General features: G+C 45.8%; 2 protein-coding genes across 4 annotated transcripts in view; one reads left to right on the forward strand and one right to left on the reverse strand.

Annotated features, from left to right (window-relative positions):
- Positions 1-155, reverse strand: part of LOC110500819 (uncharacterized) — a 41,847-nt gene extending 41,692 nt beyond the window's left edge. Inside the window, exon 1 of one of the 3 annotated variants that reach the window (XM_036958386.2) lies at positions 1-155. This exon is cut by the window's left edge and continues 300 nt beyond it. The gene's annotated coding sequence lies outside the window, so the exon portion shown is untranslated. The other 2 variants (XM_090213347.1, XM_090213346.1) reach the window with 2 other exon arrangements.
- A 23,172-nt stretch (positions 156-23,327) lies between these two features.
- On the forward strand, positions 23,328-57,366 carry LOC118942819 (FHF complex subunit HOOK-interacting protein 1A-like). The gene is given in 19 exon segments (XM_090213386.1): positions 23,328-23,597; positions 31,245-31,344; positions 33,793-34,040; positions 39,151-39,286; positions 39,524-39,648; positions 41,644-41,672; positions 41,674-41,843; positions 41,923-42,113; positions 44,879-44,980; positions 46,592-46,648; positions 47,169-47,255; positions 47,840-48,007; positions 49,206-49,285; positions 49,463-49,635; positions 51,141-51,892; positions 52,175-52,817; positions 54,054-54,232; positions 54,306-54,426; positions 55,906-57,366. Coding segments are annotated over 17 exon segments (3,360 nt in total). The 5' UTR covers positions 23,328-23,597; positions 31,245-31,344; positions 33,793-33,935; the 3' UTR covers positions 56,148-57,366.
- Positions 57,367-71,902: the final 14,536 nt, after the last annotated feature.

The raw sequence follows: 71,902 nt of genomic DNA on the forward strand, positions 1-71,902 counted from the left end.
ACCGTTGGTATTGTTTAAAACTATCATCAAAAAATGAAAAACAATAGTTATTTGTTGATAATAATAGCCGGAGAGACATTCGAATAATAGTTAGTCTGGCATCTCTCGCTCCAAGGCGTGTGTGTCGTGAGCAGCAATAGTGGAATCGACGGTTTGCCTTCAAATTAAAAGTTTCCCATTGATACTGATACAAACGGATGAAAATAGTGGGAATCGTGCCACAATTGAACTAGATAATGCTAGACAAAGTTGCAATGTTGTTATATAAAAACAACCAAATACAATAATTAGTTAATTTTATTTTTTTTAAAGATACAAATCTGTTGAATTCGCTGTGGATGTATCGTCCTCAGGATTGCGTTGTGGCATAGGATCTGGGATATCAGCCTACTCAGTGACACCCACAGAACACAACTATAAATAAGTGTCACTTATATCCAGGATATTTGTGTTTTTACTATGTGCTACCACAACAAATGTGGCTTCATGAAAAAATAATTGTTCTACTTCTTAAAACACCAAATCGAATCAAATTGTATTTGTCACAACAGGTGTTGACTTTATCATGAACTGATAATGACAAGGCCTTAAGTAAGGCTGTAGATTTAGTTTCTGAGTAACGGTTCATGTACCAATGTTTAATGTAACCAATGTTGTTCCTGGAATGTACTTTTTATTTGATTTTAAATGACATTTATCTGAAAATGTGATTTACACGTGACAATTCATATGTGTCCTTGTTTTGTTTAGAGGAAAATGTGGAGGCAAATTGCTTTGTGTTGTCGTGTCCGTCTTTACTAGTAATGTCTTGTGTTCATGGATTACAAAGCTGTGAGAAATATTGCAAGACTTATTGCACATGCTCCCACTCCGATGGGTTATTTGTAGTGCAAGACAGCCTCCGATCCCATCATCTGAAACGTCTCTTAGTTCAAGGAGGAGATATTTTCTATTCCTGCCGTTAACATCTGTTTTCACACCGACTGCAAATGAGAAAATCTAGACTGAGAATATAGAGCAGATCGTTTGCTAATGAGAACATCTAGACTGAGAGTATAGAGCAGATCGTTTCCTAATGAGAACATCTAGACTGAGAGTATAGAGCAGATCGTTTCCTAATGAGAACATCTAGACTGAGAGTATAGAGCAGATCGTTTGCTAATGAGAACATCTAGACTGAGAGTATAGAGCAGATCGTTTCCTAATGAGAACATCTAGACTGAGAGTATAGAGCAGATCGTTTCCTAATGAGAACATCTAGACTGAGAGTATAGAGCAGATCGTTTGCTAATGAGAAAATCTAGACTGAGAGTATAGAGCAGATCGTTTGCAAATGAGAAAATCTAGACTGAGAGTATAGAGCAGATCGTTTCCTAATGAGAACATCTAGACTGAGAGTATAGAGCAGATCGTTTGCAAATGAGAAAATCTAGACTGAGAGTATAGAGCAGATCGTTTCCTAATGAGAACATCTAGACTGAGAGTATAGAGCAGATCGTTTCCTAATGAGAACATCTAGACTGAGCGTATAGAGCAGATCGTTTGCTAAGAAACTTACTGGAAACATTTATTTATTCAAAGTTCTCAATAATTTCTCTCACATCACCGTATTTGACTTGTTGATGAATCGACCACTGATTGCATTGATTTGACTTGTTGATGAATCGACCACTGATTGCATTGATTTGACTTGTTGATGAATCGACCAATGATTGCATTGATTTGACTTGTTGATGAATCGACCACTGATTGCATTGATTTGACTTGTTGATGAATCGACCAATGATTGCATTGATTTGACTTGTTGATGAATCGACCAATGATTGCATTGATTTGACTTGTTGATGAATCGACCACTGATTGCATTGATTTGACTTGTTGATGAATCGACCAATGATTGCATTGATTTGACTTGTTGATGAATCGACCACTGATTGCATTGATTTGACTTGTTGATGAATCGACCAATGATTGCATTGATTTGACTTGTTGATGAATCGACCACTGATTGCATTGATTTGACTTGTTCACCGGCTTCAGTACAACGTCGATAACGGTGCTCCCGAATAGCACTTTGTAATCTAGAATGACGATCTTTTAAAGCTTCAACAAATACATTCTAAAACGGTTGAAGAACAATCCTTAGCATGTTTTGGAGTTCTCTGGGGTCTGCATGAAAGCAATATCTGGATATCAAGGTCAGGTCCCCAATTAAAGGCCATGGTCAGGTCCCCCATTAAAGGCCATGGTCAGGTCCCCCATTACAGGCCATGGTAAGGTCCCCCATTACAGGAATTGGTCAGGTCCCCCGTAAAAGGCCTTGGTCAGGTCCCCCATTAAAGACCATGGTCAGGTCCCCCATAAAAGAACTTGGTCAGGTCTCCCATTAAAGGCCCTAGTCAGGTCCCCCATTACAGGCCTTGGTCAGGTCCCCCATTACAGGCCTTGGTCAGGTCCCCCAATACAGGCCTTGGTCAGGTCCACCATTAAAGGCCTTAGTCAGGTCCCCCATTACAGGCATTGGTCAGGTCCCCCATTACAGGCCTTGGTCAGGTCCCCCATTAAAGGCCTTAGTCAGGTCCCCCATTACAGGCCTTGGTCAGGTCCCCCATTACAGGCCTTGGTCAGGTCCCCCATTAAAGACCATGGTCAGGTCCCCCATAAAAGGCCTTGGTCAGGTCCCCCATTACAGGCCTTGGTCAGGTCTCCCATTAAAGGCCCTAGTCAGGTCCCCCATTACAGGCCTTGGTCAGGTCCCCCATTACAGGCCTTGGTCAGGTCCCCCATTAAAGGCCTTAGTCAGGTCCCCCATTACAGGCATTGGTCAGGTCCCCCATTAAAGGCCTTGGTCAGGTCCCCCATTACAAACGTCATAGGAACATATCTCTCCGGCTGTGTTCTCATTGTTCTTGGAAATCTTGGACTAGAGCAGTGTTGGAAGGTGGAGCTGGACTAGAGCAGTGTTGGAAGGTGGAGCTGGACTAGAGCAGTGTTGGAAGGTGGAGCTGGACTAGAGCAGTGTTGGAAGGTGGAGCTGGACTAGAGCAGTGTTGGAAGGTGGAGCTGGACTAGAGCAGTGTTGGAAGGTGGAGCTGGACTAGAGCAGTGTTGGAAGGTGGAGCTGGACTAGAGCAGTGTTGGAAGGTGGAGCTGGACTAGAGCAGTGTTGGAAGGTGGAGCTGGACTAGAGCAGCCTCACTAAGGAGTCTGACCACCAAATTTGATGGACCCAAGTTCCCTATGTAAGGCTGGACGTTACAATGAATGTCCAATACACACAATAGGATGACTGGGAATGTGATTTCCAACTGTTAAAGTCCTGAAATTAGAGCTACGACACTAATATGCATGAAAGTTCTTCACAGTTCACTGAGTAGGCTGATACCCCATTTCATGGACCCCAGATCCATAGGGAAGGCTGTACATTGCAATAGAAGTGTGCCCCCAATGCAATTCTGAAGTCAACATCCACAATGCGATTTCAACTTTTTTTTTCAAATTAACTCATTATTGTCTTTTGTTGAATTTATATAACAACATTCCAACTTTATTTAGCATGATCTAGTCCAATTGTGGCATGAATCCACTATTTTTATGAGTTTGCATTGCTTTCAATGGTGACTTTTATTTTGAAGGCGAACCGCCGATTCCACAATTGTTATTTAAACTGATGTTGTTCAGGATACAGTGGTCTCTCCAAGCACGTTCCCACGTCTTTACGTCAGAGCAGCAAGAGATCGAAGGGGTCGTCACTAGTGGGTCGTAACTATTTACCACAGCCACAAAGTACATAAACTTCGCCTATTTCTAAAATGCCTCTTCTTAAAATGGGATATAAAACCTAACTCAAACATTAACCACACGTTTAACCTCATGCCTAACCTTAAATTAAGACCAAAAATCACATTTGTGTTTTTATTAATTTTACGACAGACAATTTTGACGTTGTGGCTGTGGTAACTAGCGGAAACTGAGGGATATGGATAAGAGCGAGAGAGATCAAGACAACAAGGAAACTCGGGTAAAACGAGGTAAAATGATCACTTCGGTGATCTTCAGGTCAGCTATTCAGAGCTCTGTCAAGATACCAGAGTTTCCGAAAAAAAATTCAGTGTTGGATGACCGTTCAAAACGATTTTGCCAAATCTGACCTTGTTTTTTTTTTATCGGGTTCCCAGTTGTCTTGAACGCAATGAAGTCATAGGTCGGAGATTCCCGAGTTCCCAGTTGTTTTGAACGTAATGGCGCTAAAGCGTGACTGCAATGTTGAAATATGTAAACAATTAGTTAGTTGTGTTTCTAAGATATTGCTCAACAGTTTCATGAGAAGTATGCTTGACAGTTCGTTTTAGTTTGCTATTTTGCACTGAAGTAGCCTTGGTCTACACACCTCCTGTGACTGCAGACATATGGGACAGTTAAAGTAAAGAGGAGGCTGTTAAATGACTGGCTTGGTCACTGACATGTTTAGACTGGTGTGGAAGAATGTGTTATTATGCTGCTGTCTGTCAGGCATTCAGACCTATGGGTCCAGGTTCCAAAAGGGTTCTTTGGCTGTCCCCATAAGATAATCATTTTTGTTGTGTTGCTACCATGTTGTGTTGTCATGTTGTGTTGCTACCATGCTGTGTTGTCATGTTGTGTTGTTACCATGTTGTGTTGTCATGTTGTGTTGTTACCATGTTGTTGTCTTGTTGTGTTGTTACCATGTTGTGTTGTCATGTTGTGTTGTTACCATGTTGTTGTCATGTTGTGTTGTTACCATGCTGTGTTGTCATGTTGTGTTGCTACCATGCTGTGTTGTTACCATGTTGTGTTGTCATGTTGTGTTGCTACCATGCTGTGTTGTCATGTTGTGTTGTTACCATGCTGTGTTGTCATGCTGTGTTGTTACCATGCTGTGTTGTCATGTTGTGTTGCTACCATGTTGTGTTGTTACCATGTTGTGTTGTCATGTTGTGTTGTCATGTTGTGTTGTTACCATGCTGTGTTGTCATGCTGTGTTGTTACCATGCTGTGTTGTCATGTTGTGTTGTCATGTTGTGTTGTTACCATGCTGTGTTGTCATGTTGTGTTGTTACCATGGTGTGTTGTCATGTGGTGTTGTTACCATGCTGTGTTGTCATGTGGTGTTGCTACCATGTTGATGTCATGTGGTGTTGTTACCATGCTGTGTTGTCATGTTGTGTTGCTACCATGTTGATGTCATGTGGTGTTGTTACCATGTTGTGTTGTCATGTTGTGTTGTTACCATGCTGTGTTGTCATGTGGTGTTGCTACCATGTTGATGTCATGTTGTGTTGCTACCATGTTGATGTCATGTTGTGTTGCTACCATGTTGATGTCATGTGGTGTTGTTACCATGTTGATGTCATGTGGTGTTGTTACCATGTTGATGTCATGTGGTGTTGTTACCATGCTGTGTTGTCATGTGTCGCTGCCATGCTGTGTTGTTGTCGTAGGTCTCTCTTTATGTAGTGTCTCTCTTGTCGTGAAGTGTGTTTTGTCCTATATTGAAATGTTTTATCCCCAGTCCCGGCAGGTCCAGTCCCGGCAGGTCCAGTCCCGGCAGGTCCAGTCCCGGCAGGTCCTGTCCCGACAGGTCCAGTCCCGGCAGCCCCAGTCCCGGCAGGTCCAGTCCCGGCAGCCCCAGTCCCGGCAGGTCCAGTCCCGGCAGGTCCAGTCCCGGCAGCCCCAGTCCCGGCAGGTCCAGTCCCGGCAGCCCCAGTCCCGGCAGGTCCAGTCCCGGCAGGTCCAGTCCCGGCAGGTCCTGTCCCGGCAGGTCCAGTCCCGGCAGCCCCAGTCCCGGCAGGTCCAGTCCCGGCAGGTCCAGTCCCGGCAGGTCCAGTCCCGGCAGCCCCAGTCCCGGCAGGTCCAGTCCCGGCAGGTCCAGTCCCGGCAGGTCCAGTCCCGGCAGGTCCAGTCCCGGCAGGTCCTGTCCCGCAGGTCCAGTCCCCGCAGGTCCTGTCCCGGCAGGTCCAGTCCCGGCAGGTCCAGTCCCGGCAGCCCCAGTCCCGGCAGGTCCAGTCCCGGCAGGTCCAGTCCCGGCAGGATGCCTTCTGTCAGTGTAAATAAGAGTTCTACATGCAACCAAAAAGGGTGCTCCATCCCGTAGGGGATTCTTAGAGAATCCAACCAGCAGGACTAAGCCACAGCATTTTATAGCAAAGTCCATCCTCCTGGATGTTCATGACAAATCACAGATGAGAGAATTTATACAAAGGTACATTTTGCTCTCATGCAACAGACATCAAGATTTTACACGGTGTCAAATGTCAGTTTTCTAGTTCATTTACTGCTTTCTTATACAGAAATACTAATGAAAGCTTAGACACTAGGTCCTTTCCTTAAATAACCTGGAGATTGTGTCCCCCTGGTACCGACCGACAGGCACACAGACACTAATCATGGGATGGAATGTTGTCTTATCACCAAGCCACCGTAAATCTACAGTCAGCGTTAAAATCTCAGCGGCTTCTCTCTCTTCACACAGACACATAGAGTTCTAGGAAGCCTATTCTGTTGGCTCTAGATCAAACAGATAGTGTGAATGTACTCATGTAGGGATACATTCTAATGTAAAAGTAATGTGATTCATATAAGGCTGTAATTCTACAACAAGGCATTTCACTGTAAGGTCTACTACACCTGTTGTATTCAGCATTTCACTGTAAGGTCTACTACACCTGTTGTATTCAGCATTTCACTGTGAGGTCTACTACACCTGTTGTATTCAGCATTTCACTGTAAGGTCTACTATACCTGTTGTATTCAGCATTTCACTGTAAGGTCTACTACACCTGTTGTATTCAGCATTTCACTGTGAGGTCTACTACACCTGTTGTATTCAGCATTTCACTGTGAGGTCTACTACACCTGTTGTATTCAGCATTTCACTGTAAGGTCTACTACACCTGTTGTATTCGGCATTTCACTGTAAGGTCTACTACACCTGTTGTATTCGGCATTTCACTGTAAGGTCTACTACACCTGTTGTATTCAGCATTTCACTGTAAGGTCTACTACACCTGTTGTATTCAGCATTTCACTGTAAGGTCTACTACACCTGTTGTATTCGGCATTTCACTGTAAGGTCTACTACACCTGTTGTATTCGGCATTTCACTGTGAGGTCTACTACACCTGTTGTATTCAGCATTTCACTGTGAGGTCTACTACACCTGTTGTATTCAGCATTTCACTGTAAGGTCTACTACACCTGTTGTATTCAGCATTTCACTGTGAGGTCTACTACACCTGTTGTATTCAGCATTTCACTGTAAGGTCTACTACACCTGTTGTATTCAGCATTTCACTGTGAGGTCTACTACACCTGTTGTATTCAGCATTTCACTGTAAGGTCTACTACACCTGTTGTATTCAGCATTTCACTGTAAGGTCTACTACACCTGTTGTATTCAGCATTTCACTGTGAGGTCTACTACACCTGTTGTATTCAGCATTTCACTGTAAGGTCTACTACACCTGTTGTATTCAGCATTTCACTGTGAGGTCTACTACACCTGTTGTATTCAGCATTTCACTGTGAGGTCTACTACACCTGTTGTATTCAGCATTTCACTGTGAGGTCTACTACACCTGTTGTATTCAGCATTTCACTGTGAGGTCTACTACACCTGTTGTATTCAGCATTTCACTGTGAGGTCTACTACACCTGTTGTATTCAGCATTTCACTGTAAGGTCTACTATACCTGTTGTATTCAGCATTTCACTGTGAGGTCTACTACACCTGTTGTATTCAGCATTTCACTGTGAGGTCTACTATACCTGTTGTATTCAGCATTTCACTGTAAGGTCTACTATACCTGTTGTATTCAGCATTTCACTGTGAGGTCTACTACACCTGTTGTATTCAGCATTTCACTGTAAGGTCTACTATACCTGTTGTATTCAGCATTTCACTGTGAGGTCTACTACACCTGTTGTATTCAGCATTTCACTGTGAGGTCTACTACACCTGTTGTATTCAGCATTGCACTGTGAGGTCTACTACACCTGTTGTATTCAGCATTTCACTGTGAGGTCTACTACACCTGTTGTATTCAGCATTTCACTGTAAGGTCTACTACACCTGTTGTATTCAGCCTTTCACTGTAAGGTCTACTATACCTGTTGTATTCAGCATTTCACTGTAAGGTCTACTACACCTGTTGTATTCAGCATTTCACTGTGAGGTCTACTACACCTGTTGTATTCAGCATTTCACTGTGAGGTCTACTACACCTGTTGTATTCAGCATTTCACTGTAAGGTCTACTACACCTGTTGTATTCAGCATTTCACTGTAAGGTCTACTACACCTGTTGTATTCAGCATTTCACTGTAAGGTCTACTACACCTGTTGTATTCAGCATTTCACTGTGAGGTCTACTACACCTGTTGTATTCAGCATTTCACTGTAAGGTCTACTATACCTGTTGTATTCAGCCTTTCACTGTAAGGTCTACTATACCTGTTGTATTCAGCATTTCACTGTGAGGTCTACTACACCTGTTGTATTCAGCCTTTCACTGTAAGGTCTTCTATACCTGTTGTATTCAGCATTTCACTGTAAGGTCTACTACACCTGTTGTATTCAGCCTTTCACTGTAAGGTCTACTACACCTGTTGTATTCAGCCTTTCACTGTAAGGTCTACTACACCTGTTGTATTCAGCATTTCACTGTGAGGTCTACTACACCTGTTGTATTCAGCATTTCACTGTAAGGTCTACTACACCTGTTGTATTCAGCATTTCACTGTAAGGTCTACTACACCTGTTGTATTCAGCATTTCACTGTGAGGTCTACTACACCTGTTGTATTCAGCATTTCACTGTAAGGTCTACTACACCTGTTGTATTCAGCATTTCACTGTAAGGTCTACTACACCTGTTGTATTCAGCATTTCACTGTGAGGTCTACTACACCTGTTGTATTCAGCATTTCACTGTAAGGTCTACTACACCTGTTGTATTCAGCATTTCACTGTAAGGTCTACTATACCTGTTGTATTCAGCCTTTCACTGTAAGGTCTACTATACCTGTTGTATTCAGCATTTCACTGTAAGGTCTACTACACCTGTTGTATTCAGCCTTTCACTGTAAGGTCTACTACACCTGTTGTATTCAGCCTTTCACTGTAAGGTCTACTACACCTGTTGTATTCAGCATTTCACTGTGAGGTCTACTACACCTGTTGTATTCAGCATTTCACTGTAAGGTCTACTACACCTGTTGTATTCAGCCTTTCACTGTAAGGTCTACTACACCTGTTGTATTCAGCCTTTCACTGTAAGGTCTACTACACCTGTTGTATTCAGCATTTCACTGTGAGGTCTACTACACCTGTTGTATTCAGCATTTCACTGTAAGGTCTACTACACCTGTTGTATTCAGCATTTCACTGTAAGGTCTACTACACCTGTTGTATTCAGCATTTCACTGTAAGGTCTACTATACCTGTTGTATTCAGCATTTCACTGTGAGGTCTACTACACCTGTTGTATTCAACATTTCACTGTGAGGTCTACTAAACCTGTTGTATTCAGCATTTCACTGTGAGGTCTACTACACCTGTTGTATTCGGCATTTCACTGTAAGGTCTACTACACCTGTTGTATTCGGCATTTCACTGTGAGGTCTACTACACCTGTTGTATTCAGCATTTCACTGTGAGGTCTACTACACCTGTTGTATTCAGCATTTCACTGTAAGGTCTACTACACCTGTTGTATTCAGCATTTCACTGTGAGGTCTACTACACCTGTTGTATTCAGCATTTCACTGTAAGGTCTACTACACCTGTTGTATTCAGCATTTCACTGTGAGGTCTACTACACCTGTTGTATTCAGCATTTCACTGTAAGGTCTACTACACCTGTTGTATTCAGCATTTCACTGTAAGGTCTACTACACCTGTTGTATTCAGCATTTCACTGTGAGGTCTACTACACCTGTTGTATTCAGCATTTCACTGTAAGGTCTACTACACCTGTTGTATTCAGCATTTCACTGTGAGGTCTACTACACCTGTTGTATTCAGCATTTCACTGTGAGGTCTACTACACCTGTTGTATTCAGCATTTCACTGTGAGGTCTACTACACCTGTTGTATTCAGCATTTCACTGTGAGGTCTACTACACCTGTTGTATTCAGCATTTCACTGTGAGGTCTACTACACCTGTTGTATTCAGCATTTCACTGTGAGGTCTACTACACCTGTTGTATTCAGCATTTCACTGTAAGGTCTACTATACCTGTTGTATTCAGCATTTCACTGTGAGGTCTACTACACCTGTTGTATTCAGCATTTCACTGTGAGGTCTACTATACCTGTTGTATTCAGCATTTCACTGTAAGGTCTACTATACCTGTTGTATTCAGCATTTCACTGTGAGGTCTACTACACCTGTTGTATTCAGCATTTCACTGTAAGGTCTACTATACCTGTTGTATTCAGCATTTCACTGTGAGGTCTACTACACCTGTTGTATTCAGCATTTCACTGTGAGGTCTACTACACCTGTTGTATTCAGCATTGCACTGTGAGGTCTACTACACCTGTTGTATTCAGCATTTCACTGTGAGGTCTACTACACCTGTTGTATTCAGCATTTCACTGTAAGGTCTACTACACCTGTTGTATTCAGCCTTTCACTGTAAGGTCTACTATACCTGTTGTATTCAGCATTTCACTGTAAGGTCTACTACACCTGTTGTATTCAGCATTTCACTGTGAGGTCTACTACACCTGTTGTATTCAGCATTTCACTGTGAGGTCTACTACACCTGTTGTATTCAGCATTTCACTGTAAGGTCTACTACACCTGTTGTATTCAGCATTTCACTGTAAGGTCTACTACACCTGTTGTATTCAGCATTTCACTGTAAGGTCTACTACACCTGTTGTATTCAGCATTTCACTGTGAGGTCTACTACACCTGTTGTATTCAGCATTTCACTGTAAGGTCTACTATACCTGTTGTATTCAGCCTTTCACTGTAAGGTCTACTATACCTGTTGTATTCAGCATTTCACTGTGAGGTCTACTACACCTGTTGTATTCAGCATTTCACTGTAAGGTCTACTACACCTGTTGTATTCAGCATTTCACTGTGAGGTCTACTACACCTGTTGTATTCAGCATTTCACTGTAAGGTCTACTATACCTGTTGTATTCAGCCTTTCACTGTAAGGTCTACTATACCTGTTGTATTCAGCATTTCACTGTGAGGTCTACTACACCTGTTGTATTCAGCATTTCACTGTAAGGTCTACTACACCTGTTGTATTCAGCATTCCACTGTAAGGTCTACTACACCTGTTGTATTCAGCATTTCACTGTGAGGTCTACTACACCTGTTGTATTCAGCATTTCACTGTAAGGTCTACTATACCTGTTGTATTCAGCATTTCACTGTAAGGTCTACTACACCTGTTGTATTCAGCATTTCACTGTAAGGTCTACTACACCTGTTGTATTCAGCATTTCACTGTGAGGTCTACTACACCTGTTGTATTCGGCCTTTCACTGTAAGGTCTACTACACCTGTTGTATTCAGCATTTCACTGTGAGGTCTACTACACCTGTTGTATTCAGCATTTCACTGTGAGGTCTACTACACCTGTTGTATTCAGCATTTCACTGTAAGGTCTACTACACCTGTTGTATTCAGCCTTTCACTGTAAGGTCTACTACACCTGTTGTATTCAGCATTTCACTGTAAGGTCTACTACACCTGTTGTATTCAGCATTTCACTGTAAGGTCTACTACACCTGTTGTATTCAGCCTTTCACTGTAAGGTCTACTACACCTGTTGTATTCAGCATTTCACTGTAAGGTCTACTACACCTGTTGTATTCAGCATTTCACTGTAAGGTCTACTACACCTGTTGTATTCAGCATTTCACTGTGAGGTCTACTACACCTGTTGTATTCAGCATTTCACTGTAAGGTCTACTACACCTGTTGTATTCAGCATTTCACTGTAAGGTCTACTACACCTGTTGTGTTCAGCATTTCACTGTAAGGTCTACTATACCTGTTGTATTCAGCCTTTCACTGTAAGGTCTACTACACCTGTTGTATTCAGCCTTTCACTGTAAGGTCTACTACACCTGTTGTATTCAGCATTTCACTGTAAGGTCTACTACACCTGTTGTATTCAGCATTTCACTGTAAGGTCTACTACACCTGTTGTATTCAGCATTTCACTGTGAGGTCTACTACACCTGTTGTATTCAGCATTTCACTGTGAGGTCTACTACACCTGTTGTATTCAGCATTTCACTGTAAGGTCTACTACACCTGTTGTATTCAGCATTTCACTGTAAGGTCTACTACACCTGTTGTATTCGGCGCATGTGACAAATAACCTTTGAATAGATTTTTTTATAAGTTATGTTATGTCAGGAAAATAGTTTCTCCAACCTGTAGGACAACAGCATGTGTGTTACAGTTCAAAGACACTATGCAATTATCCATATTGATATTGATCCATATTGATATTGATATTGATCCATATTGATATTGATCCATATGGATATTGATCCATATTGATATTGATATTGATCCATATTGATATAGATCCATATTGATATTGATCCATATTGATATTGATATTGATCCATATTGATATTGATCCATATTGATATTGATCCATATTGATATTGATCCATATTGATATTGATCCATATGGATATTGATCCATATTGATATTGATATTGATCCATATTGATATTGATCCATATTGATATTGATATTGATCCATATTGATACAGTACAGGACAACCCCAGTTAACTCACAACTAAAATCTGACATAATTGGTCAGCCCAGCTGTTATGTTTACGTAACACGAGAGAGATGACTCTATGGATATCTTCCATCCATCACTTCTGTTGTAGTTATATCATTTGAACACTAGATGTCACTACAGTGCTGCAGCAGGCCACAGTGTGAGAGAAATAATATCTGACAGCATGTTTTTTGACGGACTGCTCATTCCAGGGGTAATGATGGAATAATAGAACCTGGTTACCTCAGCGTGCCACCCCATGTTTTGTGGGCATCTCCTGTGGGAAACAATGAGCAGGCTGTGTATGTATTCACGTGGCCACAGACATCCATGAAAAACAGCAGAACAGGCATGCCTTTATAAGTCAGTCCCAGAGGGGAACATTGGCTTGTACCTGGAGAATTAGTCTTATTTAGTTCTATAGGTCCATCGCTGAGCTATCATTGATTACGTTTCATTATTTGTTCAATATCCTGCATTGGAGGTTTAAAACAACCCCTGTTATTTGTGAGGCTCATACTGTTCACGGATTGGGTGTTTTTTCTCTCCAGAAATAGTTAGAAGGTCAATAATTAATATCTCTTATGAACCATTAGTTAGAAGGTCAATAATTAATATCTCTTATGAACCATTAGTTAGAAGGTCAATAGTTAATATCTCTTATGAACCATTAGTTAGAAGGTCAATAGTTAATATCTCTTATACTTTAAACAATGCTACCTTATATAATGTTACTTACCCTACATTATTCATCTCATATGCATACGTATATACTGTACTCTATATCAGCGACTGTATCCTTATGTAATACATGTATCACTAGCCACTTTAAACTATGCCACTTTGTTTACATACTCATCTCATTTGTACATACTGTACTCGATACCATCTACTGTATCTTGCCTATGCTGCTCTGTACCATCACTCATTCATATATCCTTATGTACATATTCTTTATCCCCTTACACTGTGTACAAGACAGTAGTTTTGGAATTGTTAGTTAGATTACTTGTTATTACTGCATTGTCGGAACTAGAAGCACAAGCATTTCGCTACACTCGCATTAACATCTGCTAACCATGTGTATGTGACAAATAAAATTTGATTTGATTTGATTTAAACCATTAGTTAGAAGGTCAATAGTTAATATCTCTTATCAACCATTAGTTAGAAGGTCAATAGCGGTACGTTGTCCCTCCCTATGATGAAATCACGGAGGGGGCTGTGGATCTGGCGCCGTCCGTAGTACTTTTGTATGTTTGTAAATTCGTCACAAGCAATATTTTGGGCGGCACTTGGCCGATTTGGACGAATGTTGCGTCTTGCCATAGAGATCCGGTATTGACGAAATGACACAGATTGGCCCAAGGAGGGCGCTATAGCAGTCCGCTGGAATTCCAAATGTGGAACAGGCATGTCTTCTGTCCCGTGTTGTCATGACCATTGGTTCCCCTCACGAGAAGCATGTTTCCTATAACGACCTATATAATATCAGGCACTTACAAATTAAATGTCTTTCCTCATCCCTTTAATTGGTGCTGGCTGCATCCCTTTAATTGGTGCTGGCTGCATCTCTTTAATTGGTGCTGGCTGCATCCCTTTAATTGGTGCTGGCTGCATCCATATGAAATCTATTTCCACATCCCTTTAATTGGTGCTGGCTGCATCCCTTTAATTGGTGCTGGCTGCATCCATATGAAATATATTTCCACATCCCTTTAATTGGTGCTGGCTGCATCCATATGAAATCTATTTCCACATCCCTTTAATTGGTGCTGGCTGCATCCCTTTAATTGGTGCTGGCTGCATCCATATGAAATCTATTTCCACATCCCTTTAATTGGTGCTGGCTGCATCCCTTTAATTGGTGCTGGCAGCATCCATATGAAATCTATTTCCACATCTTCCACAGACTTGTGAAAATGCACGACCAAAAACGTGTTAATCCACACAACATAAATTGAAATAAACTTAATTCATTGTCGCACAACAAATGTCAAATAGATAGTCAAATGCATATTTTTATTTAACTAGGGAAGTCAGTTAAGAACAAATTCTTATTTTCAATGACGGCCTATCGAGGAACAGTGGGTTAACTGGTCTAGGAACAGTGGGTTAACTGGTCTAGGAACAGTGGGTTAACTGGTCTAGGAACAGTGGGTTAACTGCCTGTTCAGGGGCAGAACGACAGATTTGTACCTTGTCAGCTCAAGGATTTGAATTTGCTACCTTTCGGATACTAGTCCAACACTCGAACCACTAGGCTACCCTGCCACCCCACTGCCTCTACTACAGGAGCAGAACAAGACTGCCTCTACTACAGGAGCAGAACAAGGCTGCCTCTACTGGTCAAACTACAGGAGCAGAACAAGGCTGCCTCTACTAGTAAAACTACAGGAGCAGAACAAGGCTGCCTCTACTAGTCAAACTACAAGAGCAGAACAAGGCTGCCTCTACTGGTCAAACTGCAGGAGCAGAACAAGGCTGCCTCTACTGGTCAAACTACAGGAGCAGAACAAGGATGCCTCTACTGGTCAAACTGCAGGAGCAGAACAAGGCTGCCTCTACTGGTCAAACTACAGGAGCAGAACAAGGCTGCCTCTACTGGTCAAACTACAGGAGCAGAACAAGACTGCCTCTACTAGTCAAACTACAGGAGCAGAACAAGACTGCCTCTACTAGTCAAACTACAGGAGCAGAACAAGACTGCCTCTACTAGTCAAATACAGGAGCAGAACAAGACTGCCTCTACTAGTCAAACTACAGGAGCAGAACAAGGCTGCCTCTACTGGTCAAACTACAGGAGCAGAACAAGACTGCCTCTACTGGTCAAACTACAGGAGCAGAACAAGACTGCCTCTACTAGTCAATCTACAGGAGCAGAACAAGACTGCCTCTACTGGTCAAACTACAGGAGCAGAACAAGGCTGCCTCTACTAGTCAAACTACAGGAGCAGAACAAGGCTGCCTCTACTGGTCAAACTACAGGAGCAGAACAAGGCTGCCTCTACTGGTCAAACTACAGGAGCAGAACAAGGCTGCCTCTACTAGTCAAACTACAGGAGCAGAACAAGACTGCCTCTACTAGTCAAACTACAGGAGCAGAACAAGACTGCCTCTACTGGTCAAACTACAGGAGCAGAACAAGGCTGCCTCTACTAGTCAAACTACAGGAGCAGAACAAGGCTGCCTCTACTGGTCAAACTACAGGAGCAGAACAAGACTGCCTCTACTGGTCAAACTACAGGAGCAGAACAAGGCTGCCTCTACTGGTCAAACTACAGGAGCAGAACAAGACTGCCTCTACTGGTCAAACTACAGGAGCAGAACAAGGCTGCCTCTACTGGTCAAACTACAGGAGCAGAACAAGACTGCCTCTACTGGTCAAACTACAGGAGCAGAACAAGGCTGCCTCTACTGGTCAAACTACAGGAGCAGAACAAGACTGCCTCTACTACAGGAGCAGAACAAGACTGCCTCTACTGGTCAAACTACAGGAGCAGAACAAGACTGCCTCTACTAGTCAAACTACAGGAGCAGAACAAGACTGCCTCTACTGGTCAAACTACAGGAGCAGAACAAGACTGCCTCTACTGGTCAAACTACAGGAGCAGAACAAGGCTGCCTCTACTGGTCAAACTACAGGAGCAGAACAAGACTGCCTCTACTGGTCAAACTACAGGAGCAGAACAAGGCTGCCTCTACTGGTCAAACTACAGGAGCAGAACAAGACTGCCTCTACTACAGGAGCAGAACAAGACTGCCTCTACTGGTCAAACTACAGGAGCAGAACAAGACTGCCTCTACTAGTCAAACTACAGGAGCAGAACAAGACTGCCTCTACTGGTCAAACTACAGGAGCAGAACAAGGCTGCCTCTACTAGTCAAACTACAGGAGCAGAACAAGGCTGCCTCTACTGGTCAAACTACAGGAGCAGAACAAGACTGCCTCTACTGGTCAAACTACAGGAGCAGAACAAGACTGCCTCTACTAGTCAAACTACAGGAGCAGAACAAGACTGCCTCTACTAGTCAAACTACAGGAGCAGAACAAGACTGCCTCTACTAGTCAAATACAGGAGCAGAACAAGACTGCCTCTACTAGTCAAACTACAGGAGCAGAACAAGGCTGCCTCTACTGGTCAAACTACAGGAGCAGAACAAGACTGCCTCTACTGGTCAAACTACAGGAGCAGAACAAGACTGCCTCTACTAGTCAATCTACAGGAGCAGAACAAGACTGCCTCTACTGGTCAAACTACAGGAGCAGAACAAGGCTGCCTCTACTAGTCAAACTACAGGAGCAGAACAAGGCTGCCTCTACTGGTCAAACTACAGGAGCAGAACAAGGCTGCCTCTACTGGTCAAACTACAGGAGCAGAACAAGGCTGCCTCTACTAGTCAAACTACAGGAGCAGAACAAGACTGCCTCTACTAGTCAAACTACAGGAGCAGAACAAGACTGCCTCTACTGGTCAAACTACAGGAGCAGAACAAGGCTGCCTCTACTAGTCAAACTACAGGAGCAGAACAAGGCTGCCTCTACTGGTCAAACTACAGGAGCAGAACAAGACTGCCTCTACTGGTCAAACTACAGGAGCAGAACAAGGCTGCCTCTACTGGTCAAACTACAGGAGCAGAACAAGACTGCCTCTACTGGTCAAACTACAGGAGCAGAACAAGGCTGCCTCTACTGGTCAAACTACAGGAGCAGAACAAGACTGCCTCTACTGGTCAAACTACAGGAGCAGAACAAGGCTGCCTCTACTGGTCAAACTACAGGAGCAGAACAAGACTGCCTCTACTACAGGAGCAGAACAAGACTGCCTCTACTGGTCAAACTACAGGAGCAGAACAAGACTGCCTCTACTAGTCAAACTACAGGAGCAGAACAAGTCTGCCTCTACTGGTCAAACTACAGGAGCAGAACAAGGCTGCCTCTACTAGTCAAACTACAGGAGCAGAACAAGGCTGCCTCTACTGGTCAAACTACAGGAGCAGAACAAGACTGCCTCTACTGGTCAAACTACAGGAGCAGAACAAGACTGCCTCTACTAGTCAAACTACAGGAGCAGAACAAGACTGCCTCTACTGGTCAAACTACAGGAGCAGAACAAGGCTGCCTCTACTAGTCAAACTACAGGAGCAGAACAAGGCTGCCTCTACTGGTCAAACTACAGGAGCAGAACAAGGCTGCCTCTACTGGTCAAACTACAGGAGCAGAACAAGGCTGCCTCTACTAGTCAAACTACAGGAGCAGAACAAGGCTGCCTCTACTAGTCAAACTACAGGAGCAGAACAAGGCTGCCTCTACTAGTCAAACTACAGGAGCAGAACAAGACTGCCTCTACTGGTCAAACTACAGGAGCAGAACAAGGCTGCCTCTACTAGTCAAACTACAGGAGCAGAACAAGGCTGCCTCTACTGGTCAAACTACAGGAGCAGAACAAGACTGCCTCTACTGGTCAAACTACAGGAGCAGAACAAGGCTGCCTCTACTAGTCAAACTACAGGAGCAGAACAAGACTGCCTCTACTAGTCAAACTACAGGAGCAGAACAAGGCTGCCTCTACTAGTCAAACTACAGGAGCAGAACAAGGCTGCCTCTACTGGTCAAACTACAGGAGCAGAACAAGACTGCCTCTACTGGTCAAACTACAGGAGCAGAACAAGACTGCCTCTACTGGTCAAACTACAGGAGCAGAACAAGACTGCCTCTACTGGTCAAACTACAGGAGCAGAACAAGACTGCCTCTACTGGTCAAACTACAGGAGCAGAACAAGACTGCCTCTACTGGTCAAACTACAGGAGCAGAACAAGACTGCCTCTACTGGTCAAACTACAGGAGCAGAACAAGACTGCCTCTACTGGTCAAACTACAGGAGCAGAACAAGGCTGCCTCTACTAGTCAAACTACAGGAGCAGAACAAGGCTGCCTCTACTAGTCAAACTACAGGAGCAGAACAAGGCTGCCTCTACTAGTCAAACTACAGGAGCAGAACAAGGCTGCTATTCAAAATAAAAACACAGACTATGTTATTCCGTGCCACAGCATCGAAGCCAACCGTGGCTCATTTTACTTCCTGCTCTTTGTAGTCATAGAACACGTTTCACCAAGAGGAAGTGACATCGTCCCCTAAACTAAAACAAACAAGGCATTCTGACTGTACTCCTTTGAGACACTGTGGATCCTAAAGTGCTAAACGATGACTTTTTCACTGTCTTTGTTTCTATAATGTTGTTGCCTTGGGGGGGGGGGGGGGGGGGGGGGGGGGGGGGTGTTCTGTGTCTCCAAATTCACAGACACCCAAATATCACCTGTGTACATGTTGACATGGCCTGTTGATTAACCAGACACTCTATTTCTCTTGTTATTCTGTGCTATAATTTACCATTTACCTTGAAACATATAACTCTAATTGTATTATATTGTTGTGTCTCAATGGGCCACTAGGCTATAAAGAGGAAGTAAGTAACTAAATGGTCAGGTCACTGAGGAAGAGGTCAGCTATATGTTGAGCTGTCAGTCACCTGTCTGCATCCTGTACAGTGGATTAAAATGAGCAATAAGAAATCAATATCTGCCTTTAATTGTTTTTGGTGAGTGGTGTAACTACTTTTCATACTCAAATTAGTCATATTGGAAGTGTGTCTTGGTGAGCCATCCTTGTGTTTCCCGTAGACTTGTTTTAACGCTAAATCAGTCGGAGGAGACACGGCAGCTGTCTCGAGGTCTATGAAACGAGCAGGTGTTTATGGCTTTAACTGACAACAAAGGCCACGGTAAAGCAGGAGCTGTCCTTCCATTCAAGGCCGCACGCCACCTAACCTATGAAGCAGGCGTAAAAAGAAACACCTGAAACTAGATCCCCTACACACTGGTCTTCATCAATGATGTGTAGAAACCCTGGATGACTGACAGGGGGCGCAGTATTGAAGCCACCACACAGCCATCTTGGTATTCCTGTATTGAAGCCACCACACAGCCATCTTGGTACTCCTGTATTGTTGTACCTGGCAGCCATCTTGGTATTCCTGTATTGAAGCCCCCACACAGCCATCTTGGTATTCCTGTATTGAAGCCACCACACAGCCATCTTGGTACTCCTGTATTGACGTACCTGGCAGCCATCTTGGTATTCCTGTATTGAAGCCACCACACAGCCATCTTGGTATTCCTGTATTGAAGCCACCACACAGCCATCTTGGTATTCCTGTATTGAAGCCACCACACAGCCATCTTGGTATTCCTGTATTGAAGCCACCACACAGCCATCTTGGTATTCCTGTATTGAAGACATCACACAGCCATCTTGGTATTCCTGTATTGAAGCCACCACACAGCCATCTTGGTACTCCTGTATTGAAGCCCCCACACAGCCATCTTGGTATTCCTGTATTGAAGCCACCACACAGCCATCTTGGTACTCCTGTATTGACGTGCCTGGCAGCCATCTTGGTATTCCTGTATTGAAGCCACCACACAGCCATTTTGGTATTCCTGTATTGAAGCCACCACACAGCCATCTTGGTATTCCTGTATTGAAGCCACCACACAGCCATCTTGGTATTCCCGTATTGAAGCCACCACACAGCCATCTTGGCACTCCTGTATTGACGTACCTGGCAGCCATCTTGGTATTCCTGTATTGAAGCCACCACACAGCCATCTGGGTATTCCTGTATTGACATACCTGGCAGCCATCTTGGTATTCCTGTATTGACGTACCTGTCAGCCATCTTGGTACTGCTGTATTGACGTACCTGGCAGCCATCTTGGTCCTCCTGTATTGACGTACCTCGCAGCCATCTTGGTCCTCCTGTATTGACGTACCTGGCAGCCATCTTGGTCCTCCTCCTCCTCAATTGTAAAACAGATTTAGGTAGCTATAGAAGAGCATTTACATAATGTCTACATTAATTTTAACACGTTTATTCTATTACAGACACTTTCATTCGGACTCCCGAGTGGCGCAGCGGTCTAAGACACCACATCTTAGGGCTAGAGGCATCACTACAGACCCCGGTTCAATTCCAGGCTGTATCACAACTGGCTGTGACTAGGAGTACCATAGGGCGGTGCACAATTGGCCCAGCATCATCTGGGTTAGGGTTTGGCCGGGGTAGGCCGTCATTGTAAATAAGAGTTTGTTTTTAACTGACTTGCCTAGTTAAATAAAGGTTAATTAAAATAATTTTAAATTATATTATAGCACAATTACAGCAGCCATGAAGGTTTTAAGTGATATCACTGAAGCCCTGGACAAAAAACAGCACTGTGTCTCACTTTTTATTGATCTCTCTAAGGCTTTTGATACAGTTGATCATGCTATACTAAGACAGAGATTGTCGAGTGTAGGTCTTTCGTAACATGCAGTTGCATGGTTTGCCAACTATCTGTCTGATAGAACTCAGTGCACTCAATTTGATGGGCTCATGTCTGTTAAATTGTCTGTCTTTAATGGTGAGCCCCAAGGCTCTGTACTTGGTCCTCTCTTATTCACTATTTATATAAATGATTTAGACAAAAATGTCCAAAATGCACAACTTCATTTTTATGCTGATGATACTGTTATTTACTGTTGTGCTGCTGTGCCTCCTTGCAAACTGCTTTTTATACTGTTCAACATACCTTGTGTCAATTGAAGCTTATCCTCAATTACTGATACTAACAAAACAAAACTAATGGTGTTTTCTAATGCAAGATATAGACCTCTGAACCTTTCACCTATTACTTCTTGTCAGGGCAAGGAGACTGAGGTTGTAACCTCATATAAATATCTTGGAATTTTAATTGATGACGAAGCTGAAATTGGGATTTTATTTTAGGAATAAGGCCTGTTTTTCTTTTGAAGCCAGAAGGAGGCTAGTATTGGCTACATTTATGCCTTTACTAGACTATGGGGATATTATATATATGAATGCTTCCGCTCAGTGTTTGAGATCAATTGACATCCTTTACCATGGCACATTGAGATTTATTTTAAACTGCAAAACCCTTACGCACCACTGCACTTTGTATATCAGGGTTGGCTGGCCTTCTCTAGTCACTCATAGGCTCAGTCACTGGTATACTTGTATTTACAAAGCCATTTTGGGTTTACTACCTTTTTATTTGGGCATTTTTATTGTTCAGGAATGTGGTGGGTACTCTCTTCGTTCGCTGGACTTTATCCTGCTAACTGTTCCAAATGTCCCAACTGAATTTGGTAAAAGGGCTTTAATGTCCTCTGCACCATCGTCTTGGAACAACCTTACAAAATACTTTTAAACTGGAAGAACTTGTCCCGATTGGTGTTTTTAAATCTCTGATGAATGATCTTGAGACTGATTCCCTGACCTGTCAATGTCTTTAATTTGCTGTTTTTAATTTTGTTATACTCTTGGGAATTCAATGGTTTTTACTAGATTACTTGTACTTTTTCATGTTGTTTGTCTGTAATTTTTCTAATGACTTGGTGCTGCCTATGAGCCCTTCCTGGTTAAATAAAGGTTAAATAAATAAATACAATTATGTGAGCTAAACATACAAATAAAAATATGAAATAATTTATATAAAAACATTTTCCTTAAAGCACTTTTTTTTGTACTAATGTTACTGTCACCTTAATAAACAAACACATCTTAAATAACATGACATGTATCCTAGAAACATTTAATTGGAATAATGTAGAATTCCATCCATTCCTATGAAGGATGCTCCTACTGAGGAGTACCAATATGGCCGACAGGTGGCTTCGACGCCTCTCATACGCAGCATCAGCTATCCAGGGTTTACATCATCGGTCTTGACAAGGAGAGAGAGAAAAAAACTATCGGCGAGGTTCTCTTCTGCACTGTTCAACCAATACAGCAAATGTCGATGAGTAAAATGGGGGTGTCGCTTCATTGACGTCCAGCAAATGCGGAACTCGCGTGACAGGCTCTCTTTCCAGTTCCCCTGAAAACCGGAACATCCGGCTGTTGGGGACTTAGTAGAGGCTACATGACATCCTGTCACGGTAGACATATAGGTCAGATTCCACTGCTTAGACGTTGCCGGATCTTACAACGGCCTGGATGGGTGTTTTACCAACTAACCACTTACTGTTATAGCATTCTGATAGATGTTGACACTGTCGATGATGTGGCACGCTGCATGCAACGTCTAAGCAGTGGAACAGGACCAATTCAATTCAAGGGGCTTTATTGGCATGGGAAACATGTGTTAACATTGCTAAAGCAAGTGAGGTAGATAATATACAAAAGTGAAATAAACAATAAAAATGAACAGTAAACATTACATATAACCCTAGAATAAAACACAAATGTGCATTGAAGTGATTTCATTGGATAGGAAAGTGAACAAGTTTAGGCCTATTGAAACCTCTTAACAAAAGACAATAGTTTTCATAACAAAGATCAAATTGACCCGTTTTAGCATGTTTTTGTCCATTTTCTAAAAAGTGTTTGTGAGGATGTGTGGTCGGATTGTTGAATCTCTGTCCCGGACCGAGGGGGCGTGTCTAGAGCGTCACCTTTCTCTGACAGCTCAAGCCGCGTTCGGTCTGTACCGACAGCAGCGAACTGACCGACTGTCACAATATCATAACGGCTTTTTCGTTCTATCAACTGTTCGGGAATACAGGATTTTTATTCGAGTAAACAACTATTAGATAATGAACGTATTTGTTCGGTAGAGCTTTATTACTTTGATTGTTTGCAAAGACATTGAACAGTTTGAAAGAGAGAGAGAGAGAGCGCGCAAATTCCGTGGGATAGATTTATTCATCCACAACTGTGTAATGTGTCAATAGAGGTAAGATTTATGACGCTTAAGTATTTCTGTATGTAAATGCTTCTATTGTGTGAACAGTGATTTGGGGAGAGGAGAGTTAAAATAGTGGCTTACGATATTTATTTTCATACTTTATTCATGTTTTCATGAATTCTACAGTATTTGTATCGTGGAGGACAATGCGGTATATCAACTCATAGTCCCTCAACAGTAAACAGAGAGAGCGAGAGATCATCCTAAATGTCCTTTTCTCTCTTTAGTTTTTATCAGCGGCGAATCGTCTTACAGGTTTAGGAGTCTAGCAGAAACAGGTGCGACGTAGCAGCTAGATGCTCCCGAGTGGCGCAGCGGTCTAAGGCACTGCATCTCAGTGCTAGAGGCATCACTACAGACCCTGGTTCGATTCCAGGCTGTATCACAACTGCCGTGACTGGGAGTCCCATAGGGCGGTGCAAAATTGGCCCAGAGTTTGGCCAGGGTAGCCCATCATTGTAACTAATAATGTATTCTTAACTGTCTTCCCTAGTTAAATAAACGTTTTTTTTAAAAGAAATACAAATAATTATATATAAATGCTGATCTTGGGTCTGTTTTAGATTACCCTCACTAATGGTTGAGGGTTAAGATTGGGGGAGGGGAAACTGTCCCTAGATCTGTACTAGGGGCAAACTTCACCCCAGAGCCATGTTGTCGGAGTCTCCTAAACTCTGTAACATCCATTCTGTAAATAAAAACGAAGATTTGCCTAGGCACAGATCTAGGATCAGCGTCCCCAACATCACAATCTTAAACATTGGTGGGGTAAATGCAAAACTGACCCAAGATCAGCATCTAGGAGTAACTACACTCTACTCAGACAATAGGTGTGACGTATGAGAGACTTGTCATGGCAACCTGAGGTCAGGGGTCAGGCTGATGATTGGAGTGGTGTCCAGAAAAAGAGCCTGTTTAAGATAGCTTTAGTGTTATGTCATGATGTACTCTCTGGTCACAGACTGACTGTGTATTTTTACCTACAGTGCACGCAGGTGTGTGTGTGTGTGTGTGTGTGTGTGTGTGTGTGTGCGTACACACTAGTTACAGTATAAACAGTGTTTGCTAAACAGTAAGGTGCCATACAGAAGTAGGTGCTATATCCTACTATGTTAATAAACGTCCCTTTTTCAGGACCCTGTCTTTCAAAGATAATTCATAAAAATCCAAATAACTTCACAGATCTTCATTGTAAAGGGTTTAAAACACTGTTTGCCATGTTTGTTCAATGAACCATAAACAATTCATGAACATGCACCTGTGGAACGGTCGTTAAGACACTACCAGCTTACAGACGGTAGGCAATTAAGGTCACAGTTATGAAAATTTAGGACACTAAAGAGGCCTTTCTATTGACTCTGAAAAACACCAACAGAAAGATGCCCAGGGTCCCTGCTCATCTGTGTGAACGTGCCTTAGGCATGCTGCAAGGAGGCATGAGGACTGCAGATGTGGCCAGGGCAATAAATTGCAATGTCCGTACTGTGAGACGCCTAAGACAGCTCTACAGGGAGACAGGATGGACAGCTGATCGTCCTCACAGTGGCAGACCACGTGTAACAACACCTGCACAGGATTGGTACATCCAAACATCACATCTGCGGGACAGGTACAGGAAGGCAACTTCAAACTTAAGAGCTTGTAATCCTTGAAACTCTACTTCCGGCGCCGACAGAGATGGCCGCCTCGCTTCGCGTTCCTAGGAAACTATGCAGTTTTTAGTTTTTTTACATGTTATTCCTTACATTAGTACCCCAGGTCATCTTAGGTTTCATTACATACAGTCGAGAAGAACTACTGAATATAAGATCAGCGTCAACTCACCATCAGTACGACCAAGAATATGTTTTTCGCGACGCGGATCCTGTGTTCTGCCTTACAAACAGGACAACGGAGCGGATCCCATGCAGCGACCCAAAAAAACGACTCCGAAAAAGAGGGAAACGAGGTGGTCTTCTGGTCAGACTCCGGAGACGGGCACACCGTGCACCACTCCCTAGCATTCTTCTTGCCAATGTCCAGTCTCTTGACAACAAGGTTGATGAAATCCGAGCAAGGGTAGCATTCCAGAGGGACATCAGAGACTGTAACGTTCTTTGCTTCACCGAAACGTGGCTCACTGGAGAGACGCTATCCGAGGCGGTGCAGCCAACGGGTTTCTCCACGCATCGCGCAGACAGAAACAAACATCTTTCTGGTAAGAAGAGGGGCGGGGGCGTATGCCTTATGGCTAACGTGACATGGTGTGATGAAAGAAACATACAGGAACTCAAATCCTTCTGTTCACCTGATTTAGAATTCCTCACAATCAAATGTAGACCGCATTATCTACCAAGATAATTCTCTTCGATTATAATCACAGCCGTATATATCCCCCCCCCAAGCAGACACATCGATGGCTCTGAATGAACTTTATTTGACTCTTTGCAAACTGGAAACCATTTATCCGGAGGCTGCATTCATTGTAGCTGGGGATTTTAACAAGGCTAATCTGAAAACAAGACTCCCTAAATTTTATCAGCATATCGATTGCGCAACCAGGGGTGGAAAGACCTTGGATCATTGTTACTCTAACTTCCGCGACGCATATAAGGCCCTGCCCCGCCCCCCTTTCGGAAAAGCTGACCACGACTCCATTTTGTTGATCCCTGCCTACAGACAGAAACTAAAACAAGAGGCTCCCACGCTGAGGTCTGTCCAACGCTGGTCCGACCAAGCTGACTCCACACTCCAAGACTGCTTCCATCACGTGGACTGGGACATGTTTCGTATTGCGTCAGACAACAACATTGACGAATACGCTGATTCGGTGTGCGAGTTCATTAGAACGTGCGTTGAAGATGTCGTTCCCATAGCAACGATTAAAACATTCCCTAACCAGAAACCGTGGATTGATGGCAGCATTCGCGTGAAACTGAAAGCGCGAACCACTGCTTTTAATCAGGGCAAGGTGTCTGGTAACATGACCGAATACAAACAGTGCAGCTATTCCCTCCGCAAGGCTATCAAACAAGCTAAGCGTCAGTACAGAGACAAAGTAGAATCTCAATTCAACGGCTCAGACACAAGAGGCATGTGGCAGGGTCTACAGTCAATCACGGACTACAGGAAGAAATCCAGCCCAGTCACGAACCAGGATGTCCTGCTCCCAGGCAGACTAAATAACTTTTTTGCCCGCTTTGAGGACAATACAGTGCCACTGACACGGCCTGCAACGAAAACATGCAGTCTCTCCTTCACTGCAGCCGAGGTGAGTAAGACATTTAAACGTGTTAACCCTCGCAAAGGTTGCAGGCCCAGACGGCATCCCCAGCCGCGCCCTCAGAGCATGCGCAGACCAACTGGCCGGTGTGTTTACGGACATATTCAATCAATCCCTATACCAGTCTGCTGTTCCCACATGCTTCAAGAGGGCCACCATTGTTCCTGTTCCCAAGAAAGCTAAGGTAACTGAGCTAAACGACTACCGCCCCGTAGCACTCACTTCCGTCATCATGAAGTGCTTTGAGAGACTAGTCAAGGACCATATCACCTCCACCCTACCTGACACCCTAGACCCACTCCAATTTGCTTACTGCCCAAATAGGTCCACAGACGATGCAATCTCAACCACACTGCACACTGCCCTAACCCATCTGGACAAGAGGAATACCTATGTGAGAATGCTGTTCATCGACTACAGCTCGGCATTCAACACCATAGTACCCTCCAAGCTCGTCATCAAGCTCGAGACCCTGGGTCTTGACCCCGCCCTGTGCAACTGGGTACTGGACTTCCTGACGGGCCGCCCCCAGGTGGTGAGGGTAGGCAACAACATCTCCTCCCCGCTGATCCTCAACACTGGGGCCCCACAAGGGTGCGTTCTGAGCCCTCTCCTGTACTCCCTGTTCACCCACGACTGCGTGGCCACGCACGCCTCCAACTCAATCATCAAGTTTGCGGACGACACAACAGTGGTAGGCTTGATTACCAACAACGACGAGACGGCCTACAGGGAGGAGGTGAGGGCCCTCGGAGTGTGGTGTCAGGAAAATAACCTCACACTCAACGTCAACAAAACTAAGGAGATGATTGTGGACTTCAGGAAACAGCAGAGGGAACACCCCCCTATCCACATCGATGGAACAGTAGTGGAGAGGGTAGCAAGTTTTAAGTTCCTCGGCATACACATCACAGACAAACTGAATTGGTCCACTCACACAGACAGCATTGTGAAGAATGGAACAACCTCAGGAGGCTGAAGAAATTCGGCTTGTCACCAAAAGCACTCACAAACTTCTACAGAAGCACAATCGAGAGCATCCTGGCGGGCTGTATCACCGCCTGGTACGGCAACTGCTCCGCCCTCAACCGTAAGGCTCTCCAGAGGGTAGTGAGGTCTGCACAACGCATCACCAGGGGCAAACTACCTGCCCTCCAGGACACCTACACCACCCGATGTCACAGGAAGGCCATAAAGATCATCAAGGACATCAACCACCCGAGCCACTGCCTGTTCACCCCGCTATCATCCAGAAGGCGAGGTCAGTACAGGTGCATCAAAGCTGGGACCGAGAGACTGAAAAACAGCTTCTATCTCAAGGCCATCAGACTGTTAAACAGCCACCACTAACACTGAGTGGCTGCTGCCAACACACTGACACTGACTCAACTCCAGCCACTTTAATAATGGGAATTGATGGGAAATTATGTAAATATATCACTAGCCACTTTAAACAATGCTACCTTATATAATGTTACTTACCCTACATTATACATCTCATATGCATACGCATATACTGTACTCTATATCATCGACTGTATCCTTATGTAATACATGTATCACTAGCCACTTTAACTATGCCACTTTGTTTACATACTCATCTCATATGTATATACTGTACTCGATACCATCTACTGTATCTTGCCTATGCTGCTCTGTACCATCACTCATTCATATATCCTTATGTACATATTCTTTATCCCCTTACACTGTGTACAAGACAGTAGTTTTGGAATTGTTAGTTAGATTACTTGTTATTACTGCATTGTCGGAACTAGAAGCACAAGCATTTCGCTACACTCGCATTAACATCTGCTAACCATGTGTATGTGACAAATAAAATATGATTTGATTTGATTTGAACTTCCTGAGTTACACCAGGAACGCACAATCCCTCCATCAGTGCTCAGACTATCCGCAATAGGCTGAGAGAGGCTGGACTGAGGGCTTGTTGGCCTGTTGTAAGGCAGGTCCTCACCAGACATCACCGACAACAACGTCGCCTTTGGGCACAACTCACTGCTGCTGGACCAGACAGTACTGGCAGAAAGTGGTCTTCACTGAGGAGTCACGGTTTTGTCTCACCAGGGGTGATGGTCAGATTTGCGTTTATCGTCGAAGGAATGAGCATTACACCGAGGCCTGTACTCTGGAGCAGGATCGAGTTGGAGGTGGAGGGTCCGTCATCTTCTGGGGCGGTGTGTCACAACATCATCGGACTGAGCTTGTTGTCATTGCAGGCAATCTCAACGCTGTGCGTTACAGGGAAGACATCCTCCTCCCTCATGTGGTACCCTTCCTGCAGGCTCATCCTGACATGACCCTCCAGCATGACAATGCCACCAGCCATACTGCTTGTTCTGTGCATGATTTCCTGCAAGACAGGAATGTCAGTGTTCTGCCATGGCCAGTGAAGAGCCCGGATCTCAATCCCATTGAGCACGTCTAGGACCTGTTGGATCGGAGGGTGAGGGCTAGGGCCATTCCCCCCAGAAATGTCTGGGAACTTGCTTAACATCTCACAGCAATAACTGGCAAATCGGGTGCAGTCCATGAGGAGGAGATGCACTGCAGAACTTAATGCAGCTGGTGGCCACACCAGATATTGACTGTTACTTTAGATTTTGACTCCCCCTTTGTTCAGGGACACATTATTCCATTTATGTTAGTCACATGTCTGTAGAACTTGTTCAGTTTATGTCTCAGTTGTTGAATCTTGTTATGTTCATGCAAATATTTACGCATGTTTAGTTTGCTGAAAAATAAACGCAGTGGACAGTGAGAGGACATTTCTTTTTTTGCTGAGTTTATATCCTGTTATGGTACTATATCCTACTATGGTACTATATCCTACTATGGTACTATATCCTACTATGGTACTATATCCTACTATGGTACTATATCCTGTTATGGAACTATATCCTGTTATGGTACTATATCCTGTTATGGTACTATATCCTACTGTGGTACTATATCCTGTTATGGTACTATGGTCTGTTATGGTACTATGGTCTGTTATGGTACTATGGTCTACTATGGTACTATATCCTACTATGGTACTATATCCTACTATGGTACTATATCCTGTTATGGTACTATATCCTGTTATGGTACTATCCTACTATGGTACTATATCCTACTATGGTACTATATCCTACTATGGTACTATATCCTACTATGGTACTATATCCTGTTATGGTACTATATCCTGCTATGGTACTATATCCTACTATGGTACTATATCCTACTATGGTACTATATCCTGTTATGGTACTATATCCTACTATGGTATATAGCACGCGCACACACACACACAGACCGACAGACACAAAGACACACAGGAAATGACTACACACACAGCCAGATTATCAGAGACATAGGAAATGAGTAGTAAATCCCTCAGACGGCCTCATCAACCCCCTGGCCTGTCTGCCCTGTACACACACACAGATTATCATCACAGATGGTGAGAGAGGATTGGGAAGTGATTCTCCCCTGTCACCCGACGACACTGCAGGAATGTGCTGTGCTGTGTGTGTGTGTGTGTGTGTGTGTGTGTGCAGTACATCTGCACAGTCTGTCTGTGACACAGGACTGCACATTGATGTCACACAACATGACAACGGCTTGTTACCGACATGTACTCTGGCCAACCTGGCAACGCCATGTAGGAATACATCGCCTGGCAACCAGGGCATCCGATCTCGAGATGGACGGACAGACTGGTAGATATGGAGAAAATAATAATCAGTCAGTGTTTACTAAATGGTTGACACTCTCTCCCTCTCTCTCCCTCTCCCTCCCTCCCTCTCCCTCCCTCTCTCTCTCCCTCTCTCTCTCCCTCGCTCTCCCTCTCTCGCTCTCTCCCTCTCCCTCCCTCTCTCTCTCCCTCGCTCTCCCTCGCTCTCCCTCTCTCGCTCTCTCCCTCTCCCTCTCTCTCTCTCCTTCTCTCTCTCTCTCCCTTGCTCTCTCTCTCCCTCTCCCTCTCTCTCCCTCGCTCTCTCTCTCCCTCTCCCTCTCTTGCTCTCTCCCTCTCCCTCTCTCTCACCCTCGCTCTCTCTCTCCCTCTCCCTCTCTCTCTCCCTCGCTCCCTCTCTCTCTCCCTCGCTCTCTCTCTCTCTCCCTCTCCCTCTCTTGCTCTCTCCCTCTCCCTCTCCCTCTCTCTCTCTCTCTCTCTCCCTCTCTCTCTCTCTCTCCCTCTCCCTCTCCCTCTCTTGCTCTCTCCCTCTCCCTCTCTCTCTCCCTCGCTCTCTCTCTCCCTCTCCCTCTCTCTCTCCCTCTCTCTCTCTCTCCCTCGCTCTCTCTCTCCCTCGCTCTCTCTCTCCCTCTCCCTCTCTCGCTCTCTCCCTCTCCCTCTCTCGCTCTCCCTACAGAACAACATTCTGTGTTGTGTCTGACGGTCTGTTCCGATGTGATTCCGTGAGGGACTGCCTGACCTGAACCGGAGCGTTGTTCTGCCATGCTGCAGCAGAGGTAAGAGGGAACTTTAAGGAATTCTTAATAAAGTTGGATCACCCGGAACGGAGGCCGCATTCCCATTCCGACCTTTTTTGATCCCGTGAGAGAACAGGAGGGTGACTCCCTGATCTACAACAGATTGGAAAGAGAGAGAAAAAAACGACACCAGAGAAAGTCACGTTTAGTTTTTGTGCTGAGTAGACAAAGTCAAAAAGTTAAAACTGCTCTGTCAAGAGAAGAGAGGGTTCTTGGTAGCTTGCTTGAGGTTCTGAACTGATAATGTTAGGATAATGATAATGGTATGTAATGTTATGATAATGTTATAATTATGATAATGTATGATAATGTACGACAATGATAAAGTTATGGTACTGTTATTGTAATGTTATGATAATGGTATAATAATGATAATGTCACAATAACAATAATGGTAAGATACTAGTAATGTTATGATAATGTTACGATAGTGATAATGTTATGATAATGTTACGATAGCGATAATGGTATGATAATGGTATGATAATGTCACAATAACGATAATGGTAAGATAATAGCAATGGTATGATAATGGTATGATAATGTCACAATAACGACAATGGTAAGATAATAGTAATGTCATGATAATGTTACGATAGTGATACTGCTATGATAATAATAATGGTAAGATAATAGTAATGTTACGATAATGTTACGGTGGTGATAATGGTATGATAATGGTATGATAATGTTATGATAATGTTCACCTTATTTCCGAGCATGTGTTGGCCTGTAAACAATGCTCTCTCTACACCAACACACTGTCTCTGTCCAAGGCTTTCACACGGTATCTGTTTGTTATATCAGGCCTACACATGACTAAATACATTTTTCTTCAAATGTTTATTTTTTGTACAGCTCCAAGCTCAGACAATTTATAGGATTTAAAGTCTAGAAGCTCAAACAATATATCGGATTTAAAGTCTACAAGCTCAGACAATAAATAGGATTTCAAGTCTACAAGCTCAGACAATATACAGTATCAGTCAAAAGTTGACACACCTACTCATTCAAGGGTTTTTCTTTATTTTTACTATTTTCTACATTGTAGGATATTAGTGAAGACATCAAAACTATTAAGTAACACACATGGAATCATGTAGTAACCAAAAAAGTGTTAAACAAATCCAAAAATATTTTAGATTTTAGATTCTTCAAAGTAGCCACCCTTTGCCTTGATTACAGCTTTGCAAACTCTTAGCATTTTCTCAACCAGCTTCACCTGGAAAGCTTTTCCAACGGTCTTGAAGGAGTTCCCATACATGCTGAGCACTTGTTGGCTGCTTTTCCTTCACTCTGCGGTCCAACTCATCCCAAACCATCTCAATTGGTTTGAGGTTGGGTGATTGTGGAGACCAGGTCATCTGATACAGCACTCCATCACTCTCCTTCTTGGTCAAATAGCCCTTAACAGCCAAATAGCATGCCTGTTTCCCAGCCTGTGGTGTGTTGGGTCATTGTCCTGTTGAAAAACAAATGATAATCCCACTAAGCGCAAACCAGATGGGATGGCGTATCGCTGCAGAATGCTGTGGTAGCCATGCTGGTTAAGAGGTTAAGTGTGCCTTGAATTCTAAATAAATCCCAGACAGTGTCACCAGCAAAGCACCCCCACACCATCACACCTCCTCCTCCATGCTTCACGATGGGAACCACACAAGCAGAGATCATGCATTCACCTGTTCTGCGTCTCACAAAGACACGGTGGTTAGAACTAAAAATCTCAAATTTGGACTCATCAGACCAAAGGACAGATTTCCACCGGTCTAATGTCCATTCCTTGTGTTTCTTGGCCCAAGCAAGTCTCTTCTTATTGGTGTCCTTTAGTAGTGGTTTGTTTGCAGCAATTAGACCATGAAGGCCTGATTCACGCATGTGTCTGTTACTTGAACTCTGTGAAGCATTTATTTGGCTGCCATTTCTGAGGCTGGTAACTCTAATGAACTTATCCTCTGCAGCAGAGGTAACTCTGGGTCTTCCTTTCCTGTGGCGGTCCTCATGAGAGCCAGTTTCATCATAGCGTTTGATGGTTTTTGCAACTGCATTTGAAGAAACTTTCAAAGTTCCGTATTGACTGACCTTCATGTCTTAAACCTCTTGGCGTACCGATCCCTTTAGCGAGATAATTTTCGTCAACATCCGCTGAATTGCAGAGCAATTAATTAATTCAAATTAAATTACTAAAAATATTTAATTTTCATGAAATCACAAGTGCAAAGAGCAAAGCACAGCTTAGCTTGTTGTTAATCCACCTGGCGTATCAGATTTCAAAAAAGCTTTACAGCGAAAGCAAACCAAGCGTTTATGTTAGGTCATCTCTCTCAGCAGACAAATCATTACAAACAGAAATGTTCTTACTTATTTATCCCAATATCAGCGTTATAAATGTTTGTGTTTTTTTCGGCTGATTCTCTCTCCTGTGCTCAGGCCCCCCATGTGCCAACCTGCACCAGAGATGTTGCTGATTCTGGGGGGAGAGTGAGGAGTACCTCCCCTGCACTCTCCACTTCCACCCTGCCACCCTACTCCACACCGAGACATGGTTTAGCCCAACCTGTCCAGCAGTCAAGATGATGGCCTCTGTGGTTGCCAACGGAAACAGGAAGAAGTCACTGTCCCTGAAAGGGGTGGACCCAGAAACCTGCATGATCGTCTTCAGAAACCACTGGGCACAGGTAGATACACACCTGTCTGTCTTACTGTCTACCTACCTGTCTACCCGTCTGTCTGTCTGTCTACCTGTACATACCTGTCTGGTTATCTGTCTACCTGCTTGTACACACTTGTCTGTCTGTACTGTACATGCCTGCCTGTCTGTCTGTCTGTCTGCCTGTCTGTCTGTCTACCTGCCTGTCTATCTGTCTACCTACCTGCCTATCTACCTGCCTGTCTACCTGTCTGGTTATCTGTCTACCTGCCTGTACACGCTTGTCTGTCTGTACTGTACATGCCTGTCTGTCTGTCTGTCTGTCTGTCTGTCTGTCTGTCTGTCTACCTGCCTGTCTATCTGTCTACCTACCAGCCTATCTACCTGCCTGTCTACCTGTCTGGTTATCTGTCTACCTGCCTGTACACGCTTGTCTGTCTGTACTGTACATGCCTGTCTGCCTGCCTGCCTGTCTACCTGCCTACCGACCTGTTTGTCTGTCTACCTACCTGTCTGTCTACCTACCTGCCTGTCTAGCTACCTACCTGCCTGTCTACCTATCTGCCTGTCTTCCTACCTGTCTGTATACCTACCTGTCTGCATACCTGTCTACCTGTCTGTCTACCTGCCTGTTGGTCTGTCTACCTGCCTGTCTACCTGTCTGTCTACCTACCTGTCTGTCTGTCTACCTACCTGCCTGTCTAGCTACCTAACTGCCTGTCTACCTATCTGCCTGTCTTCCTACCTGTCTGTCTACCTACCTGTCTGTCTACCTACCTGTCTGTATACCTGTCTACCTGTCTGTCTACCTGCCTGTCTACCTGCCTGTCTACCTATCTGCCTGTCTTCCTACCTGTCTGTCTGTCTACCTGCCTGTCTCAGAGAAATAGAATGAATAGAAAGAGCCTCTCCATTCAAGTCAATGACGTCATAATGGGTGGACTGGCAGTCATTTTGAGTGTACCCTTGCCAGGAAGTAAAAGCAGGAAGTGCATCCTTGCCAGGAAGTAAAAGCAGGAAGTGCACCCTTGCCAGAAAGTAAAAGCAGGAAGTGTACCCTTGCCAGGAAGTTAAAGCAGGAAGTGTACCCTTGCCAGGAAGTAAAAGCAGGAAGTGTACCCTTGCCAGGAAGTAAAAGCAGGAAGTGTACCCTTGCCAGGAAGTTAAAGCAGGAAGTGCACCCTTGCCAGGAAGTAAAAGCAGGAAGTGCACCCTTGCCAGAAAGTAAATGCAGGAAGTGTACCCTTGCCAGGAAGTACAAGCAGGAAGTGTACCCTTGCCAGGAAGTAAAAGCAGGAAGTGCACCCTTCCAGGCTCTTGACTAGCGGGAGGACCCGCTCAATAATATACCATGATAAATTGGATGGTTTTGAAAATGTTGTCCCAACATGGCTCCTGGCTTTCTGTGGCTTTACATTACATAGTACTACTCAATTCCTCATTTTATGATTGGATCCTCCCCGACACAAATTATGCTTTTGGTTTGGCCCCGGTCCTCAGAGGATGTGGTTTGGCCCTGATACCAGAGGACGTGGTTTGGCCTCGGTCCTCAGAGGATGTGGTTTGGCCCTGATACCAGAGGACGTGGTTTGGCCTCGGTCCTCAGAGGATGTGGTTTGGCCCTGATACCAGAGGACGTGGTTTGGCCTCGGTCCTCAGAGGATGTGGTTTGGCCCTGATACCAGAAGACGTGGTTTGGCCTCGGTCCTCAGAGGATGTGGTTTGGCCCCGGTCCACAGAGGATGTGGTTTGGCACCGGTCCTCAGAGGATGTGGTTTGGCCCTGATACCAGAGGACGTGGTTTGCCCTGATACCAGAGGATGTGGTTTGGCACCGGTCCACAGAGGATGTGGTTTGGCCCCGGTCCACAGAGGATGTGGTTTGGCCCTGATACCAGAGGACGTGGTTTGGCCCTGATACCAGAGGATGTGGTTTGGCCCTGATACCAGAGGACGTGGTTTGCCCTGATACCAGAGGATGTGGTTTGGCCCCGGTCCTCAGAGGATGTGGTTTGGCCCTGATACCAGAGGATGTGGTTTGGCCCTGATACCAGAGGATGTGGTTTGGCCCTGATACCAGAGGATGTGGCTTGGCCCCGGTCCTCAGAGGATGTGGTTTGAGAAGAGAGAACAAGTTGCACAAAGCTTGTAAAGATAAAAGAGTGGTAGCTCCTCTCTCTTCTTCTTAACATTCCCGTAACTCTGGAAGATAACTTGTAACAAACTAAGAAGAAGTCACATGGTCAATTCATAACCAATAAGAATTATATAGAAGAGGATATTATTCAAATGAAGGAAGTTTCTATTGTGAAGTAAGGAGATGTGCATCTTGTGTGTGAGCGGTATTTCTCAAAATGACTGATAGTTGGTAACGGTTATATTGGGCTCATTTTGGAGCGTTTAAAGATATCTTTGTTAGTGTTGTACATTAGTGGAATTAGAGGAGGGCTGTTTCTCTGAAACCCGGGCAGTAGGTTCAGGCAGGCATGTTTCTCTGAATCCCAGGCAGTAGGTTCAGGGAGGCCTGTTTCTCTGAACCCCAGGCAGTAGGTTCAGGCAGGCATGTTTCTCTGAACCCCAGGCAGTAGGTTCAGGCAGGCATGTTTCTCTGAACCCCAGGCAGTAGGTTCAGGCAGGCATGTTTCTCTGAACCCCAGGCAGTAGGTTCAGGCAGGCATGTTTCTCTGAACCTCAGGCAGTAGGTTCAGGCAGGCCTGTTTCTCTCCCCAGGCAGTAGGTTCAGGCAGGCCTGTTTCTCTGAACCCCAGGCAGTAGGTTCAGGCAGACCTATTTCCCTCCCCAGGCAGAGGCAGCATGCCTATTTCCCTCCCCAGGCAGAGGCGGCCTGCCTGTTTCCCTCCCCAGGCAGAGGCAGCATGCCTGTTTCCCTCCCCAGGCAGAGGCAGCATGCCTGTTTCCCTCCCCAGGCAGAGGCAGCACGCCTGTTTCCCTCCCCAGGCAGAGGCAGCCTGCCTGTTTCCCTCCCCAGGCAGAGGCAGCATGCCTGTTTCCCTCCCCAGGCAGAGGCAGCCTGCCTGTTTCCCTCCCCAGGCAGAGGCAGCCTGCCTGTTTCCCCCCCAGGAAAAGGCAGCCTGCCTGTTTCCCTCCCCAGGCAGAGACAGCATGCCTGTTTCCCTCCCCAGGCAGAGGCAGCATGCCTGTTCCCTCCCCAGGCAGAGGCAGCCTGCCTGTTTCCCTCCCCAGGCAGAGGCAGCATGCCTGTTTCCCTCCCCAGGCAGAGGCAGCCTGCCTGTTTCCCCTCCCCAGGCAGAGGCAGCCTGCCTGTTTCCCTCCCCAGGCAGAGGCAGCCTGCCTGTTTCCCTCCCCAGGCAGAGGCAGCATGCCTGTTTCCCTCCCCAGGCAGAGGCAGCCTGTCTGTCCGTGTGTCTCACAAACTGACCAGCAGCAGAAATCTATATGTTTAGAAAACACATTTGAATTGAATTGTGGGGGAAATCACCAGTCATGTGTATTCAACCTAATAAACACCGTAAGAATAAATCCAGAATAACCTTCAGTACCTCTCTCTCTCCCTTCCCCTCCCCTACCCCTCTCTCTCTCTCTCTCCCTTCCCCTCCCTACCTCTCTCTCTCTCTCTCCCTTCTCCTCCCTCTCCCCTCCCCCCCCTCTCTCTCTCTCTCTCTCTCTCTCCCTTCTCCCCTACCCCCCCCTCTCTCTCTCTCCCTTCCCCTCCCCTCCCCCTCTCTCTCTCTCTCTCCCTTCCCCTCCCACCCTTCTCCTCCCCCTACCCCCCTCTCTCTCTCTCTCTCTCTCTCTCCCCTTCTCCTCCCCCTACCCCTCTCTCTCTCTCCCTTCCCCTCCCCTCCCCCTCTCTCTCCCTTCCCCTCCCCTACCCCCCTCCCTCTCTCTCTCTCTCCCTTCCCCTCCCCTACCTCTCTCTCTCTCTCCCGTCCCCTCCCCTACCCCCTCTCTCTCTCCCTTCCCCTCCCCTACCCCTCTCTCTCTCTCTCCCTTCCTCCTCCCCCTCCCCCTACCCCTCTCTCTCTCTCTCTCTCCCTTCTCCTCCCCCTACCCCTCTCTCTCACTCCCTTCCCCTCCCCTCCCCCTCTCTCTCTCTCTCCCTTCCCCTCCCCTACCCCTCTCTCTCTCTCTCCCTTCTCCTCCCCCTCCCCCTCCCCCCTACCCCTCTCTCTCTCTCTCTCTCTCTCTCTCCCCCTTCTCCTCCCCCTACCCCTCTCTCTCTCTCCCTTCCCCTCCCCTACCCCTCTCTCTCTCTCTCTCTCCCTTCTCCTCCCCCTCCCCCTACCCCTCTCTCTCTCTCTTCTCTCTCTCTCTCTCCCTTCCCCTCCCCTCCCCCTCTCTCTCTCTCTCCCTTCCCCTCCCCTACCCCTCTCTCTCTCTCTCCCTTCTCCTCCCCCTCCCCCTACCCCTCTCTCTCTCTCTCTCTCTACCCCTCTCTCTCTCTCTCTCTCTCCCCCTTCTCCTCCCCCTACCCCTCTCTCTCTCTCCCTTCCCCTCCCCTCCCCCTCCCTCCCTTCCCCTCCCCTACCCCCCTCCCTCTCTCTCTCTCTCCTCCCTTCCCCTCCCCTACCTCTCTCTCTCTCTCCCGTCCCCTCCCCTACCCCCTCTCTCTCTCCCTTCCCCTCCCCTACCCCTCTCTCTCTCTCTCCCTTCCCCTCCCCTACCCCCCTCTCTCTCTCCCTTCCCCTCCCCTACCCCCCTCTCTCTCTCCCGTCCCTCCCCTACCCCCTCTCTCTCTCTCCCTTCCCCTCCCCTACCCCTCTCTCTCTCTCCCTTCCCCTCCCCTACCCCTTTCTCCCTTCCCCTCCCCCCCTTTCCCTCTCTCTATCTCCAATCCCCTCCACCTCTCTTCCTCCCTTCCCCTACCCCTCTCTCTCTCCCTTCCCCTCCCCTACCCGCCTCTCTCTCTCTCCCTTCCCCTCCCCTACCCCCCTCTCTCCCTCCTCCCTTCCCCTACCACTCTCTCTCCCTTCCCCTCCCCCCCTCTCTCCCTTCCCCTCCCCTACCCCTCTCTCTCTCCCTTCTACTTTCTCTCTCTCTCCTCCCTTTCCTCTCTCCTTCCTCCCCCACTCCCTCTCCCTCCTCTCTCCCTCCCTTTCCTCTTCCTCCTTCCTCCCCCACTCCTCCTCTCCTCCCTCCCCCTCTCTCCCCCCTCAGGTGGTGAAGATCTTGGAGAAACATGATCCTGTCCATAGCCGGTCCGGTGTCTACCTTCGCCTCGGTCCTGTCCCCGGTGACGAGGCCAGCGCGGTACAGAACTACGTAGAACACATGCTGTTCCTGTTGATGGAGGAGGAAAGTTCACTTTTTATAGATCTGTCATTCTCATTGAAAGCCACATCTGATAAGCAGTAGATCCATTCTATGTGAGATATTTCTGTGCTCCCCCTCCATGCTACCAGCATGGTAGTCATACTGTAGATAAGCAGATGTACACGGATAAATAGACAATAAAGCATTTCAGTTAAAATACAAAGTGAACAACATAAAGCAGAGTTAATTGAATGACAGAAGTGTTTTTGACGTCCTTAGGAGCCGGGCCAGGGCGGAGCGATGGGAGCCATCCTAGAGTTTGTGGTTGTAGAAGGCGTGATGGAGAGACTGTTCCTCTGGAGTCTGAGACGACACTTCACTGATGATATGAAACTGGAACAAGTGATTTTTTTTTGGACCTGTTATTTATCAATCAATCAATCAATCATTCAAGTACCTTATAGATGCCCAGCTTAAAACCCCCCAAAACAATGAAGAGGCTAGGAACCCTGGAAGGAAGGGTTATTATTGACTGTTTTAGTGACAGGGTGAGTAATTGATAATGCTTATCCCCAATCTCTCTCTCTGCCCCCCTCCATCTCTGTCTCTGCCCCCTCCATCTCTCTCTCTCTGCCTCCCTCCATCTCTCTCTCTGCCCCCCTCCATCTCTCTCTCTGCCTCCCTCCATCTCTCTCTCTCTCTGCCCCCCCCATCTCTCTCTCTCTGCCCTCCTCCATCTCTGTCTCTGCCCCCCTCCATCTCTCTCTCTCTCTGCCCCCTCCATCTCTCTCTCTCTGCCTCCCTCCCTCCATCTCTGTCTCTCTGCTCCCCTCCATCTCTCTCTCTCTGCCCCTCCTCCATCTCTCTCTGTCCTCCTCCATCTCTCTGTCTCTGCCCTCCTCCATCTCTCTGTCTCTGCCCCCCTCCATCTCTCGCTCTCTGGCCCCCTCCATCTCTCTCTCTGCCCTCCTCCATCTCTCTGTCTCTGCCCTCCTCCATCTCTCTGTCTCTGCCCTCCTCCATCTCTGTCTCTGCCCCCCTCTATCTCTCTCGCTCTCTGGCCCCCTCCATCTCTCTCTCTCTGGCCCCCTCCATCTCTCTCTCTGCCCTCCTCCATCTCTCTCTCTCCGCCCTCCTCCATCTCTCTCTGCCCGCCCTCCTCCATCTCTCTCTGCCCTCCTCCATCTCTCTGTCTGCCCTCCTCCATCTCTCTGTCTCTGCCCCCCTCCATCTCTCTCTCTCTCTGCCCCCCTCCATCTCTCTCTCTCTCTGGCCCCCTCCATCTCTCTCTCTCTGCCCCCCTCCATCTCTCTCTCTGCCCCCCTCCATCTCTCTCTCTCTACCCCCTCCATCTCTCTCTCTGGCCCCCTCCATCTCTCTCTCTCTGTCCCCCTCCATCTCTCTGACCCCCTCCATCTCTCTCTCTCTGGCCCCCTCCATCTCTCTCTCTGGCCCCCTCCATCTCTCTCTGTCCCCCTCCATCTCTCTCTCTGACCCCCTCCATCTCTCTCTCTGCCCCCCTCCATCTCTCTCTCTGCCCCCCTCCATCTCTCTCTCTCTCTCTCTCTGGCCCCCTCCATCTATCTCTCTCTCTGCCCCCCTCCATCTCTCTCTGCCCCCCTCCTCTATCTCTCTGGCCCCCTCCATCTATCTCTCTCTCGCCCCCCTCCATCTCTCTCTGCCCCCCTCCATCTCTCTCTCTCTGACCCCCTCCATCTCTCTCTGGCCCCCTCCATCTCTCTCTCTCTGTCCCCCTCCATCTCTCTCTCTGACCCCTCCATCTCTCTCTCTGCCCCCCTCCATCTCTCTCTCTCTCTGGCCCCCTCCATCTATCTCTCTCTGCCCCCCTCCATCTCTCTCTGCCCCCCTCCATCTCTCTCTGACCCCCTCCATCTCTCTCTCTCTGGCCCCCTCCATCTCTCTCTCTGTCCCCCTCCATCTCTCTCTCTGACCCCTCCATCTCTCTCTCTCTGCCCCCCTCCATCTCTCTCTCTGCCCCCCTTCATCTCTCTCTCTGCCCCCCTCCATCTCTCTCTCGCCCCCTCCATCTCTCTCTCTCTCTGCCCCCCTCCATCTCTCTCTCTCTCTGCCCCCCTCCATCTCTCTCTCTCTGGCCCCCCTCCATCTCTCTCTATGCCCCCCTCCATCTCTCTCTCTCTCTCTCCTACCCTCCATCTCTCGCTCTCTCTCACCCCTCCATCTCTCTCTCTCTATGCCCCCCTCCATCTCTCTCTCTATGCCCTCCATCTCTCTCTCTCTGACCCCTCCATCTCTCTCTGACCCCCTCTTCCATCTCTCTCTCTGACCCCTCCACCCCCTCTCTGACCCCTCCATCTCTCCTCTCTATGCCCCGCCCCCCCAACACCACACTCCCCTTCTCTCCCCTCTCTGCAACAGCTGAGGATGTACCAGATGTTACTGTCTAGGTGAGATAGCTCTCTTGCACCACAAACCTGTTCTACGACCCTTAATGATGCTGTTATCTTCCTGTGCTGGAGCTGGGAGTGGAGGAAGAGGAGGAGGGTCAGTGGAAGCAGAGTTGGTGCTCCTGCTTAACCAGCTGTGTGGTGCGCTGGCTAAGGACCCCTCAGTGTTAGGTGGGTTCTGGTTCTGTGTTCTGCAAGATAAATGGACAATTAAGTCGTTTTCTGATTTCTTCTTCCTCCTCCTCTTCAGAGTTATTCTTCCACACCAGTGAGGACCAGGGGGCAGCCAACTTCCTGCTCTTCTCCCTGCTGATCCCCTTCACGCATCAGGAAGGCAGCGTAGGACAGCAGGCCCGGGACGCTCTGCTGCTCATCATGCAGCTGTCGACCTACAACCCCAGAGTCGCTACACACATCACAGACAACACATACTTCTGTCCTGTGAGCCGGTTACCGTAGTCACCGTCTTGTAGTCACTCATCTTTATCGCCCCTCCACTCCCCCCTCCTCCCCCCTCCCCCTCCACCCCCCCTCTCTCCTCCCCCCCTCCCCCTCGACCCCTCCTCCCCCTCTCCTCCCCCTCCCCCCTCTCCCTCCCCCCCCTTCTCCCCCCCCTCCACCCCCTCTCCTCCCTCTCCCCCTCTCCTCACCCCCCTCCCCCTCTCTTCTCACCCTCCCCCCTCTCCTCCACCCCCCCTCTCCCTCCCCCTCCACCCATCTCCCCTCTCCCCTCCTCCCCCTCCCCCTCTCCTCACCCTCCACCCCCCTCCCCCTCTCCTCCTCACCCCCCCACCCCCCTTCCCCTCCCCTCTCCTCCTCCCTCTCCCCTTGCCTTCCCCTCCCCCTCCCCTCAGTGAGTGAGAGGTAAAGGCTGAGCTCATTACTCCTTATGTAATAGGCCTTAATATGATTACAATGGAGAGAGGGAGGAGAGAGAGGAGAGAGGAGGGAGGAGAGAGGAGGGAGGAGAGAGGAGAGAGGAGAGAGGAGATTGGGGATACGGGGTGACAGAAGGGAGAGATAAAGAAGGGAACAGAGAGAGAGAGGAGAGAGGAGAGAGGAGGGAGGAGAGAGGAGAGAGGAGAGGAGGGAGGAGAGAGGAGAGAGGAGGGAGGAGATTGGGAATACGGGGTGACAGAAGGGAGAGATAAAGAAGGGAACAGAGAGAGAGAGGAGAGAGGAGGGAGGAGAGAGGAGAGAGGAGGGGAGGAGAGAGGAGAGAGGAGAGAGGAGAGAGGAGATTGGGGATACGTGGTGACAGAGGGGAGAGATAAAGAAGGGAACAGAGAGAGAGAGGAGGGAGGAGTGAGGAGAGAGGAGATTGGGGATATGGGGTGACAGAAGGGAGAGATAAAGAAGAGAGAGAGAGGAGGGAGGAGAGAGGAGAGAGGAGAGAGGAGGGAGGGAGAGAGGAGGGAGGAGAGAGGAGAGAGCAGGGAGGAGTGATAGGAGGGAGGAGAGAGGAGAGAGGAGAGAGGAGAGAAGAGGGAGGAGATAGGAGGGAGGAGAGAGGAGAGAGGAAGGAGGAGAGAGAGGGAGGAGGGAGGAGAGAGGAGAGAGGAGATTGGGGATACGGGGTGACAGAAGGGAGAGATAAAGAAGGGAACAGAGAGAGAGAGGAGAGAGGAGGGAGGAGAGGAGGAGATTGGGTATATGGGGTGACAGAAGGGAGAGATAAAGAAGTGAGAGAGGAGGGAGGAGAGAGGAGGGAGGAGGGAGGAGAGAGGAGGGAGGAGAGGAGGGAGGAGAGAGGAGGGAGAGAGAGGAGTTGTCCACTTGCTCTTGTAAGTATCAGACCAGTGAAAAAGATCAGTAAACCACTTTCTCCCGGTGGAACTGTGTGTGACTGTACCAGATTTAGCCCATGGAGCTGACCTCAATCTAGAGATGGGGGATTAGGACGCTGTGACCTGATTGGTTGATCGCCTCGGCGCTCTTAGCCTCCTGCTAACTCCAACACCAACTGGTTCTGTTGTTGATTAGTTGTTGTTGTTTACTGGTTCTATTGTTGATTAGTTGTTGTTGTTTACTGGTTCTGTTGTTGATTAGTTGTTGTTGTTTACTGGTTCTGTTGTTGATTAGTTGTTGTTGATTAGTTGTTGTTGTTTACTGGTTCTGTTGTTGATTAGTTGTTGTTGTTTACTGGTTCTGTTGTTGATTAGTTGTTGTTGTTTACTGGTTCTGTTGTTGATTAGTTGTTGTTGTTTACTGGTTCTGTTTTTGATTAGTTGTTGTTGTTTACTGGTTCTGTTTTTGATTAGTTGTTGTTGATTAGTTGTTGTTGTTTACTGGTTCTGTTGTTGATTAGTTGTTGTTGATTAGTTATTGTTGTTTACTGGTTCTGTTGTTGATTAGTTGTTGTTGATTAGTTGTTGTTGTTTACTGGTTCTGTTGTTGATTAGTTGTTGTTGATTAGTTATTGTTGTTTACTGGTTCTGTTGTTGATTAGTTGTTGTTGATTAGCTGTTGTTGTTTGCTGGTTCTGTTGTTGATTAGTTGTTGTTGTTTACTGGTTCTGTTGTTGATTAGTTGTTGTTGTTGTTGTTTGCTGGTTCTGTTGTTGATTATTTGTTGTTTTCTGGTTCTGTTGTTGATTAGTTGTTGTTGATTAGCTGTTGTTGTTTGCTGGTTCTGTTGTTGATTAGTTGTTGTTGTTTACTGGTTCTGTTGTTGATTAGTTGTTGTTGTTGTTGTTTGCTGGTTCTGTTGTTGATTAGTTGTTGTTGTCTTCTGGTTCTGTTGTTGATTAGCTATTGTTGTTTTCTGGTTGTTGATTAGTTGTTGTTGTCTTCTGGTTCTGTTGTTGATTAGCTATTGTTGTTTTCTGGTTGTTGATTAGTTGTTGTTGTCTTCTGGTTCTGTTGTTGATTAGCTATTGTTGTTTTCTGGTTGTTGATTAGTTGTTGTTGTTTTTTGGTTGTTAATGTCTTTTGGTTGTTGATTAGTTGTTGTTGTTGTTGTTGTTGTTGTTGTGAGTTAGCAGAGTAGCGTGGGGATGTATTCCATGACAGGCTTTCTCCTCCACCCCCCCTCCCCCTCCCCCCCTCCTCTCTGTAAATCCTGATCTTCCAGTGAACTCTAATGTGCAGTGGATTTCATTCCAGCATTGAAAAGTCCTTGGCTCATGACTATGTGTGTGTGTGTGTGTGTGTGTGTGTGTGTGTGTGTGTGTGTGTGTGTGTGTGTGTGTGTGTGTGTGTGTCTAGGTACTGGCTACAGGTCTGAGTGGTTTGTATTCGTCTCTACCTGCGAAGCTACAGGTGTATAGTGAAGACTGGCACTGTCTGGAGAGAGCTGACTGGATACAGGTGAAGATACCGTTTGGAACATTTCCTATCATTTTATCTCACAGATTAAAAACATCATCATTTAAACCCTTGGACAGACAGAGATCTATTTACAATGTCATCAAGCATAACTATAACAATTATCAGAGATGGACAGAATAAAGATCTGTTTACAAGCTACCTGACTGGCTACCTGGCTAGTTACCTGGCTGGCTACCTGGCTAGTTACCTGACTGGCTACCTGGCTAGTTACCCGACTGGCTACCTGGCTAGTTACCTGACTGGCTACCTGGCTAGTTACCTGGCTGGCTACCTGGCTAGTTACCTGGCTGGCTACCTGGCTAGTTACCTGACTGGCTACCTGGCTAGTTACCTGACTGGCTACATGGCTAGTTACCTGGCTGGCTACCTGGCTAGTTACCTGGCTGGCTACCTGGCTACCTGGCTACCTACCTGGCTGGCTGGCTACATGACTACCTGGCTGGCTACCTACCTGGCTGGCTGGCTACATGGCTACCTGGCTAGCTGGCTACATGGCTACCTGGCTGGCTACCTGGCTAGCTGGCTGGCTACATGGCTGGCTACCTGGTTAGCTGGCTACCTACCTGGCTGGCTGGCTACATGGCTACCTGGCTGGCTACCTGGCTAGCTGGCTGGCAGCCTGGCTGGCTACATGGCTGGCTACCTGCCTGGCTACCTGGCAAGCTGGCTACCTACCTGGCTGGCAGGCTACATGGATACCTGGCTGGCTACCCGGCTAGCTGCCTGGCTGGCTGGCTACCTACCTGGCTGGCTGGCTACATGGCTAGCTGGCTACCTGGCTGGCTACCTGGCTACCTGGCTGGCAGCCTGGCTGGCTACATGGCTGGCTACCTGCCTGGCTACCTGGCTAGCTGGCTACCTACCTGGCTGGCAGGCTACATGGATACCTGGCTGGCTACCTGGCTGGCTGGCTACCTACCTGGTTGGCTACCTGACTGGCTACCTGGCTAGCTGGATACCTACCTGGCTTGCTGGCTACCTACATGTCTACCTGGCTGGCTACATGGCTACCTGGCTGGCTACATGGCTATCTGGCTGGCTACCTGGCTAGCTGAATGGCTGCCTGGCTGGCTACATGGCTGGCTACCTGGCTGGCTAGCTGACTACCTAGCTAGATTGCTGGCTGCCTGGCTGGCTACCTAGCTAGATTGCTGGCTGCCTGGCTGGTTACCTAGCTATATTGCTAGCTGCCTGGCTGACTACCTAGTTAGATTGCTGGCTGCCTGGCTGGCTACCTAGCTAGATTGCTGGCTGCCTGGCTGGCTACCTAGCTAGATTTCTGGCTGCCTAGCTGGCTACCTAGCTAGATTGCTGGCTGCCTGGCTGGCTACCTAGCTAGATTGCTGGCTGCCTGGCTGGCTACCTAGCTAGATTGCTGGCTGCCTGGCTGGCTACCTAGCTAGATTTCTGGCTGCCTAGCTGGCTACCTAGCTAGATTGCTGGCTGTTCGGCTGGCTACCTAGCTGGCTGCCTACGTAGCTAGATTGCTGGCTACCTACCTGCCTGGCTGGCTACCTACCTGGCTGGCTGGCTACCTAGCTGACTACCTGGCTACCTACTTGACATTGACTTGATTTCTTCTGGATGCAGGTTCCGGCTTTGGTCCAGTTTCTAAACTCTCTGCAGTTCTGCTGCTCTGTCATTAAGGTGAGACAAACACACGGAGGCCTATGTATGTTACATCTCTCTATCTCACTCACTCACACACACACACACACACACACACACACACACACACACACACACACACACACACACACACACACACACACAATATACACCAGACACACCAGACACACACACAAAATATACACCAGACATACACACACCACAGACACACACACACACACACACACCATATACACCAGACACACACACACCATGTACACCAGACACACACACACTTCCTCCCCAGGTCTTTGTCTTACGATAGAAAGTGGATATGATATAATTATTACATGTAAACTCCGGCTGTTGAAACTACAACAGATCGCTAAGTACCAAAAGAGTTAAGAAACAGTTGTTAACTAACTGTAAAATAACTTTAGCTAGCTAAGCATCTTCCTCCTCCTATCTCTCTCCCCCTCCCCCATCTCACCCCCTCCCCCATCTCTCCCCCTTCCCCATCTTCCCCATCCCCCCCCCCCCCCCCCCATCTCCCCCCCAGGTTGGACATCCCTCTATCAGAGGTCAGTTGTTGGGATATATCTACAATGGCTTCCTGGTTCCTGTACTGGCTCCAGCTCTGCACAAGGTCAAAAACACTACTGCTGATTCCTGTAGTCTGTCTGCTTGATGCTGATTGGTCACCCTACTTCCTGTAGTCCTGTTTCGACAATGCTCATTGGTCTCCAAACTTCCTGTAGTTCTGTCTACTTAATGCCAATTGGTTACAGTATTTCGTTTGTCTTCCTTTAGTCCTTTGTTAATAATTTCGGATTGGTCAATGAACTTCCTAATTTCTCCTGAAATAAATTCTCATTAGTCATATTATTTTCCTGGTTTGCTGAGTTCTAACTGGCTGTGTGTCTATATCTCTGTTCTCTGATTGGCTGCTGTGTGAGTGTGTGTCTATATCTCTGTTCTCTGATTGGCTGTAGTGTGTGTGTGTGTCTATATCTCTGTTCTCTGATTGGCTGTAGTGTGTGTGTCTATATCTCTGTTCTCTGATTGGCTGTAGTGTGTGTGTGTCTATATCTCTGTTCTCTGATTGGCTGTAGTGTGTGTGTGTGTGTCTATATCTCTGTTCTCTGATTGGCTGTAGTGTGTGTGTGTTATTATATCTCTGTTCTCTGATTGTCTGTAGTGTGCATATCTCTGTTCTCTGATTGGCTGTAGTGTACACTAGAAGAGGTGATGACCACTACAGCGTATCTGGACCTCTTCCTCCGCTCGGTGTCAGAGCCCGCCCTCCTCCAGACCTTCCTCTCCTTCATACTGCTACACACACACGACAACGTCCAGCTCCTAGACACACTGGTGTCCAGAGTTAACACACCCTTCCAGGTAACACACTGGTCTCTAGAGGTAACACACCTTTCCAGGTAACACACTGGTCTCTAGAGGTAACACACCCTTCCAGGTAACACACTGGTCTCTAGAGGTAACACACCCTTCCAGGTAACACAGACAGACCGACACAGAGACAGACACAGAGGCAGACACACAGTCACACACACACACAGAGACAAACAGGCAGACAGGCTCTGTTCTCTTATTAATTTTGTTAATCACTAAAATGTTGATTTCATGTGTTTTGACCTTTGACCCCTGTGTGTTATAGTTAGGTACAGTGGTTTAATGTGTTTTGACCTTTGACCCCTGTGTGTTATAGTTAGGTACAGTGGTTTAATGTGTTTTGACCTTTGACCCCTGTGTGTTATAGTTAGGTACAGTGGTTTAATGTGTTTTGACCTTTGACCCCTGTGTGTTATAGTTAGGTACAGTGGTTTAATGTGTTTTGACCTTTGACCCCTGTGTGTTATAGTTAGGTACAGTGGTTTAATGTGTTTTGACCTTTGACCCCTGTGTGTTATAGTTAGGTACAGTGGTTTAATGTGTTTTGACCTTTGACCCCTGTGTGTTATAGTTAGGTACAGTGGTTTAATGTGTTTTGACCTTTGACCCCTGTGTGTTATAGTTAGGTACAGTGGTTTAATGTGTTTTGACCTTTGACCCCTGTGTGTTATAGTTAGGTACAGTGGTTTGATCTTTGACCCCTGTGTGTTATAGTTAGGTACAGTGGTTTAATGTGTTTTGATCTTTGACCCCTGTGTGTTATAGTTAGGTACAGTGGTTTGATCTTTGACCCCTGTGTGTTATAGTTAGGTACAGTGGTTTAATGTGTTTTGACCTTTGACCCCTGTGTGTTATAGTTAGGTACAGTGGTTTAATGTGTTTTGACCTTTGACCCCTGTGTGTTATAGTTAGGTACAGTGGTTTAATGTGTTTTGACCTTTGACCCCTGTGTGTTATAGTTAGGTACAGTGGTTTAATGTGTTTTGACCTTTGACCCCTGTGTGTTATAGTTAGGTACAGTGGTTTAATGTGTTTTGACCTTTGACCCCTGTGTGTTATAGTTAGGTACAGTGGTTTGATCTTTGACCCCTGTGTGTTAGTTAGTTAGGTACAGTGGTTTGATCTTTGACCCCTGTGTGTTATAGTTAGGTACAGTGGTTTGACCTTTGACCCCTGTGTGTTATAGTTAGGTACAGTGTCTCTGGCTTTGTTCCGAACTCTCATTGGTCTGTTCTGTGAAGACGTCATGCTTCAGCTCATACTCAGGTAGGAAGGTGTGTGTGTTCAGTGTGTGTGTTCAGTATGTGTGTGTGTTCAGTGTGTGTGTGTGTGTGTGTGTCAACGTGATCCATTCCAGACATTACAATGAGCCTCATATAGCTCCTCCTACCAGCCTCCTCTGACGTGCATGCGTCTGTGTGTTTCTTCCCTCTCTCTCTGCAGGTATCTGATCCCGTGTACACACCTGTGTGTGAGAGAACGCCGCTCTCTGAAGGACAGAGACGCCTACTCTTCATCAGCTGTTAAATTCCTCTTCCTCACTCCCTCCTGGTGCCCCCTGCGCCTCGGAGCCGTACACACTCACACCCAACACATCCACTGGGCCATGGGGAATGGTGAGAACACACACACACACACACACACTGAAAACACACACACACACACACACACACACACCACACCACACCACACACACACACTGACACAGAGCACTACACAGAGCACTACACAGCCACGCTGACACAGAGCACTACACAGCCACACTGACACAGAGCACTACACAGAGCACTACACAGCCACACTGACACAGAGCACTACACAGCCACACTGACACAGAGCACTACACAGAGCACTACACAGCCACACTGACACAGAGCACTACACAGCCACAGAGCACTACACAGCCACACTGACACAGAGCACTACACAGAGCACTACACAGCCACACTGACACAGAGCACTACACAACCACACTGACACAGAGCACTACATAGAGCACTACACAGCCACACTGACACAGAGCACTACACAGCCACACTAACACAGAGCACTACACAGCCACACTGACACAGAGCACTACACAGCCACACTGACACAGAGCACTACACAGCCACACTGACACAGAGCACTACACAGCCACACTGACACAGAGCACTGACACAGAGCACTACACAGAGCACTACACAGCCACACGGACACAGCCACACTAACACAGAGCACTACACAGCCACACTGACACAGAGCACTACACAGAGCACTACACAGCCACACTGACACAGCCACACTGACACAGAGCACTACACAGAGCACTACACAGCCACACTGACACAGAGCACTACACAGAGCACTACACAGCCACACTGACACAGCCACACTAACACAGAGCACTACACAGCCACACTGACACAGAGCACTACACAGAGCACTACACAGCCACACTAACACAGAGCACTACACAGCCACACTGACACAGAGTACTACACAGAGCACTACACAGCCACACTAACACAGAGCACTACACAGCCACACTGACACAGAGCACTACACAGAGCACTACACAGCCACAGCCACACTAACACAGAGCACTACACAGCCACACTGACACAGAGCACTACACAGCCACACTAACACAGAGCACTACACAGAGCACTACACAGCCACACTGACACAGAGCACTACACAGAGCACTACACAGCCACACGGACACAGAGCACTACACAGCCACACTAACACAGAGCACTACACAGAGCACTACACAGCCACACTGACACAGAGCACTACACAGCCACACTAACACAGAGCACTACACAGAGCACTACACAGCCACACTGACACAGAGCACTACACAGCCAGGCTTACACAGAGCACTACCTTGCACTTTCACTGACCTGTCTCTCTTCTCCTCCTCTTCTTCTCCTCCTCCTCTTCTTCTCCTCCTCCTCTTCTTCTTCTCCTCCTCCTCCTCTTCTCCTCCTCCTCCTCCTCCTCCTCCTCCTCCTCCTCCTCCTCCTCCTCCTCCTCCTCCTCCTCCTCCTCCTCTTCTCCTCCTCCTCCTCCTCCTCCTCCTCCTCCTCCTCCTCTTCTCCTTCTCCTCCTCCTCCTCCTCTCTTCTGCTCCTCAGACGTTCCCATGTCAGAGGGTGACAGTGTTGGTTACTCCAGGATCTGCAGGACAGACCTCCTGATGAATGTCAACTATCTCCAGTACCTCTGGGATGCTAGAGTTGGGATCGCTGCATCGCTCCAGGCCTGTCTGGTCTGGTCTGGTCCCTATGACGGGGAGAAGCCTGCAGCTCGAGAGGAGGAAGACGGGGAAGAAGAGAGAGAGCAAGAGATAGAGGAGGAGAAGACGGATCAAACCTTCAACTGGACTTCATCTCCCAGCCCTCCCCTCACCTCCCCCCCTGTAACCATGGGAAACCAACATAGAGGGGGAGACGGAGGGAGGGGGAGTGTGGTCGAGTTGGAGTGGGATGATAGTTATGAGTGGGATGATAGTGCCCTCCCCTCCTCCTCCCTCCCGCTCACCCCCCCAGTACATATTGAAACCCCTCAGCATATTCAGGAGATGAGACGTTCGGCCATAATGTTGATCCAAGGCTCCTACGTAGAGGAGTCGGACTTTCAGGACGATGTGTTGGTCTATAACCTCATAGCACAGAAAGACGAGGTGGAATACAAGCCTGACCGCAGGACTACTCCACAGACCAGGAAACCAGTTGTTAGTCAAACAACCTCGCTCGTTCACAGACATGGAACGCTTAGACGAGAGAAGGAGAGGGTGATCGTGGAAGAGGAGGTGAGAGAGGAAGAGGGGGTGAGAGAGGAAGAGGGGGTGAGAGAGGAAGAGGGGATGAGAGAGAAAGAGGAGGTGATCGTGGAAGAGGGGGTGAGAGAGGAAGAGGGGGTGAGAGAGGAAGAGGGGGTGAGAGAGGAAGAGGGGATGAGAGAGAAAGAGGGGGTGAGAGAGAAAGAGGGGGTGAGAGAGGAAGAGGGGGTGAGAGAGGAAGAGGGGATGAGAGAGAAAGAGGAGGTGGTCGTGGAAGAGGGGGTGAGAGAGGAAGAGGGGGTGAGAGAGGAAGAGGGGGTGAGAGAGGAAGAGGGGGTGATCGTGGAAGAGGGGGTGAGAGAGGAAGAGGGGGTGTTTGTGGAAGAGTGGGTGAGAGAGGAAGAGGGGGTGAGAGAGGAAGAGGGGGTGATCGTGGAAGAGGGGCTGATCGTGGAAGAGGGGGTGAGAGAGGAAGAGGGGGTGAGAGAGGAGAAGCGATCACAACCACAGCTGCTCAGTAACGGTCTGAGCTGTGAGGACCACACAGTCAATGAGGAGGTCGACGATGACCGTAAACGCAAGTCGTCTGGACCGCATTTGGACCACAACTGCAACAGGACGGTGACCACGACCGTGAATCAGACGAATGACCTGACGACAGCAGACCACCAGGAGAGAACCACCTCAGAGAACCACACGCACCCAGTCGAGAAACAGCAGGCCTGTAACAAAACCGATGCTGATCATCCTGTGAGCCCGGTTACGACCTCGGCGGTGGATGACAGCTTCCTGTCCCAGTATCGGGAGCTCATGCGCTCGCTGGGGGTGGAGCCTGATGACGTCACCGATGACATCACAGAGTTCAGGAAGCGTGCGTTGGCTCTGGCCCAGGGAGGAGAGGAGGAGGAGGTGGACTTTAGCGTGTTCTCTACAGACTCCCCGGAACCGAAGGATGCCGATCTGGAACCGGAGAACAGTCCAGAACTGACGAGCAACAGCCAAGACAGAAAACATGGGATACCCTTCACTGGTGAGATATTCAGAACTGTCATGCCTGTATGCAAACTTTATGTGGAATGTTGAGGGCCTTAGAATGACGAGGGTACTAAAATAATGAGGGTTGTAGAATGACGAGGGTACTAAAATAATGAGGGTTGTAGAATGACGAGGGTTCTAAAATGACAAGGGTTGTAGAATGACGAGGGTTGTAGAATGACGAGGGTTCTAAAATAATGAGGGTTGTAGAATGATGAGGGTTCTAAAATAACGAGGGTTATAGAATGACGAGGGTTGTAGAATGACAAGGGTTCTAAAATAAAGAGGGTTGTAGAATGACAAGGGTTGTAGAATGACAAGGGTTCTAAAATAACGAGGGTTGTAGAATGACGAGGGTTGTAGAACAACGAGGGTTCTAAAATAACGAGGGTTGTAGAATGACGAAGGTTCTAAAATAACGAGAGTTGTAGAATGACGAGGGTACTAAAACAATGAGGGTTGTAGAATGACGAGGGTTCTAAAATGACGAGGGTTGTAGAATGACGAGGGTTCTAAAATGACGAGGGTTGTAGAATGACGAGGGTTCTAAAATAATGAGGGTTGTAGAATGACAAGGGTTCTAAAATAACGAGGGTTGTAGAATAACAAGGGTTCTAAAATAACGAGGGTTGTAGAATGACGAGGGTTGTAGAATGAAGAGGGTTGTAGAATGACGAGGGTTCTAAAATAACGAGGGTTGTAGAATGACGAGGGTTCTAAAATAACGAGGGTTCTAAAATAACGAGGGTTGTAGAATGACGAGGGTTCTAAAATAACGAGGGTTGTAGAATGACGAGGGTTCTAAAATAACGAGGGTTGTAGAATGACGAGGGTTCTAAAATAACGAGGGTTCTAAAATAACGAGGGTTGTAGAATGACGAGGGTTCTATAATAACGAGGGTTGTAGAATGACGAGGGTTCTAAAATAACGAGGGTTGTAGAATGACGAGGGTTCTAAAATAACGAGGGTTCTAAAATAACGAGGGTTGTAGAATGACGAGGGTTCTATAATAACGAGGGTTGTAGAATGACGAGGGTTCTAAAATAACGACGGTTGTAGAATGACGAGGGTTCTAAAATAACGAGGGTTCTAGTGCTGCTCGCATGTTGAAGGTTGTAAATTTTAATCAATGAAATGGGATTTAAATGTCAGCTCTCTCAATCTCCCACTGAGTTCTGCAGTTCTCCTGTCAATGTCTACTTTATAGCTCTGTGTTGTGTGGTTCCACAGGCCCGTTCATTAGTGTTCTGCTGTCACGGTTGGAGAACCTGTTGGAGAACCCTATTCCAGTCAACCTGCTAGTTACAGGGATCCTGTCTCAGCTCGCCAAATACCCCCAGCCTCTCCTCCGGGCGTTCCTACTGAACACACACACTGACCCACCGCCCAACGTACACACACTATACCAGGTAGGACCAGAGGTGTGTGTGTGTCCCTGTCATTTTGTGTGTTAAATTGCATCTAATGGAGGTGTGTGTGTAGGTGCTGGTCTCTGTGCGTGTGCAGATAGAGCAGTACGCAACGGACCAGACAGAGTTTCCTGCTACAGTCAGAGAAGCATGGAGATACCTACTGGCTAGAGACCAAGCACTGAAACTCAGAGGTTAGGATCCATCCATCATCCATCCACCCACCATCATCCATCCACCCACCATCATCCATCCACCCACCATCATCCATCCACCCACCCACCATCATCCATCCATCTACCCACCCACCCACCCACCCACCATCATCCATCCACCCACCATCATCCATCCACCCACCATCATCCATCCATCTACCCACCCATCATCATCCACCCACCATCATCCATCCATCTACCCACCCACCATCATCCATCCATCTACCCACCCACCATCATCCATCCATCTACCCACCCACCATCATCCATCCATCTACCCGCCCACCATCATCCATCCACCCACCATCATCCATCCACCCACCATCATCCATCCATCTACCCACCCACCATCATCCACCCATCATCATCCATCCATCTACCCACCCACCATCATCCATCCATCTACCCTCTCACCATCATCCATCCATCTACCCACCATCATCCATCTACCCACCCACCATCATCCATCCACCCACCATCATCCATCCACCCACCATCATCCATCCATCCACCCACCATCATCCATCCGCCCACCATCATCCATCCACCCACCATCATCCATCCATCCACCATCATCCATCCACCCACCATCATCCATCCATCCATCCATCCACCCACCATCATCCATCCATCCATCCACCATCATCCATCCATCCACCCACCCACCCACCCACCATCATCCATCCATCCATCCACCCACCATCATCCATCCACCCACCATCATCCACCCACCATCATCCATCCATCCACCCACCCACCCACCATCATCCATCCACCCACCATCATTCATCCATCCACTCACCATCATCCATCTACCCACCATCATCTACCCAAAATCATCCACCCACCCACCATCATCCATCCACCCACCCATCATCCACCTACCACCATCCATCTATACATCCAACACACACACTCTGACCCTCTGTCTTTCTCTCCCTCTGTCTCTCTCTCTCTTTCTCTCTCTCTCCCTCTGTCTGTCTGTCTGTCTGTCTGTCTGTCTCTGTCTCTCTCTCTCCCTCCCTCCCTCTTGTCTCTCTCTCTCTCCCTATGTCTCTCTCTCTCTCTCCCTCCCTCTGTCTGTCTGTCTGTCTGTCTGTCTCTCTGTCTCTCTCTCTCCCTCCCTCCCTCTTGTCTCTCTCTCTCTCCCTCTGTCTCTCTCGCTCCCTCTGTCTCTCTCTCTCTCCCTCTGTCTCTCTCTCTCTTTCTCTCTCTCTCCCTCTGTCTGTCTGTCTGTCTGTCTCTGTCTCTCTCTCTCCCTCCCTCCCTCTTGTCTCTCTCTCTCTCCCTCTGTCTCTCTCGCTCCCTCTGTCTCTCTCTCTCTCCCTATGTCTCTCTCTCTCTCTCTCCCTCCCTCTGTCTGTCTGTCTGTCTGTCTCTCTGTCTCTCTCTCTCCCTCCCTCCCTCTTGTCTCTCTCTCTCTCCCTCTGTCTCTCTCTCTCTCCCTCTGTCTCTCAGAGCTCCTCGAGGACAGCCATAGTGATAACAGGAAGAGTGTTCTACCCAATGGAACACAGCATATAACGCAGAACGTCCCCCCGTGTCCCAACATTCCTCCGCAGGCCAGGAACAGAGTCTTCGCTACGGTTCTATATGCAGAGTTCTTAAAGGAGTTAGCTGCCATCGCACAGGAACACTCTATAGTACCTGACTCACTTCTAGAGGAGATTAACACACCTGACTCACCTGTAGAGGAATAGATTAACACACCTGACTCACCTATAGAGGAATAGATTAACACACCTGACTCACATATAGAGGATATTAACACACCGACTCACCTATAGAGGAGGAGATTAACACACCTGACTCACCTATAGAGGAGGAGATTAACACACCTGACTCACATATAGAGGAATAGATTAACACACCTGACTCACATATAGAGGAGATTGACAGACCTGACTCACCTATAGAGGAGATTAACACACCTGACTCACCTATAGAGGAGATTAACACACCTGACTCACCTATAGAGGACTAGATTAACACACCTGACTCACATATAGAGGAATAGATTAACACACCCGACTCACCTATAGAAGAGATTAGCACACCTGACTCACCTATAGAGGAATAGATTAACACACCTGACTCACCTATAGAGGACTAGATTAACACACCTGACTCACCTATAGAGGACTAGATTAACACACCTGACTCACCTATAGAGGACTAGATTAACACACCTGACTCACCTATAGAGGAATAGAGTAACACACCTGACTCACCCATAGAGGACTAGATTAACACACCTCACTCATCTATAGAGGACTAGATTAACACACCTGATTCTCATATAGAGGAGATTAACGCACCTGACTCACCTATAGAGGAGATTAACACACCTGACTCACCTATAGAGGAGATTAACACATCTGACTCACCTATATAGATTAACACACCTGACTCACCTATATAGATTAACACATCTGACTCACCTATAGAGTAGTAGATTAACACATCTGACTCATCTATATAGATTAACACATCTGACTCACCTATAGAGGAGATTAACACACCTGACTCACCTATAGAGGAGATTAACACACCTGACTCACCTATATAGATTAACACATCTGACTCATCTATAGAGTAGTAGATTAACACATCTGACTCACCTATATAGATTAACACATCTGACTCACCTATATAGATTAACACACCTGACTCACCTATAGAGTAGTAGATTAACACATTTGACTCACCTATAGAGGAGATTAACACATCTGACTCACCTATAGAGGAGATTAACACACCTGACTCACCTATAGAGGAGATTAACACAATTGATGCACCTATAGAGGAGATTAACACATCTGACTCACCTATATAGATTAACACACCTGACTCACCTATATAATTTAACACATCTGACTCACCTATATAGATTAACACACCTGACTCACCTATAGAGTAGTAGATTAACACATCTGACTCACCTATATAGATTAACACATCTGACTCACCTATATAGATTAACACACCTGACTCACCTATATAGATTAACACATCTGACTCACCTATATAGATTAACACACCTGACTCACCTACAGAGTAGTAGATTAACACACCTGACTCACCTATATAGATTAACACATCTGACTCACCTATATAGATTAACACACCTGACTCACCTATAGAGTAGTAGATTAACACACCTGACTCACCTATATATATTAACACATCTGACTCACCTATATAGATTAACACACCTGACTCACCTATAGAGTAGTAGATTAACACACCTGACTCACCTATATAGATTAACACACCTGACTCACCTATAGAGTAGTAGATTAACACATCTGACTCACCTATATAGATTAACACATCTGACTCACCTATATAGATTAACACACCTGACTCACCTATAGAGTAGTAGATTAACACATCTGACTCACCTATATAGATTAACACATCTGACTCACCTATATAGATTAACACATCTGACTCACCTATATAGATTAACACATCTGACTCACCTATATAGATTAACACATCTGACTCACCTATATAGATTAACACACCTGACTCACCTATAGAGTAGTAGATTAACACATCTGACTCACCTATATAGATTAACACATCTGACTCACCTATATTGATTAACACACCTGACTCACCTATAGAGTAGTAGATTAACACACCTGACTCACCTATATAGATTAACACATCTGACTCACCTATATAGATTAACACACCTGACTCACATATAGAGGAATAGATTAACACATCTGACTCACCTATAGAGGAGATTAACACATCTGACTCACCTATAGAGGAGATTAACACATATGACTCACCTATAGAGGAGATTAACACACCTGACTCACCTATAGAGGAGATTAACACAATTGATGCACCTATAGAGGAGATTAACACACCCGACTCACATATAGAGGAGATTAACACACCTGACTCACCTATAGAGGAATAGATTAACACACCTGACTCACCTATAGAGGAGATTAACACACCTGACTCACCTATAGAGTATTAGATTAATACACCTGACTCACCTATATAGATTAACACATCTGACTCATCTATAGAGTAGTAGATTAACAGACCTGACTCACCTATATAGATTAACACATCTGACTCACCTATATAGATTAACACATCTGACTCACCTATAGAGGAAATTAACACACCTGACTCACCTATAGAGGAGATTAACACAATTGATGCACCTATAGAGGAGATTAACACACCCGACTCACCTATATAGATTAACACATCTGACTCACCTATATAGATTAACACACCTGACTCACCTATAGAGTAGTAGATTAACACACCTGACTCACCTATATAGATTAACACATCTGACTCACCTATAGAGTAGTAGATTAACACACCTGACTCACCTATATAGATTAACACACCTGACTCACCTATAGAGTATTAGATTAACACACCTGACTCACCTATATAGATTAACACATCTGACTCACCTATATAGATTAACACACCTGACTCACCTATAGAGTATTAGATTAACACACCTGACTCACCTATATAGATTAACACATCTGACTCATCTATAGAGTAGTAGATTAACACACCTGACTCACCTATATAGATTAACACGTAACAGAGTTAAAATGGAGCCCGGAGCCTCCCTCCAGTCTGAAATGTCTCCATCGTCTCCAAACTGCACCTTGTTTCGTAGCAGAACTGGCTAATACGTTTCCCAGCGGGCAGGTCACGTGTTTCTGAAACAGAGGGTCACTAAGCCGTGGTGTAGTGGTCACGTGTTTCTGAAACAGAGGGTCACTAAGCCGTGGTCACGTGTTTCTGAAACAGAGGGTCACTAAGCCGTGGTGTAGGGGTCACGTGTTTCTGAAACAGAGGGTCACTAAGCCGTGGTGTAGGGGTCACGTGTTTCTGAAACAGAGGGTCACTAAGCCGTGGTGTAGGGGTCACGTGTTTCTGAAACAGAGGGTCACTAAGCCGTGGTCACGTGTTTCTGAAACAGAGGGTCACTAAGCCGTGGTCACGTGTTTCTGAAACAGAGGGTCACTAAGCCGTGGTCACGTGTTTCTGAAACAGAGGGTCACTAAGCCGTGGTCACGTGTTTCTGAAACAGAGGGTCACTAAGCCGTGGTCACGTGTTTCTGAAACAGAGGGTCACTAAGCCGTGGTCACGTGTTTCTGAAACAGAGGGTCACTAAGCCGTGGTGTAGGGGTCACGTGTTTCTGAAACAGAGGGTCACTAAGCCGTGGTGTAGGGGTCACGTGTTTCTGAAACAGAGGGTCACTAAGCCGTGGTCACGTGTTTCAGAAACAGAGGGTCACTAAGCCGTGGTGTAGGGGTCACGTGTTTCTGAAACAGAGGGTCACTAAGCCGTGGTCACGTGTTTCTGAAACAGAGGGTCACTAAGCCGTGGTGTAGGGGTCACGTGTTTCTGAAACAGAGGGTCACTAAGCCGTGGTCACGTGTTTCTGAAACAGAGGGTCACTAAGCCGTGGTGTAGTGGTCACGTGTTTCTGAAACAGAGGGTCACTAAGCCGTGGTGTAGGGGTCACGTGTTTCTGAAACAGAGGGTCACTAAGCCGTGGTGTAGGGGTCACGTGTTTCTGAAACAGAGGGTCACTAAGCCGTGGTGTAGGGGTCACGTGTTTCTGAAACAGAGGGTCACTAAGCCGTGGTGTAGGAGTCACGTGTTTCTGAAACAGAGGGTCACTAAGCCGTGGTGTAGGGGTCACGTGTTTCTGAAACAGAGGGTCACTAAGCCGTGGTGTAGGGGTCACGTGTTTCTGAAACAGAGGATCACTAAGCCGTGGTGTAGGGGTCACGTGTTTCTGAAACAGAGGGTCACTAAGCCGTGGTACGTACAGGGTTAGCATCACAGTGATGCCACTCGCACACACAGCAGGTATGGACTAGTCTGTGTTGTGGGCACCTGGGTTCACGTTGGGCTATTCGTCCTTATTAAGACATATATTTCCTAATACATTGATATGTATTTTACTAATACATTTATATATTTCCTTATACGTGTATATATATTAAAATATATATTTGTATATATTCCTGGCATTACTTGATGAGATTTCTCTTTTGAATATGAACTGAAATGATGTTTCATATCCACAGTTTTGTACTTATTTTGGACAGCGTTGAGCATCTGGTTCCTACGTGTTCGTACCTACAACGAAATGATAGGAGATTATTTCATTATTTTTCTACTTTTTAAATATTTTGGCTGGTTTGAGTGTAACTAAGGCAACAGGGTTAAAAAGGCACAGATTGTTGACCCGAGCAGCATGTTGGTGGTTTATACTGTTATGACACTACATGTCAATCCCGTATTTTTCTTTTCATTACGACTTGTCTAATTTCAGTTGAAATATATATCCTGTTCTGTGCTTTCTGTCCTGTGTGTTGTTCGAGGTTATGTTTGTATAGAACACATTCAAGAAGTGTGTCCTAAATGGAATCCTATTCCCTACATAGTGCACTACTTTAGACCAGAGCCTTATGGTCAGCCCTATGGGCCCTGGTCTAAAGTAGTGCACTATGTAGGGAATAGGGCCCTGGTCTAAAGTAGTGCACTATGTAGGGAATAGGGCCCTGGTCTAAAGTAGTGCACTATATATGGTTCTATAGGGCCCTGGTCTAAAGTAGTGCACTATATAGGGTTCTATAAGGCCCTGCTCTAAAGTAGTGCACTATATAGGGTTCTATAGGGCCCTGGTCTAAAGTAGTACACTATATAGGGTTCTATAGGGCCCTGGTATATAGTAGTGCACTATATAGGGTTCTATAGAGCCCTGGTCTAAAGTAGTGCACTATATAGGGTTCTATAGGGCCCTGGTATATAGTAGTGCACTATATAGGGTTCTATAGAGCCCTGGTCTAAAGTAGTGCACTATATAGGGTTCTATAGGGCCCTGGTATATAGTAGTGCACTCTATAGGGACTAGGGAGACCTTTGAGACACAAAAAAGATGTGTTTTTTCTGTGTTGAAGCCTTACACCTCCATGTGAGTGAACCTCCGAGACAGTGTCTATATGCTCATTTACATGACTGTATCTAGGTTTGAATCAGTCAGTCATATATGATATATATATGTAATATAAATTCACATTTTTCTGTGTCTGTATTTTCATCTTCATGTTATTTATACTTTGTCGTGTTTTGTAGAAATGTATCCCGTTTGTTTTACAGCAAAGTGTTTTATTAATAAATTATTTCCAAAACAGCGTGGTTGCTCTGGAAACAGCGTGGTTGCTCTGGAAACAGCGTGGTTGCTCTGGAAACAGCGTGGTTGCTCTGGAAACAGCGCGGTTGCTCTGGAAACAGCGCGGTTGCTCTGGAAACAGCGCGGTTGCTCTGGAAACAGCGCGGTTGCTCTGGAAACAGCGCGGTTGCTCTGGAAACAGCGCGGTTGCTCTGGAAACAGCGTGGTTGCTCTGGAAACAGCGTGGTTGCTCTGGAAACAGCGTGGTTGCTCTGGAAACAGCGTGGTTGCTCTGGAAACAGCGTGGTTGCTCTGGAAACAGCGTGGTTGTTCCTGTGTTTTCATCAGTGTGACCACGCTGCCCCTGGAGGTGAGGGATGGTTGATTCATTCTGCTCTCGTCTCCAACAGTATTTGGAATAAAAACAGGATTTTACCAAAATGAAGTAAATATTTTTCTATACAGTGTCCCAGGATACTTTGCTGCAGGAGGAGGCACTGAATACATCTATACAGGTCTGTTAATACAGGACTAGTAATACAGGACTAGTAATACAGGACTAGTAATACGGGACTAGTAATACGGGACTAGTAAAGGTCTGTTAATACAGGACTAGTAATACAGGACTAGTAATACGGGACTAGTAATACGGGACTAGTAATACGGGACTAGTAATACAGGACTAGTAAAGGTCTGTTAATACAGGACTAGTAATACAGGACTAGTAAAGGTCCTCTAATACAGGACTAGTAATACAGGACAAGTAATACAGGACTAGTAATACAGGACTAGTAATACGGGACTAGTAAAGGTCTGTTCATACAGGACTAGTAATACAGGACTAGTAATACAGGACTAGTAATACGGGACTAGTAATACAGGACTAGTAATACAGGACTAGTAAAGGTCTGTTAATACAGGACTAGTAATACAGGACTAGTAATACAGGACTAGTAATACGGGACTAGTAATACAGGACTAATAATACAGGACTAGTAAAGGTCTGTTAATACAGGACTAGTAATACAGGACTAGTAAAGGTCCTCTAATACAGGACTAGTAATACAGGACTAGTAATACAGGACTAGTAATACAGGACTAGTAATACGGGACTAGTAAAGGTCTGTTAATACAGGACTAGTAATACAGGACTAGTAATACAGGACTAGTAATACGGGACTAGTAATGGTCTGTTAATACAGGACTAGTAAAGGTCCTCTAATACAGGACTAGTAAAGGTCCTCTAATACAGGACTAGTAATACAGGACTAGTAATACGGGACTAGTAAAGGTCCTCTAATACAGGACTAGTAAAGGTCCTCTAATACAGGACTAGTAAAGGTCTGTTAATACTATTTTAATAGTCACTCTTATCCAGAGCAACTTACCGAGTACCGAGTGTATACATTTTCGTACTGGTCCCCGATGGGAATCGAACCCACAACCCTAGCATTGCAAGGGCCATACTCTACCTAACAAAATGTCTTTATTCTTTCATTACTTTTGTAAGTGTAATGTTTACTGTTCATTTTTATTGTTTATTTCACTTTATTATCTACATACGTAAACATATGTTTCCCATAACAATAAAGTCCTTAAATTGAATTGAAGAGAGAGAGACAGAGACAGACAGAGAGAGAGAGAGCGAGACAGAGAGAGCGAGACAGAGAGAGCGAGACAGAGAGAGCGAGACAGAGAGAGCGAGACAGAGAGAGCGAGAGAGAGAGAGAGAGACAGAGACAGAGAGACAGAGACAGAGAGAGAGAGACAGAGAGAGAGAGAGAGACAGAGAGAGAGAGACAGAGAGAGAGAGACAGAGAGAGAGAGAGAGAGAGAGAGACAGAGACAGAGAGACAGAGACAGAGAGAGAGACAGAGAGAGAGAGACAGAGAGAGAGAGACAGAGAGAGAGAGACAGAGAGAGAGAGACAGAGAGAGAGAGACAGAGAGAGAGAGACAGAGAGAGAGAGACAGAGAGAGAGACAGAGAGAGAGAGAGAGAGAGAGACAGAGAGAGAGACAGAGAGAGAGAGACAGAGAGAGAGAGACAGAGAGAGAGAGACAGAGAGAGAGAGACAGAGAGAGAGAGACAGAGAGACAGAGAGACAGAGAGAGCGAGACAGAGAGAGAGACAGAGACAGAGACAGAGAGAGAGAGAGAGAGAGACAGAGAGAGAGAGACAGAGAGAGAGAGACAGAGAGAGAGACAGAGAGAGAGAGACAGAGAGAGAGACAGAGAGAGAGACAGAGAGAGAGAGACAGAGAGAGAGAGACAGAGAGAGACAGAGAGAGAGAGACAGAGAGAGAGAGACAGAGAGAGAGAGACAGAGAGAGAGAGACAGAGAGACAGAGAGACAGAGAGACAGAGAAAGCGAGACAGAGAGACAGAGAGAGCGAGACAGAGAGAGAGACAGAGACAGAGACAGAGAGAGAGAGAGAGAGAGAGAGAGACAGAGAGAGAGACAGAGAGACAGAGAGAGAAAGACAGAGAGAGAAAGACAGAGAGAGAGAGACAGAGAGAGAGAGACAGAGAGAGAGAGACAGAGAGAGAGAGACAGAGAGAGAGAGACAGAGAGAGCGAGACAGAGAGAGAGAGAGAGAGAGAGAGACAGAGACAGACAGAGACAGAGAGAGGGAGGAGAGCAGAGCATCCATAGCTAAATTAGAAAGCAGAATGGACAAGCTGAGTCAGACAAATGATGACCTCAGAGACCATCTGAGCACAACTAGAAAGGAGCTCGAACAAAAAGAGAGGTACATTGACACCCTCAACCGGCAGAGAGTCATTGTGTCCTCTGCATCTAGAAAACATGTCCACCAGCTTGGTACAACACAAGCAGAACCTGAGACCAGCATGGCCTCCACTACACAGCCAGATGACACTGCACCAGCCTACCAGTCTGCTCCAGCCCAGCTCAACCTACCAGCCTCTCAGTCTGCTCCAGCCCAGGTCAACCTACCAGCCTCCCAGTCTGCTCCAGCCCAGGTCAGAATACCAGCCTCCCAGTCTGCTCCAGCCCAGGTTAACCTACCAGCATCCCAGTCTGCTCCAGCCCAGGTCAACCTACCAGCCTACCAGTCTGCTCCAGCCCAGGTCAGAATACCAGCCTCCCAGTCTGCTCCAGCCCAGGTTAACCTACCAGCCTCCCAGTCTGCTCCAGCCCAGGTCAGAATACCAGCCTCCCAGTCTGCTCCACCCAGACAATCACCCACAACTGCAATTCTAATTGATTCAAATGGGAAGTTCTTAGTCCAGGAAAGATTATTCCCTAGACACCAGGTGTATAAGTTCTGGTGTCCTACAACTGAGAGTGCAATGCAGCTACTCAGTCAGACCAGGATTGACACCCCTGACAACATCATCATCCACACTGGCACAAACGACCTTCATGCCAAAGGTGAAAATGTATCTGGGGCAGTGAGAAGAGTGGCAGAACGGGCACAGGCTATGTTCCCAACAACCAATATAGTTGTGTCCACCCTCCTACCAAGAAAAGACTTCCCAGAAAAGTTGATCGACAAAATAAATCAACAGATCACTGTGGACTGTGCCTCACTGCTCAACGTCAGAACGGCTCACCACCCCACTCTGACATGTCAACACTTATATGATAATATACATCTTGATCAGGACAGTATCAGAACCTTTGCCAAGGACCTAAAAGATGCAACACTTGGCAGGGACCCACACACCCATCACCCCAGCAACAAAGGTCCCCCGCCCCACCTTCTGAAACAACAGTACCTCCACCATCCCGAGGAGAAAAGAGCCAGACATGGCTTATTACAGCACAGCTCTACTAGACCAGGCCCAACACAGCACAGCTCTACTAGACCTGGCCCATCACAACACAGCTCTACTAGACCTGGCCCTTCACAACACAGCTCTACTAGACCCGGCCCATCCCAACACAGCTCTACTAGACCTGGCCCATCACAACACAGCTCTACTAGACCTGGCCCATCACAACAAAGCTCTACTAGACCCGGCCCATCACAACACAGCTCTACTAGACCCGGCCCATCACAACACAGCTCTACTAGACCCGGCCCATCACAACACAGCTCTACTAGACCTGTCCCATCACAACACAGCTCTACTAGACCCAGCCCATCACAACACAGCTCTGACCACTACTCCAGGGTCGGTCAGAACACTGCCCTTCAGGGAAGTAGACCACATGATGCAGTCCACACCATGTATCAATTAGATCCTCAGCCTACATATGCTGAGGTAACCTCTGGCAGAAGACCCCTAGAACAATCAGAGATAGGAGAGGTGCGCCAACTACTGCAACTAATATGCAGACTACTGAGCTAGACAGTCCCTTTAATTCACACACGGGCACGCGCGCACACACACACACACACAAACACACAGGGTTGCAGATTGCACATAAAATAAGTACAGTGCAATCTTATTCCATTCTTATTAATTTGTTTACAAATATTCCTAAATGTATTGACACCGGTATTATAATAATTATTATATGTAATGGTGTGTGTGTGTGTGTGTGTGTGTGTGCGCGTGTGTGTGTATGTATGTATGTATGTGTGTATGTGTGTATATGTATGTGTATGTATGTATGTGTATGTATGTGTATGTATGTGTATGTGTATGTATGTGTATATATATATATATATATATATATATATATATATATATATATATATATATATATATATATATATATATATATATATGTGTATGTGTATGTATATATATATATACATATATGTATGTATGTATGTGTGTATGTATGTATGTATGTGTGTATATGTATGTGTATGTATATGTATATGTATATATATTTATGTATATATGTATATATATGTATATATATATATACATATATATATAGTATTTTATTTTTTTTGTTTTTTTCGATGTACTTTACTCAAACCAGTGAATATCACTTATTATAAATGAGATCATTAACTATCAGCTCTTGGAATATCCAGGGCCTATACTCTTCACATTTTGGTTATAAAACAACTAATCCAGAATTGATTAAAAACATCAAGGGACAGGACATCATAATCCTACTGGAAACATGGTGTCGTGGAGACATAGATACTCAGTGTCCCTCAGGCTATAGAGAAAGTTTACTACCATCAATCAAACATAAAAATGTTAAACGGGGCCGAGACTCAGGTGGAATCATCATTTGGCATAAGCAGGACTTAGCACTGAATGAAATGAAAAAAGGTACCACTCACATTTGGCTAAAACTTAACAAAGGTACAATCTATTGTGACAATGATGTATACATATGTGCAGCTTATGCTCCTCCTTCAGATTCATCATATTATGATGATCAGTTTTTTGACAATCTCCAGACAGAAATCATTACATTTCAGGCGCAGGGTAAAGTGCTTCTTTGTGGAGATTTCAATGCAAGAACAGGTTCTGAGCCTGACTACACTGATGCAGGAGGTAACCACCACATATTTGGACACCCCTCCTTGTACAGTAGCCCTATTATAAATAATAGAAACAGTCCTGACCAAATACTGAACAAAAATGGAAAAGAGTTAGTACATCTCTGTCGAGCCTTAGGTCTGTACATGCTTAATGGTAGAATCAGAGGGGACTCTTTAGGTCAGTTTACTTACTGCTCAGCTCTTGGGACAAGTGTAGTCGATTATGCCATCACTGACATTGACCCCTCCTCCATTAGTGCATTCACTGTCAGACCACAGACACCATTGTCAGATCACAGTCAGATCAACGTGTTTCTGAAGAAATTAACTGGCAATATTCATTCAAAAAAACAGCCCAATAAACTTTACAACATAAACCAATCGTTCAGATGGGCTCCAAACAGTGCAGAGGCATTCATTGAAACATTGAACTCAAATGAAATGATGAACTCTATACAGTTTTTCAATAACTCACAGTACCAAAACAATAAAGATGGTGTCAATTCAGCTACCCAAAACATCAACTGCATATTCCAAAAAGCAGCATCGAAAGCAAATTTGAGAAAACCAAAGCAATGCAACATCAGAAGCAAAAATCAAAATGTTTCTGACAAATGGTTTGATAATGAATGTAAAACAATTAGAAAACACCTAAGACAAATGTCAAACAAAAAACATAAGCAGCAAAACAACCCAGAGCTACGATATGAATACTTTGAAACTCTGAAACAGTATAAACAAACACTGAAATGCAAGAAATTGAATTATACCAACAAGACACTTGATGAAATTGAAAACGCAATTGACCAAAATCAGTTCTGGGACATGTGGAACAATTTAAGCACAACAAAGCCACAAGAATTAGCCATACAAGATGTAGGAATTTGGAAAACTTACTTTGATAATCTATACAAAAACATCCCACAAAAAGACTTAAACCAGAACCAATTAGAAATTAAAGAAAAATTGAACATCCTGGAATCAGTCATTAAAAACAACCAAAATCCATTAGATTACCCAATAACCCAACAAGAACTAAATGAAAAGCTAAAATCTATAAAATCAAAAAAGGCTTGTGGTGTAGACAACATCAGAAATGAAATGCTGAAAAACAGCACACCTGAGTTGCAAAATGCTGTGCTTAAATTGTTCAACATGGTTTTAACTTCTGGCTGCTTCCCTGATGTATGGAACCAGGGGCTCATCTCCCCTATCCACAAAAGTGGAGACAAATCAGACCCCAATAATTACAGGGGAATTTGCGTCAACAGTAACTTGGGAAAGATTTTCTGTAGCATTTTGAATTCAAGAATTCAAACCTTTCTTCAAGAAAAAAATGTAATAAGTAAATGTCAAATTGGCTTTCTCCCTAACCATCGCACTACTGACCATATATACACCTTACACACACTAATTAATAAACACGTCCACCAAAAAAAAGAGGGCAAAATCTTTGCTTGCTTTATTGACTTTAAAAAAGCATTTGATTCGATTTGGCACGAAGGGCTATTCTACAAAATTCTACAAAGTGGGCTTGGTGGTAAGGTGTATGACTTAATAAAATGTATGTACACAGAAAATAAGTGTGCAATAAAAATCAAAAACCAAAGAACAGAATTTTTTTCACAATGTCGAGGTGTGAGACAAGGCTGCAATTTGAGTCCAAATCTTTTCAACATTTATATCAATGAATTAGCAGACATGTTGGACCAATCTCCAGCCCCAGGACTCACACTATTTGACACAGAGGTGAAATACCTGCTATATGCTGATGACTTGGTACTTCTATCACCAACCAAAGAAGGTCTTCAACAAAACATTAATATTCTGGAGCAATATTGCCATAATTGGGCCCTGGCAGTAAATTTCCAAAAAACTAAAATCATGATTTTCCAAAAAAAACCCAGATGTCAGAAACAAAAATGTAAATTCACCCTGAACAACACCTTAATTGAACACACAAAAAATTACACCTACCTTGGTCTGACCATATCTGCATCGGGAAACTTTAATATGGCAGTGAAGGCACTCAAAGAAAAAGCCCGCAGAGCAATGTATGCAATAAAAATGAAATTATTCAAAATCAACATCCCAATTAGAATTTGGACTAAAATATTTGACAGTGTAATCCTACCAATAGCACTTTATGGAAGTGAGGTTTGGGGGCCACTCAATAAACTGGATTTTAAAATGTGGGACAAACATCCAATTGAAACCCTACATGCAGAATTCTGTCGGAAAATTCTACAAGTCCAGAGAAATACACCAACTAATGCATGTAGGGCAGAATTGGGCCGTTTTCCAGTAATAATGAAAATACAGAAAAGATCATTAAAATTTTGGCTACATTTAAATTCAAGTCCAAATTCGAGTCTGCAATTTAAAGCACTTCAAGCCCAAGAGCTGAGCCCAGAAACGAGCCCTCTCAGTCAGCTGGTGTTGGACCTCACCAACCAAGCTGACACCAGCACTGCTTCAAAAGAAAGAATTCCAATAAACAAAATCATGAACCAATCAAAGGAATCATATTTACAATACTGGAAAAACGAAACAAAATCCCAAAGCCGACTAAATTGCTATCTGACCCTAAACAGAGAATATGAATTGGCTGATTATCTCTACTCTGTCAGAGATACGAAGCAGAGACAGATCCTTACCAAGTACAGGCTGAGTGACCACCGATTGGCAATAGAAACCGGCAGACATAAAAAGACATGGCTACCCAAAGAGGAGCGTGTATGTGGTCACTGCATGACAGGGGAGGTAGAGACAGAGATGCACTTTCTCCTTTACTGTGATAAATATTCCTCACAAAGAGATTCATTATTCACAGAAATGACTACATATATTCCACATTTTTACAAATTGAACCCAGAGGAAAAACTAAGAATACTCATGGGCGAAGGAGCAATGGCTCCTCTTGCAGCCAAATATGTATTTTCCTGCCATAGCCTGAGGGACACTGAATAATAACATCTGCATAGTAAACAGTAACTTACTTATTATTACTATTATTGTTATTACTATAATTATTAATGTTTACTGTAGACTGTTACCATTTTATTGTATTTATTTTTGTATTATTATTTACTACCATTTTATATTATTATTTGCTATCATTTACAATTTTGTTACAATGTATATTGTATACATTGTTGCTTTGGCAATATTGACACAATGTTTTTCATGCCAATAAAGCAGCTTGAATTTGAATTTGAATTTGAAAAAATTTGAATTTGAGAGACAGAGAGAGAGAGACAGAGAGAGAGAGACAGAGATAGAGAGACAGAGAGAGAGAGAGACAGAGAGACAGAGAAAGCGAGACAGAGAGACAGAGAGAGCGAGACAGAGAGAGAGACAGAGACAGAGACAGAGAGAGAGAGAGAGAGACAGAGAGACAGAGAGAGAAAGACAGAGAGAGAAAGACAGAGAGAGAGAGACAGAGAGAGAGACAGACAGAGAGAGAGACAGAGAGAGAGAGACAGAGAGAGAGAGACAGAGATAGAGAGACAGAGAGAGAGAGAGACAGAGAGACAGAGAAAGCGAGACAGAGAGACAGAGAGAGCGAGACAGAGAGAGAGACAGAGACAGAGACAGAGACAGAGAGAGAGAGAGAGAGAGAGACAGAGAGAGAGACAGAGAGACAGAGAGAGAAAGACAGAGAGAGAAAGACAGAGAGAGAGAGAGACAGAGAGACAGAGAGAGCGAGACAGAGAGACAGAGAGAGCGAGACAGAGAGAGAGACAGAGACAGAGACAGAGAGAGAGACAGTAAATTTCCAAAAAACTAAAATCATGATTTTCCAAAAAAAAACCAGATGTCAGAAACACAAATGTAAATTCACACTGAACAACACCTTAATTGAACACACAAAACATTACACCTACCTTGGTCTGACCATATCTGCATCGGGAAACTTTAATATGGCAGTGAAGGCACTCAAAGAAAAAGCCCGCAGAGCAATGTATGCAATAAAAATGAAATTATTCAAAATCAACATCCCAATTAGAATTTGGACTAAAATATTTGACAGTGTAATCCTACCAATAGCACTTTATGGAAGTGAGGTTTGGGGGCCACTCAATAAACTGGATTTTAAAATGTGGGACAAACATCCAATTGAAGCCCTACATGCAGAATTCTGTCGGAAAATTCTACAAGTCCAGAGAAATACACCAACTAATGCATGTAGGGCAGAATTGGGCCGTTTTCCAGTAATAATGAAAATACAGAAAAGATCATTAAAATTTTGGCTACATCTAAATTCAAGTCCAAATTCGAGTCTGCAATTTAAAGCACTTCAAGCCCAAGAGCTGAGCCCAGAAACGAGCCCTCTCAGTCAGCTGGTGTTGGACCTCACCAATCAAGCTGACACCAGCACTGCTTCAAAAGAAAGAATTCCAATAAACAAAATCATGAACCAATCAAAGGAATCATACTTACAATACTGGAAAAACGAAACAAAATCCCAAAGCCGACTAAATTGCTATCTGACCCTAAACAGAGAATATGAATTGGCTGATTATCTCTACTCTGTCAGAGATACGAAGCAGAGACAGATCCTTACCAAGTACAGGCTGAGTGACCACCGATTGGCAATAGAAACCGGCAGACATAAAAAGACATGGCTACCCAAAGAGGAGCGTGTATGTGGTCACTGCATGACAGGGGAGGTAGAGACAGAGATGCACTTTCTCCTTTACTGTGATAAATATTCCTCACAAAGAGATTCATTATTCACAGAAATGACTACATATATTCCACATTTTTACAAATTGAACCCAGAGGAAAAACTAAGAATACTCATGGGCGAAGGAGCAATGGCTCCTCTTGCAGCCAA

The sequence above is a fragment of the Oncorhynchus mykiss genome, chromosome 21, assembly GCF_057628025.1.
Source record: "Oncorhynchus mykiss isolate SJ-2025 chromosome 21, ASM5762802v1, whole genome shotgun sequence".
Lineage (NCBI taxonomy): Eukaryota > Metazoa > Chordata > Actinopteri > Salmoniformes > Salmonidae > Oncorhynchus > Oncorhynchus mykiss.